Source organism: Zingiber officinale, chromosome 7A (assembly GCF_018446385.1).
Source record: "Zingiber officinale cultivar Zhangliang chromosome 7A, Zo_v1.1, whole genome shotgun sequence".
Classification (NCBI taxonomy): Eukaryota; Viridiplantae; Streptophyta; class Magnoliopsida; order Zingiberales; family Zingiberaceae; genus Zingiber; species Zingiber officinale.
In genome coordinates, this window is record NC_055998.1 from 85,709,905 (window position 1) to 85,781,993 (window position 72,089).

At 38.6% G+C, this 72,089-nt stretch overlaps 1 protein-coding gene, 1 long non-coding RNA gene and 1 pseudogene across 2 annotated transcripts in view; all 3 read left to right on the forward strand.

Annotated features, from left to right (window-relative positions):
• Positions 1-2,716: 2,716 nt before the first annotated feature.
• LOC121999492 lies at positions 2,717-54,185 on the forward strand (annotated as a pseudogene).
• A 12,102-nt stretch (positions 54,186-66,287) lies between these two features.
• LOC122001674 lies at positions 66,288-67,473 on the forward strand. The gene is made up of 3 exons (XR_006117423.1): positions 66,288-66,426; positions 66,873-67,202; positions 67,345-67,473. It is a non-coding gene; the product is annotated as an uncharacterized LOC122001674 (long non-coding RNA).
• A 2,518-nt stretch (positions 67,474-69,991) lies between these two features.
• Positions 69,992-72,089, forward strand: part of LOC122001675 (lipid droplet phospholipase 1-like) — a 5,928-nt gene continuing 3,830 nt past the window's right edge. Inside the window, exons 1-2 of the mRNA XM_042556555.1 lie at positions 69,992-70,338; positions 71,095-71,162. Of these exons, the coding sequence (XP_042412489.1) occupies positions 70,175-70,338; positions 71,095-71,162 (232 nt within the window). The 5' untranslated portion in view covers positions 69,992-70,174. The remainder of the gene's footprint in view (positions 70,339-71,094; positions 71,163-72,089) is intronic.

Sequence of the window (72,089 nt, forward strand, 5' to 3'; positions counted from 1 at the left end):
TGCACACTCGGTCAGAGTGTTAGATCACGACAACCTAACTTAACCTGATTTGTCATTCATCAAAACCTGAGTTAGACCGTTAGTGCTAACCACACCAACACTTTTAACACAACATTTTCAAGATTCTTGTGCTTAACTAAACACTTATCGGGGTGGAACTCTACATTATATCCGGCATCACATAATTGGCTAACACTAAGCAAATTAAACCCCATATTTTTAACCAATAAGACTTTATGAATGATGATTGTGGGTGATACCTCAATTGTGCCTTTACCTATAATTTTGAGCTTCCCACTATTCACAAATGATATCGTTCCTTTCTTTATATAATTTATTGTGGAGAACTTGCTCACATCACCGGTCATGTCTTGAGCAACCGCTATCCACAATCCACATACTTGCATCCTTCTTCTCCTCTACCTAGGAAACATAAAACACACAACTCTTTGGTACCCATGCACTTGATTCGGAAATGTCATTCAAATATTTCTTAGGCACCCAAGCTTGTTTTACCTTTCCTTTAAGATTCTTCTTAACTTTGTTCTTAAGTGTATCATTTCTAGTGCCATTGATTAGAGACATATATGCAACTTCATTTTCCTTAGGTTTATATCCTATTCCGGCCTTGTTGTAAACGGCTCTTTGGTCTCTAATGATCATATCTAAATATTTTGATCCATTTGTGAACTTCTCTAGACATGCTCTTAACTCAATCACATCATTCTTCAAATTTTCATTTTCTTCCTTAAACATGCTTAACTCACTAGATGAACATGCATCATTTTTAATAGACTTAAGCTTTTCCTTCAAGGTTTTCACCTTAGATTGTGATTTGACAAAAGTATTTTTGAGATGAGCAATAGTTTTATAAAGAAATTCTACTTTGGGAGATTCTTTTACCTCATCATCACTTGATGATGATTCATCACTTGATTCCTCCTCACTTGATGAATCCTCTTCGCTTGACACTTCCACTTGACTTGATTCATCTTTGTCATCTTCAAAATCCATAAATGCCATATGTCGGGTGACATGGCAAAATACCATAGAAACACATGCAAGAAAGGCATTTTGATCTAGTATAGGTACAGCAACTGTAAGGAAGTCCTAATTAGAACTTTCTCTCAAGGATATACTACATCATATTGCTAGTTTACTATCTTGTGTCAATCTTGGAATCCGAGACTTCTATATTTATATATATTTTTTCTTCAAGTATATACTGCTAAAACACACCTCTCCACAAATTTTTATGAATTTTGGAGGTCTGTAGAATTTGTGGTGAGTTTCTAAAATTCGGGCTAGAATTAGGCTAAAATTGGTATCAGTCGACTGGTAACAGTGATTTTTGCTAACAGAAACATTCTGTGGGTTTTCATCTTAGGTACCAGTCGACTCATAGACACATCAGTCAACTGGTATCAGGGTTTTATATTCTCGCGGGCATCAGACGACCCGACGAAAACCCTAGGTTCCTCAGTCGTTTGGTGTCGCCTACGCCTCCAAGCCTTTTCTCACCACTTCCAGTCATCCCCCACCACCTACAGGCTCTCCCCTTCCCTGATCTATCTTGTTTCTCCCTTCTTGCCGAGTTCTCATTTCCCAATTTCCCTCTCAGCACCGGCGACGCTCATGACACTAGGGCTCTAATCTTTGGCTGTCAACTCACATTCCTTTCCACTCCGCCTTTGACTCCAGTGAATATGGAATGACGGTAATGATCTTTCATGGATTTTTCTTCATTTCATTGAAATTTTTTACCTAATCCTTTCCTTGTGCTTGCTTCCTATGCTGTCTTATTATCTTCCTATGTTTGGGGGTTACATTGGGTCATTTGCATTGCATTTCCATAATTAGGGTTAGGAAAAAGCGTAGGGTTGGCGAGGGGACCTCCCGACAGTCCGCCCCCATGCCTTCGGCGGATAGGTTTCATTTTGAAGCTACACGGCAACGGTTCGCCAATACTGACTTTGCCATGATGAATTGTTAGTATCTTAATAAGACCTATCTTACTGAGATCGTGCCTGATATCATGGAAATTATTCTATACTTTGAGTTAGATAGGTTAGTTCATTGCATGCATACGGTAAATCTGGACTTGTGCAGGGAATTCTATAATAACCTGCATCCTAGTGCTAGCGGAGGTCGTGCATGGGTGTCTCGTGTTGGCGGTGTAGACCTTGAGTTCACTCCCAACATTCTCCAGTCGTTCTTAGGGTGTCGGGCTTCTGATAGCACATTTACGTGTTTTCCTACTGTGTTTGAGCCTTTCACTGAGTCATTTTCTCATCTGTCGGTCGAAGTGATACATCAGCATTACTTCAATGCTCCCCGGGCTCCTCTGCGGCACATCTTTGATGTCACTCGTATGTCCGTCCACAGTAACATTCTTTATAAGATTGTTATTGGGTGCATCCTACCCATTGTCACTCGAGGGCAGGCCAAGATTCGGTTGCCCCATCTAGTCCTCATGTATGCTTTGGAGCACCGGCTCGATATTGACATTGCCCTTCAGATCTTTGAGTCCATCTTGCACTTTTCTAGTCCTATCCAGGGAAAGTTGTACATACCTTTCTGCCACATCATGACCTCCTTCTTTGCATCTCGGGGTATAGATGTTTCTAGGGGTCAACAACATCAGTTGTCCAAAGACTATGATCAGATTGGAGTCCGCCAGCTATCTCTCGCAGAGATTGAGAGACGCTAGGGGGTGATGGTATGGTATGCTCAGGCTGCCGATGACTCTGATAATGAGGAGGAGGCGGATGTCCCTGCTCCAGCACTGGCGCCAGATCCAGCTCCTGTGGTTATCGAGGATCGGTTGACTCAGCTGGAGGAGACAGTGCGTCAGGGATTTCAAGAGTTTCGCAGCTTTCGCCAGGATTGGACTACCTCTCAACAGCGTCAGACTGAGATGTACGAGATGTTGCAGTGCTGGGATCTAGCCTACCAGGCCCCTCCACATCCTCCTTCTGGTGATGATTGCTAGGCATGCTGCCTATGTTTCTGTTGGTGTTGGGATGTATTTTGGCACAGACAAGGTTATATCTTGTTTTATCTCGAACACTATGATTTATGACTATGCTAGGTGTATGTTGTTGTATGTTTTCTATGACTTTATGTGCTCGTAGTGCACTGTTGTAGTTCTTGTTATTTGCGTATGGTTATTTATTTTCTTCTTACTAATTATTGAGTTCCTCTATATCAAAATTTATCTTATTTACATATCGTTTATCTTATTTTCATATTTTTTTTGGGGATATGTTGAATTAAGGGGGAGTTTCTATTCATATTGAATTAAGGGGAAGTCTCAATTTTCCATCTTTTTGATTGTATGTCAAAGGGGGAGATATGGATAGTTTAAGTTAGATGTTTTTTTTATGCATATGCTTCACATTATGACTATACCTTGTGTTATATGTTCGTGGACATTATCATATCTTATAGATGTGTATATTTAAAGACCTAACTTAAATAAATTTTGTCAAACATCAAAAAGGGAGAGATTGTTGGAGCAATCTTGCTCAAGATATTACTCATTGTTGATGTTTGGTTAAATAAGTTTAAGTTAGGCATTAATTGTGATTTAACATAAATGTTGAGTAAGCAGATACGAAGAAAAGACCAAGTATGAAGACTTGGCAAGGAAAGTCCCGGAGATGTGACCTCTTGGCTCAAAGGAGACTTAGCATGACAAAGCCAAAGGTAGCCCTTGAAGGCAAGTGCAAGGATGAGGAGTCGTGGAGACGGAAGCATCCTAAGGGCGCAAGGCTGATGGAAGGTGCTTGGAGGTATGAAGACTAAGCTAAGAGAGTAATTCAAGTATATAAAGTAATGTAAGTCTTAAACTGTAAAAATATTGTAATCTCAAAGATATAAGGTACCAGTCGACTGGTACACACACCAGTCGACTGGTACCAAGACAAAATGAATAGAATGTGGCAGGCTGTTTGGAATCGGGCACCAGTCGATTGGTAGATGACTGTTATGGATTGGCGGCTGAAAATCTCTCAAAATCTTAAGTGTCGTTGAAGCCCATCAGTCGACTGATATCGGGAGAAACTATAAAAGCAGTTTTTGAAGCTGGGAGCAACTACTACTGTTCAAAACTGAAAAAGTGCTCATCAAGTGATCTTCAAGCCTACAGATTCTGATCCTCCTTCCTCTAATCCTAGATCTTATTTTGTAAAGAGGAAGAGAAAATTGTGTAAGGGTTTCTCCACCTTCGGTTGTGATTCGAAAAGGAGAAGTTTATAGTGGAGCTTGATTGTGTGGGTGTGTGCCTTGGATTAGTCACCTCAAGGAGGTGGAGACCAAGTAAACCAAGGAGTTAGCATTATTTTCTTGTTTTTCTTGTCTTTCCTTTATTTCTATTTGCTTTCTCTAACAAGTTGTAGGTGAAAAATCGAAGAAAGACTATTCCCCCCTTCTAGCCAAACGCAAAGTTCCTATCACTAACCATTCAAGTGTAAATTATGTCTGAGTCCTTAATCTATCCTAATTTAAGCATTTAATAAAAGCAAAAGAAACAAAGCAATCATCAAACAATTTTAAAATAGTCTTTCTATTGGCTCCCCCTGGATTATAGCCTTGATATGGTCTATCAAGGTAATAGACTTGATCCTTAGGGACCCAATAGTGTCCAAGTCTGACTTGATTGGTCAGATTTGACTTGGGGACTCATGCTTGGACTATGTTTCTATTTGATCTATTTATAATTGACAGATATGATTTGAATTTTTGTTTACGCTTAAGCCCAAGTCCGGATTTATTGTAAATAGCTCTTTGTTTTCCAAGAATCAGATTAAGATTCTTGGAACCCAACGTGAACTATTCCAATGTATCTTTAAGTTCTTTAACTTGAGTTTTCAAATTGAAATTTCCTTCCTCAAGTTATTGGACTTAAGTTGAGCTTCCAATTTGAACTGGCTCAGTCAAAGGACTCGAGTTAGTTACTTCCTTAAGGGTTGTTACTTCCTTTTGGAGTGACTTGACCCGAATGTTGGATTTAGCTAATTTCTTTAACAGGTAAGGAACTAAGTTTCCTAAATTAATACTAGAAATAAGAGAGCTTACGGTGGGGTATGGTCATTCGAAAATGGATACGGATACGTGGCTTCGCTCGGACTTGGTTTCTGATTTGTTCTCGATTTTATACTCGAACTCGGACTCAGTTTCGACAATGTTCACCTGTACTGGTAGAGCGAGGAAGCTTGCTTGTTCTTCTTCGTCGAATTTGGATTCGTCTGATGACTCGGACCACGTTGCCTTCAACACCTTCCTCCTTCTAGCCTCCTTTGTCTTGTTTGTACCTGCAACCAACGCAATACCTTTCTCGGTCGGAGTAGTATTAATCTGCTCATGTAACTCAAATAATTCGTCTACTAAATCACGCTTACTTACTTGCGTATCGGAAGTACCTTCGTGTAGCTCAATCAACTTCTCCCATAACTCTTTCATGCTTGAGAATGAGCCGACTCGGTTCAGCTCCTCCTTTGTTAGACTACATTGAAGAGTATAGGTTGCTTTGGCGTTTGCTTCTACCTTCTTTATCAATATTGCATCCCAGTTCTCGCACGATATTAGTTTGTCATTGTCGTCAGTTGGGAGTACAAGACCAGTTTTGATGATCATCCGGACTTTGAAATGAATTTGAAGATACAACTCCATTCGGCCCTTCCAATAGCTGAAGTCTTCTCTGGTGAAGAGCGGAGGTCGAGCTGTACTGTAGCCTTCTTGAAGAGCTATAGGACTTGCACAAGGAAAAAAAACTTGTCCCATGACTTGATCCTGGATTAGTAGTGCGGGTTAAAAGAAAACTAACAGACGATCTCGAGTGGTGTTGCACCGACTTCGAGAAAAATTGATTACAAAAAAATCGGAGGGTGGCAAGAATATCGATTCTGATTAACTCCGAAAAATTGAAAATCACCACGAAAAATAGGCTTGATTGGTGGTTGCACCAAATCAAAGCGATCACGCTCTGATACCAATTGTTGGATCAAAATGTGCTAGAGGGGAGGGGGGTGAATAGCGCTCGTGACTTTCACTTTTCGTATTCGAAATGATCGAGTAAAAATGCAGTAAAAATTTAAATAAAACACAGAAGGATGTCAAGATTTACTTAGTTCGGAGCCTAGGGTAACTCCTACTCCAAGGCCCATGCTCATTGAGCGTTTACTTTAGGCAACCACTATAATCGCGAAATAGTACAAGAGATTATTACAAATTAGATGCACAAAAACTTATACCGACAACAAGAATTCGAAATTCGCAGCTCCGGGTCGTTGGGGTGTTATGGCTCAGCCGGAACATCTCGTTAGTAGCAGACAGCTATATGATCGCTTGGGAGTTGATTACCTCAGCTGTTGGTCGAGACCTCCTGATAAAGGTCGTTAAGGGTGCCTCCAAGACTCTTGAGGGTGCCTCCAATCCCCGGGTCAGCCACGCGTAGATAAGCTCCGAAGCAGTCTTCGCCTATCCACTTGAGGGTGCCTCTAATCCCTTGGAGGGTGCTTTCAATGCCGTCTAAGGCACCTCAAGCCTCCATAAGGGCGCCTCTAAGCTGGTTTCCTGCGCAGCTTCTGCCTTGCACCCGAGGTGCCTCCAAGCTCCATGGAGGGCGCCTCGGGTACTGTTCATCCGAGGCAAAACATACTATTTTGTCCTTGCAAGATAGGTTAGTCCACAGAACAACAACATATCCTACAAAACAAAGTTAGCACATAATAACAGAAATATTTTGACAGTCTTCGGACTGTCCGGTTCTGACTTCGGATTTTCGACCGGAAATCCTAGGTCGAATCGACGCCTGATGTTCCCTCAGCGGGGAGCGCGTCCTCACCTACTCCACTCAGGAGAGTATACCTGTTGCCAGCCCGGTCCTTCAGACCGATTGGATTTTTGCTCAGTGCCCGAGTCTTCAGGTCTTTCCGCTAGACTTCCGCTCCACGACCTGTTTAGACTTTCCACCTGGTTCGTGACACCAGGACTTTTCACTTAGAGTATCTGACTTTAGGACTTTTACCCAAAGACCTTGACCCACCAAGGCTTTCCACCTAGGGTTACCAGCCCCTAGGGCCTAGGGTTACCACCCCTTAGGGTTTTCCTGTCTGCTTAACTGCAGATAGGACTTTTGCCTAAGATACCTTAGGACTTTCCTGTAAACTCATTCACACATGTTAGATAACAAGACAACTTAACTTTGAACCCTTTGACATAATCAAAACACAGGTTCGATCGTCGGATGCTTCCCGCACCAACAGACTTATGGTAAATAGCAACCAAGAGTGTGGTAGGAGCAAATCTCAACATGCATCGGGCAACGACAACAAGACTCATTCTAAGTCAAGAAAGAAGAAGGTAATCACTTACTATAAATGTGGAGGAAAATGTCATACGAAAAGATATTGTCCAGAGATGAAGAAACATGTTGCAAAAAAATAAAGGTAGCTCGATGAAATCTGCAAACATTGTTGAAAAAGAAAATTCAGAGAATGGTGACAGAGATATGCTATTAGTCATGTTTAGTTCAGAATAGCTGACAGATGCATGGATCTTAGACTTTATGTGTTCTTATCACATGACTCCAAATAGAAAGTGATTTGACACCTATAGGATAATGAATTCTAGTTCAATGCTGATGGGAAACAATGTGTCATGCAGAGTTATAGGGAATGTCAGAATCAAGATATTTGAAGGTGTGCTAAGAACCCTAAGTGACGTCAAACATATACTAGAGCTAAGAAAGAACTTGATCTCACTAAACACACTAGATGATATTGGTTGTAGTTACAAATCAGTGAATGAGATGATAAAGGTCAATAAGGGAGCTATGACAGTAATGAAATGCCAGAAGTTAGCAAGGAACATCTACAAGTTAGTAGAGATTATAGTTGTGTTGGTGCGGGAAGCATCCGAACCTTAGGTCCTAGGGGGTGGTAACCCTAAGTGAAGGAAAACCCTAAGGGGCGGCAACCTTAGGTCCTAGGGGGCGATAACCCTAGGTGGAGGAAAACCCTAAGGGGCGGCAACCTTAGGTCCTAGGGGGTGGTAACCCTAGGTGGAGGAAAACCCTAAGGGGCGGCAACCTTAGGTCCTAGGGGGCGGTAACCCTAGGTGGAGGAAAACCCTAAGGGGCGGCAACCTTAGGTCCTAGGGGGCGGTAACCCTAGGTGGAGAAAAACCCTAGGGGGCGGTAACCCTAGGTCCTAGGGGGTGGTAACCCTAGGCGGAAAGTCCAGTCGGTCTGGAGGATCAACTGGCAACAGGTAAATCTCCTGAGTGAAGTAGGTGAGGACGTGTTCCCCGTAGAGGGAACAGTAGGCGTCGGGTTTCCGGTTGGAAACCCGAAGTCAGACTCGGACAGTTCGGAGACTGTCGAACTTTCATTCATATTTATGATATTATATGTGCTAACTTTGTCTTGCAGGATATGTGTGTATTTTGTGGACTAACACATTGTGCAGGGACAAAAGAGCAACATTAACCTCGGATGAACAGTGTCCGAGGCGCCTCCATGGAGCTTGGAGGCGCCTCGGGTACAAAGGAAGAGCTGGCTGCGAAACAGTGTTCAAGGCGCCTTGAGTGGTGATGGAGGCGCCTTGGACCTGTTGAAGGCGCCTTGAGTGGTGATGGAGGCGCCTTCAACTGTGATAAGCGCAGAATGGTCAGCGCTTATCTGCACGATGGAATCGGAGCGGTGGAGGCGCCTTGGATGGCTTTCAAGGCGCCTTGGATGCCCTTTATAAGGGGACTTCGAGCAGCTTCTTGGATGAACAACTTACAAGCAATCTTTCTGCTACAAGCTGCTCACGAGACTATTCCGAAGTGCTGCTACGAGACACCGACGACCCGGAGCTCCGAATTTTCAGATTACGATATTGTCGTCGGTATAATTAATTGTTGTCATTTATTGTACTTCAAATTGTAATCATTATCGAGCTTATAGTTGTTGCCCACCGGAAGCGATCAAGGATCGCGGGCCTTCGAGTAGGAGTCGATCAAGGCTCCGAACGAAGTAAAATCGACCTGTCTCTGTGTAATTATTTCTTTTATTCCGCTGCGTATTTAACTCCGATAGTTTTCCGATACGATCATAATAGCCGCGAGCGCTATTCACCCCCCCCCCCCCCTCTAGCGCGTCTCGATCCAACAATTGGTATCAGAGCGGGGTCGCTTTGAACTGGTGCAACCACCATTCAAGCATTTTTCGTGGCTTTGTCGTTTGTATAGGTTGAAAATATAACCTTACGCCTTTCGTTTTTTTCCCTCCAAAACTGTTTTCAAAAAATCCATTTTCAAATTTTCACCATTGATTGGAATTAGTGAAATATCGTGTTTTCAAAAATTAGTAGTAATATTTTTTTATAATATTTTAATAATATTTTATTATTTTCTCTCGAAATTCCTGAATTACTACTTTTATTTCTCTCCCGCACTACTAATCCAAGACCAAGTCTTGGAACAAATTTTATTGTGTTTATTTTGCGAGATTCCTTCTAATGGCCTACGAAGATGGGTACAACTCAACATGCCTACCACTGCTGTCTAACGAGAACCTCAGATACTGGAAAGACCAGGTGGAGCATCAATTAAAGACCGAAGCAGAAATATGGACCATAGTCCATATTGGATTCACTCTTCCCATTAAAGAAGGTGTACCCATCACCTGTGACAAGTGGGATGCACAAACAATAAGGACATTCGAGGCAAATGCAAAAGCAACTTACATTCTCCTATGCGGACTAACAAATTCAGATCTTGATCGAGTTGGAAAGTTCAACAATGCTAAGGAGCTTTGGGAGAAAGTGCTCAAGCTTTATGAGATCCCTTCAGAGTTAGAAGATCGAATAGAACCCGAGTCCAAATTTGAAATTGAATCCTCAGAGTCAACCTCCGAACCAGACTCGGAAAAATCAGAGCAATATCATAGCACTGATGGCCAAAGAAGATATCTGAATCGAGTCGAATTTGAAATGGCAACAGTCAAGGGGAGGATCCTATCACGGATCTAAAAGGTAAAATTGTAAATTCAAATTGTAAATCTCTCATAATCTGTTTTAAGTGTAGGGAGAGAGGGCACTATAGAAACGAATGCCCCACTCGTAAGACTCGACCGGCACAATCGGAGGAGAAGGAGAAAATGATCAGGAGAGGGAAGAAATACATCAAATGCTCCAAATGCAAACTAATGGGTCACTGCAAAAGACAATGCCCAGAAAGAAGACCCAAGAATCCAGAGGGAGAAATCAAGGTTAGTACATTTACATTATATGAAAATCCAGTTTTTGCAACACATGATCGCACTAGCTTAACTAATCCTACTTGCTCTAGTATAGATTTCTCTTCAAAATTAGATATACATGCTAATAATGTAATGAATAAAATTAATTCAAATAAAAATAAGAAATTAACTCTTAGAAAAGTAGAAATACAAAATAATATTTTAAAAGATAAAGTTGATAAATTAGAGAAGATTGTTAATAATTTAGTCAAATCACGAAATCTAGACTTGGGTTATAAATCTAAAGTAAAACTTAAACAGTACAAACCAAGTTATAATCAAGTACCTTTTATTTACTTAACTTAATAAAACGTAAATCAATAACATAGGAGGAGGCTCCAGAATAGCTGGCACCTCCGAAATTAATCCACCCGATAAGGGTAAACAAGAGTAGATTACCCGGCAGGGTAATTTAGGTTAGATTAAAATGGATTAGGTTTAACTTAACCAACGGTACTGGTGAAGTTTTTGGATGATAGTACGTTAGGGAAGCTTGGGCATCGCATGTCTAGGAAGATATGGCTTCGACCTGGTGCATTTGGCCAAGTGGAACTGACCGAAGCTACCCTTAAATGGATCCTAACTAGTTAGACCAAGGTTTAGTATTAAGTTCAATGGGTAGGACTATTTGGAAAACCTCGAAGGCATGGTTACTTTAATGAGTTCCTTGTGACTCACCATAGCCCAGAAGTTTATCCAAAGAATGCTTACTTGTTGAACCCAAAGCTAAACCTGAATCTAACACAAAGTTAAACTAAACCTGTAAATTGAACCTCAATTCATCTCACAACAATCGTAGGATTACCTGATTGAAGATTTAGATCGGGTGAGATGACTAAGGAATTTAAAATTCAAATTCAGAATTAAACTCGTAACTATAATTAATTCAAAAATAGATTCATAATTAATATTACTTTTTCAAATAACACTTAATTTCGTTATTGAAAAATCTTTCAAATTCAACTTCAAAATTAATTGAAAAATCTTTCAAAATCATTTCAAAATTATCCTTCAAAATCATTTAAAACTTAATTTCAAAATCTTTGAAAAATCATTTCAAAATCTTTTAAAACTTAATTTCAAAATCAGTTCAAAATCATTTCAAAATCATTTCAAACTTAATTCCAAAATCTTTGAAAAATCATTTCAAACTTAATTTCAAAATCTTTGAAAAAACATTTAAAACTTAATGTCAAAATATTTGAAAAATCCTTCAAAATCATTTTAAAAATCTGTTTAAACTTCATTTCAAAATTATTTGAAAAATCGTTCAAAATCATTTTAAAATCTTTTTAAACTTCATTTCAAAATTATTTGAAAAAAAAAATCTTTTTAAACTTCATTTCAAAATTATTTGAAAAATCTTCAAAATAATGGTCACTTATTTGGAATGTTGTAAATTAAAGTAAACTCCATCTCACACTCACTCATATGCTAAACATGCTTGGTAATCTAGAATGACTGAGATGGAAAATTAGGAAAATCATGCTTGGACTCCTGAACTCAAAAATTTATTAAGGCATTAATTAAGGGGGAGTGATTTTGAGTCGGTTTTAAAATTAGTTTTTCTTTAAAATTTTTAACTTGACCTCAAAATTAAAAAACTATTTTTACTTATCTTCAAAAATTCAGGTTATTTTTAACTTAACTTTAAAATTAAAATTATTTATGACCTGGCTGTTAAATTACAACTCTTCTAGAATGTTTTCAAAGCTAAGCCTTTACGTAAAACCTCTTTAAGCTAAGTACTTAATCAAGTCTTCTTTAACTAAGCTTAGTTAGATTATACTCTAAACTTAGCTATTTGGCAAGAAGTTTTCTCAAGACAATCATTCTTAAGCTGAATATATAGCTAAGTATTTTCAAATTTAGCTAAGTACTTAATCATTTTTTTTGTGATATCACAAAAATTTGCTGAGTCACTTGTTAAAGACAAAAATAACCTTATCTTAGCTAAAAGTATCTCTCAAACTAAAGGAAATGGAAATATTAAGATTAAGATTACCTATACTTTAGGGCTCTGATACCTGATCAACACCAATTAGATAATTTGATTACTATTTAAACTTGACTCATACTTGGACTTAAAGACCAACTGAATAAATAATCTAAATTAAAATTTTAGATTATTTTTGGTGGAGGCAAAAACTAACAAGTTCTCTTTCAAAAATAAGTATTATTTTATTCAAAATTAAGCTGAGTCCCTTTTCACTTAAGTTATATCTTCAAAATTCAATATTTGCAAAAGGCGATTCATAGAGCAAAGGCGGAGAGAGGAAGTTACATAGACTATTTTTCTCTTTTCCTAGGTTTCTTTTTTATCTATGTCAAAGGGGGAGAGAGAAAAGTTAAGTAAAGAGTAAACTTAAACATAATCAATGGGAAAGCATAATAAAGTTTTTGTTTAAGTTTCTGTACTTACTGTCTTATTTATTACTTAACTTTGAACTGTATTGTCATAATCAAAAAGGGGGAGATTGTTGGTGCGGGAAGCATCCGACGATCGAACCTATGTTTTGATTATGTCAAAGGGTTCAAAGTTAAGGTGTTTTGTTTCTAATATGTTGAACAAGTTTGCAGGAAAGTCCTAAGTGGAACTTAGGCATAAGTCCTAACTGCGGTTAGGTAAGGGAAAATCCTAAGGGGGGGCAACCTTAGGTCCTAGGGGGTGGTAATCCTAGGTGAAGGAAAATCCTAAGGGGGGGCAACCTTAGGTCCTAGGGGGTGGTAACCCTAGGTGAAGGAAAACCCTAAGGGGCGGCAACCTTAGGTCCTAGGGGGCGGTAACCCTAGGTGGAGGAAAACCCTAAGGGGCGGCAACCTTAGGTCCTAGGGGGTGGTAACCCTAGGTGGAGGAAAACCCTAAGGGGCGGCAACCTTAGGTCCTAGGGGGCGGTAACCCTAGGTGGAGGAAAACCCTAAGGGGCGGCAACCTTAGGTCCTAGGGGGCGGTAACCCTAGGTGGAGAAAAACCCTAGGGGGCGGTAACCCTAGGTCCTAGGGGGTGGTAACCCTAGGCGGAAAGTCCAGTCGGTCTGGAGGATCAACTGGCAACAGGTAAATCTCCTGAGTGGAGTAGGTGAGGACGTGTTCCCCGTAGAGGGAACAGTAGGCGTCGGGTCGACCTAGGGTTTCCGGGGGGAAACCCGAAGTCAGACTCGGACAGTTCGGAGACTGTCGAACTTTCATTCATATTTATGATATTATATGTGCTAACTTTGTCTTGCAGGATATGTGTGTATTTTGTGGACTAACACATTGTGCAGGGACAAAATAGCAACATTAACCTCGGATGAACAGTGTCCGAGGCGCCTCCATGGAGCTTGGAGGCGCCTCGGGTACAAAGGAAGAGCTGGCTGCGAAACAGTGTTCAAGGCGCCTTGAGTGGTGATGGAGGCGCCTTGGACCTGTTGAAGGCGCCTTGAGTGGTGATGGAGGCGCCTTCAACTGTGATAAGCGCAGAATGGTCAGCGCTTATCTGCACGATGGAATCGGAGCGGTGGAGGCGCCTTGGATGGCTTTCAAGGCGCCTTGGATGCCCTTTATAAGGGGACTTCGAGCAGCTTCTTGAATCAACAACTTACAAGCGATCTTTCTGCTACAAGCTGCTCACGAGACGATTTCGAAGTGCTGCTACGAGACACCGACGACCCGGAGCTCCGAATTTTCAGATTACGATATTGTCGTCGGTATAATTAATTGTTGTCATTTATTGTACTTCAAATTGTAATCATTATCGAGCTTATAGTTGTTGCCCACCGGAAGCGATCAAGGATCGCGGGCCTTCGAGTAGGAGTCGATCAAGGCTCCGAACGAAGTAAAATCGACCTGTCTCTGTGTGATTATTTCTTTTATTCCGCTGCGTATTTAACTCCGATAGTTTTCCGATACGATCATAATAGCCGCGAGCGCTATTCACCCCCCCCCCCTCTAGCGCGTCTCGATCCAACAAGTTGTAGGTGAGGTCACCTCAGTGGAGTCTGAATTCGACAATATAGTCTTGTGGAATATGGGTGAACGTAAGATACTAAAACTGTTAAGGATCTTGCGGTCGGCTAGAAGGGGGTTGAATAGACGGCACCCCCAATTACTCGCTTAATTCCTACGTATTCGTTAGTGCGCAAGCGGAAATACAAATACTAATTACAAATACAAAAGCTAATGACAAAGAAAAGAACAAGCAAACCAATGCACGTCGATATAACGTGGTTCGGAGATGATGCTCCTACTCCACGGCTGTCTGTAAGGTGGGTGATCCCAATCCTTCAGTGGATTAGCCCCCGGCAAACTCCGGCTACTCAAGCAACTCCTTGTGGGTGGAGAAATCTCACCACAACACCAACCAAGAACACTTGGACACAAGAGACCTTGAGCACTTTGGTGACTACTAATTAGGCTTTAACCAAGTCTAATTTCATCACCTTGGCAGGCCATCCCAAGCTCCTTCTTATAAAGCTTGGAAGAAATCAGTAAGTTGATTTGCCCGTTACCAGTCGATTGGTCCTTGCACCAGTCGACTGGTGCCAGCCCAACGGCTCTCTCAACGACTCTCTACCGGTCGACGCTACAGTGCATCAGTCGACTGCTACAGTAACTGCTACAGTGTCGTCAACTGCTACAGTGCCCGTTGACTACTACAGCCCCCCCCCTTGACTGCTACGGTACCCCCACGGGATTTTTTCCCCCCGAGTACAATCTCTCATGCACTCGTACCCTCACGACTCACTTGACTCTTCTTTGCAGCTTTGACCTCTTGTCTTCAAGCTTACTTCCTTTGGCTCTCGTCCCTCAGATGCATCCAAGCCCGCAGCTCGTCCACAATGCCATCCTTCGCGTATGCCTCGAAGTTGCTTCCCTCGGCCCTTGTCCTTGCTGCCTTGTCCACGGTCCCTCGGATGCTCCATCCTTCACCGGACCCGAAGTCATCAAGCTGAATCACATGTGTATCCTGCAAACCTGCACACTCACATACACATATCAAATAACGAGGGTAATCCTAATTTAAACCCTTTACCTAAACACCAAAACACATGGTCCCGCAGACCATTGGGATTGCTCCAACAATCTCCCCCTTTTTGGTGTTTGGAAATACGTTTAAGTTAGGGAAAACAAATAGCAAATAAACATGCTAAAAACAATAGACTTACGATGCCAAGGCTACACACTTGGACTTACACCGCCGAATGGAAATGCAACATGCATTGGAACCTATCCCAAGGCTCCCCCTACACCTAAACTCCCCAATGAGCTAGGATTTTCCCACAGGGATTTTTAAGAACCTATCACAAGGCTCCCCCTATGCAAAGACATTTAAGGTTTTTCCAAAGGCATTTAAGGTTTTCCCAACTAAACCTTACTTCTCCCCCTTTGCCTAACATCCAAAAGTTCTCCAACAATATCCCAATCGTTGAAAACTTATCATCCAAACTGACCCAAACTCATGTATTTATCCCCCATGGATCCCATACATTTAAACGAGTTGGCATGGTCATGAACAGTACTGAAAAATAATATCAGGCTAGTATCAGTCGACTACCCCTGAGTGCCAGTCGACAGCCCCCTTCGACAGAACCTTACATAAGCATTCTGTGGTCGAAATATACTGTTATCAGTCGACTGGTCTCGGCACAAGTCGACTGGTCTCGGCACAAGTCGACTGCCCTCATAAAAATGAGCTTACAGAGACATTCTGTGCTCAAAAATACTGTTACCAGTCGACTGATATCTGTACCAGTTAACTGGTATCCTATTTCTGAAAAAATCAACCTTTTCAGGTCAACTTCAGAAATACACCAGAAATTCCCTAAACCTCCAAAAATCTCCAAATTTTATGGAGAGGTCTATTGTACCCTTGTCTACTTGGAAAAAATACATTAAAAAATGTATCTATCATCAATCCCAAGATTGACACAAAATCTAAAACTAGCTAAATAGTTCAATTAAACCTTGACCTAAAATCCTAGTTTTGGCTTCCTTTTGATGTATTTGCTCATACCAACTTGCAATGCATCCCTAGCATTGGTGTATATGGTATCTATACATCCAAAACCAATTATCATGTAATATGACCCCAATGTCATATTTCCTTGCATGAAACATAACCCAATTGTGCCAAAACTCTAAGATTGAGACTCAAATCCGTCTCTAAACCTTTTGGCACATTTCATAACCCATCTAGAATTCCAAGTAGTACCCACTTGAGATCCATTGGCCATGGGTCCCAACATGACTCTTTGAGCTCCCCCTAGAGCTCTTAGCCTTAGCCACCTCCCTGGGTGACTTATCTACAATTGCTAGGTCACATCGGTGCACCTCCGGTGACACTTGGCCTACAAACCTAACCTTCTTAACCTTAGACACCTTATCCTTGGTTAATTTCTCCTTGCTATAGTCATATGCAACCCTAGCATAATACTTTCCCTTAGCCCTGGAGACATTAGATCGATATCCCAAACCCGATCTATCATTGTTGGGTCTTTGGCTACCCAACACCATACCTAAACCCTTAGATCCAACATTGAATCTTTCTAGGGTTTTCTCCAACTTATCAAGATTTGCCTTCAAAGCTTGATTCTCCCTTTCTAGGTTCCTAAACCTAGAGTCAATTTGTCCACCTTGGAGATTCTTAGACCTACCCTTCCTAGGCATATGTCTCCGCTTCTTGGGATTAATGCCTTGGTTCTCTATTACCTTCTTCTCCTTAGGTAATGAGAATTTAACTTTCCTAGGTCTATCATGCATAGGTCTTCTAGGGTTATGATCGATATTTACCCTATTCCTATCATGATATTTAAATCCAAAATTTTGCATGGGTAAATAATAAGAATTATTCCTAGCATGCATGGAGGAATTTAAATTTGACTTCAAATTTAAACTAGGGTTTACCTTACCCTTTACCTTTGGAGCTCCCCCTTGACTCGAGCCTCCATTCTTCCTCCACTTCTTTTCCCACATCTTTAAATGCGTCAATTTCTTGAGCCCTCCCTTCTTTGGACATTTGGTGTGGTAGTGACCCATTTCTCCACATGTGAAGCATCTAATGTGCTTCTTCTCTTTCTTCTTCCTATAACTCAAATTAGATTTAAAAAGAATTTAATTGAGTTTAGGATATACCTCTTTCTTACCCAAAGGACATCTACTCTTGTAGTGCCCCTTTTCATTACACCCGAAGCACACAATGTGATCTTTTGAATTTGCTTCTGTGGAGGTGCTCACTAGGTTGACTTCTTCCAAGATTTCTTCTTCATTCGTCTTGGACTCTTCTTCAACCCTTGAGGATGTTGATTATGCCTCATCTTCCTTCTCCTCCTCGAATGTTGAGCATGACTCAACTTTCGGTTGCTCCTCCTCCTCTTCTTGAGCTACTAAGCCCATCTCCTTGGGCTCTATCTCACCATGTGTAGGCAAAAGGTCTTCTCCTAGAACTTTCTTTACCTTGCTCCACAACTCGTGGGCGTTCTTGTATTCACCTACACGACTTATCACGTTATAAGGCAAAATTTCAATCAATATTGATATTACCTTTGAATTTACCTCTGATCATGTGGTTTGCTCCTCCGTCCAATGTAGTGGTCAGAGCTTCTTCCCTTTCTTGTCTTTAGGGACTTCAAATGGCTCTTACACCACCATCATTGTGTTCCAATCCATCTCGAAGAAGTTCTTCATCTTCACCATCCAAAAGGTGATGTCCCATAAGTTTCCTCCTTCGAACTTTGGCGGATCTATCAAGCCGGTCATCTTTGCTTCCTCAGAGGTTAGTCCGACGGAGAGCGGCCTCGCTCTGATACCACTTGTTAGGGATCTTGCGGCCGGCTAGAAGGGGGGTTGAATGGATGACGCCCCCAATTACTCGCTTCCTATGTATTCGTTAGTGTGCAAGCGGAAATACAAATAATAATAACGAATACAAAAGCTAATGACAAAGAAAAGAACAAGCAAACCAATGCACGTCGATGTAACGTGGTTCGGAGATGATGCTCATACTCCACGGCTATCCATAAGGTGGACGATCCCGATCCTTCGGTGGATTAGCCCCCGGCAAACTCCGGCTACTCAAGCAACACCTGGGCATCTCCAACCCAAATCCTCATAAAAGACACCTGGGCATCTCCAGTCCATATCCTATATGGTGTCTTTATCACAGCCTTGGATGGAACACGGTTGAGTATGAAGGTTGTTGTATCCAGAGCATAGCCCCAAAAAGATATAGGAAGATCTGTGTGACTCATCATAGACTGTACCATATCTAATAAGGTACGATTCCTCCTTTCGGATACACCATTCCACTGTGGTGTTTCAGGAGGAGTGAGTTGGGATAGAATCTCACACTCAGCTAGATAGTCACGAAACTCATGGCTAAGGTATTCTCCACCTCGATCTGATCGAAGTATCTTAATACTCTTGCCAAGCTGGTTTTGTACTTCATTCTTGAATTCTTTGAACTTTTCAAAGGATTCTGACTTATGTGTCATCAGATACACATAACCATATCTACTGAAGTCATCAGTAAATGTAATGAAGTACCTATAACCTCCTCTAGCAGCGACATTGAAAGGGTCACATACATCACTATGTATAAGTCCTAACAAGTCAGTCGCTCTTTCACTGTGTCCGCTAAAGGGAGTCTTGGTCATCTTGCCCAGTAGGTATGACTCGCATGTCTCATATGATTCGAAATCAAATGAGTCCAGCAAACCATCTTTATGGAGCTGGGATAAGCATTTGTCATTTATATGACCTAAGCGACAGTGCCAGAGATAGGTTTGGCTCATTTCATTTGATTTGAACCTTTTGGTATTTATGTTATAGATGGGGTTCTCTAAATGTAGAATATAGAGTCCGTCTATCAGCGGTGCACTGTAATAGAACATATCATTTAAATAAACTGAACAACATTTGTTCTTTATTATAAATGAAAAACCTTTCTTGTCCAAACAAGAAACTGATATAATGTTCTTAGTAAGAGCAGACACATAACAACAATCATCTAATTCTAGTACAAGCCCAGAGGGCTGAGATAGAGAATAAGTCCCTACAGCAACAGCAGCAACCCGTGCTCCATTACCTACGCGTAGGTTCACCTCGCCCTTCGTCAATGCTCTGCTATTTCTCAGCGCCTACACATTAGTACAAATATGAGAAGCACATCCAGTATCTAATACCCATGAAGAAATAGATAGATTGACTTCTATAACATATATACCTGAAGTGGAAGTCTCACTTCTCTTCTTCTTAAAATCTTCCAGGTAGACTTTGCAGTTCCTCTTCCAGTGCCCGGTCTGAACGCAGTGGAAGCAGGTAGCATCCTTGGCAACCCCTCCTTTAGGTTTCAGTGCCTTACCTTTGCCCTTGGCTTGGGACTTTCCTTTGCCTTTAGGCTTACCCTTGCCTTTGCCCTTTTGCACCATCAAAATGGTGTTGGGCTTTACCTTCTTAAGGTTCAGCTCAGCAGTTCTTAACATGCTTAGCAGCTCGGGCAGGAGTTTATCAATTTCGTTCATGTTGTAATTTAGAACAAATTGATTGTAACTATCTGGTAAGGATTGCAAGATCAAGTCAGTGACCAGCTCTTGGCCAAGGGGGAATCCCAACCTCTGTAGGTTTTCAATGTACCCAATCATCTTGAGTACATATGGACCTACGAGAGTCCTGTCTTACATCTTGCACTGAAACAGTGTCTTAGATATCTCAAATCTCTCGTGCCTAGCTTGTCCTTGATATAGTTGACGAAGATGTTCAATCATATCATAAGCACCCATCAACTCGTGTTACTTCTGAAGCTCAGAGTTCATGGTCGCAAGCATGAGACAGGACACATCTAATGCGTCATCTTGATGCTTCTTATAAGCATCACGGTCAGCTCGTGTGGCAGTGGCAGGAGGTGCCTCGGGAATGGGTATTTCCAGGACGTACAGTTTCCTTTCCTGAGTGAGAACAATTCTCATGTTCCTGTACCAGTCCAGGAAGTTAGCTCCGTTGAGCTTGTCCTTATCAAGGACAGAACGTAGGGAGAAAGTGTTCGTGTTTGACGACATGGCAATCTACAACAGAAAATGCAGAAAATAAATAATCATATTCCACTATTCATTTAATTAGGCCTTTAACTAAATGATGTTCCCACTGAATTATAGAACTTTTGTAGAATCGAGTCATGGACGTGGTCAAACTACACTTACTAGATTCTAGCTATAATTCGTGCGGGACAAGATCAACATCATACTACGCCTTGAGTTAGCTTTGGCTAAATCGCCCAAGATTTTAGTATGATCGGTGGGTAACTAATTACCAATTACATCTCTATGCAACTCTTGTTTATAGGATCAAGATCTGCGTGTATATTAAAACTTGAGTTAGCTTTGGCTAAATTGCCCAAGAGTTAATATAAACGTGATTTTGACCTATCTACCAACCATTGGAAAATGCCTATAGTTAAACCCGATCCAATTGAGTTTAACTAGTTTTACTCAATCTAATTGAGTTTGTACTCACCCATGCGTTGATAGAAGGGACCAAGATTGTCCCTTCGCACCCTACCAAGATAATATGCGTTGCTCTGTTTTGGCAGATTCAACAACAACATGTGATCGAGGTAGTGATGGGTATCACGGCATGGTAGGGATTTCGAGTTGACGCGATTTAGATCTAATCTAATCGTCGATGTATATCATATACTCGATTTAGATCTAATCTAATCATGGTGCATCATATACGCGATTTAGATATAATCTAATCGTGGTGCCACTAATTAATTACTCTACTCTAGCATGCATCACATACACACACACAAGCAATTAATTAAATTTTAATTAGTCATGGCCCTACAACGATCTTCTCAAGCCAATGAGAAGATCGGATGGTCAACCTAGGGTCAACAGCTTCTCCAAGCTTCTTCCTTTGACCGCCATGTGTTGCTCGCACCCTCCTCGTAACTCCTCCTCGAGTGGACCTTCCACCGCTCCAATTTTGTACATTGCAAATTTGAAACTCGAGTTACATTCGAGTCTAAACTATTTTACAACAGGAAATAAAATAGAAAGGCACGACGCGCAGGTCGCGTATCAAATATACAACACGCACAATCACACAAAAATGGCACGCAGGTCATATTATGAATTATAACACATATTTCTGATCAAATTGGGTTCTTTGGGCCATGACCATCACAAATACATATATAATTCTAAATTATGTATTTTATATAAATTTCTACAATTTTACTACTAATTTTACAATTTTATGAGTTACAATTTCCCGGCGATCCCGTTTAGCGATTTTCGGGTGCGATCGCTGGACAACGCCCCTTGCGAGGTTAGGGGCAGCGCCCCTTCTCGTGAAATGAATCTCACGAGTGTCCCACGACGATCTTACAGCGCCTTAAGCCGCTGTCCCAAAACTATTTGGGTGAAACATTGTCGTTTCGGAAGGTTTTTCTCGGTATACAAAGCCTACAAGTGACCAAGCACTTGTTGCTTCGCATCTCCAAGAAAAATACTCATAAAATACATAAAAATCGTAAATTTACAGAAAGTTATAGATTTGTAATTTTTCATAAAAATTAAAATAAAACATGTACACTCTTCGCACGTGGCTCTGATACCACTGTTGGGATTTTCGTGCCGCAAAAACCATTTTTGCGTTGCGGAAACCTCGAAATCCCATGCCACTTAATCCGTGCGAAGATTAAAAGAACAAAAATTTCATGTACATATTTTTCTATCCTAGATCTACATTAGATCTACTTGGTTAAGAGATTACCCTTGTAGCGAAGCCCTTCGCGAATCCCGCTCGTCCAAAAGTTGTCGGATCTCGAGTGTGTTCAAGTGGACACACCTCTATACGTATCCACACGAACAATAGAGATGGAGAAAACACTTAGAGTGTGCTAGCACTCTAATGGTGTTCGGCCAAGGAGGAGCAGAGGGAGAGAAGAAGAAGCAAGGAGGAATAATAATGATCGATCATGAAAATGAGAGTAAAAATGTCTTAAGTATTTTCATCTAATGAAAATACTTAATGCTCATTAACACCATTAATGAGCCTCATTAATGAGCCTTAATGAGTATTTAATATTCTTCATATGACCATTTTGAAACTCATTCGAAATTTGAATCTAAAATTCAAATTGAATTCCATTTATCATTGAATTCAAAATTCAATGAATATCATCATTAAGCCTCACTTGAGTCTAACTCAAGTCTAGCCTCACTTGAGTCTAACTCAAGTCTAACCTCACTTGAGTCTAACTCCAGTCTAACTCAATCGAATCTTACTCAATTAATCTAATTTAGATTACTCTTAATCCAATTTGATTCATCACATGAACCTAATCCTCTAGGTACATCAAATGAACATAATCCTCTAGGAAAATTTTCTTGAGTATATCTCAAGAATTAGAGCATTTCCTGTCATCAAACTTCATCACTTACAAAAATGTTATATGCCATATCTCAAACTTAAAAAGCAATCTGAGATATTCCCTAGGAAAAAGCCCAGACAATAACAACCTATGCCATTGCTTGTTGATTGCTTTGTTGCTATGGGCATGATTTAGCAGGATCTTTTTATAAATTTCACCAGGAAAGGAAGTCTGTAGACCCCTATATTGATCTATTTATTACAACATTAAATATGCTGACAAACATGTACTTGGTAGGACTTTTAAGAGAAAGATGTACACATACATCATTTATTTTCACTATAGAGTAGAATAGGATTTAATTTTCAGGATATTTTAGTAATTGGTGTAAAGGTAATATTTTGTTTAGTGGATTTAGTTGTTAGGTTAATGAGCTTTGAGGATGTTTCTAATCTATGCCTAATCCCTTGACAAGGTATCTTGTTGATGTATTGGATACCATATTTTGGTTGTGAATTTTGGATCTTCTTTCTCTTCGATGTTTTCCTATCTTCTCTTATGTCTCTCTTCTTTCTTTCACCCTAGTATCCCCTCCCCATATTTCTTCCTTTTCCTCCTTTGTCGGTCTACATCAAGTGGTGATGGAGTTTAATTCATCTTCTCCCTTTTCTTTCTTCTTCTTCTTCTCTTTACTTTTCTAACCTTAATCTCTCGTCTCTATTTTCTTGTCCTTCTGTGCAACCTGCACAGTTGGTTTACTGCCATTCACAGATTGGTCCATCTGGCCTCCACTTAACCATCTTTTTATAAGTGACTAGGATTGTGACCTCATTTTCATGAGATCTCCAAGCATGTTATGTTGATTTCTGTTCATTTAAGATGCAATGATGTCCAAGAAGACAAATACTCTCCATTTGTCATATCTTTATAAATCAGTTATTATGCATACTTTTTTCTTTGCCTATGGAGTGTAGTTTATTGTAACTATTGTAGCTTATATATGCAAAGACATACTCACTTATGAATGTTGGTGCTGCGAAAGCGGTTCGGATTGCTAGATGAGAGAGGTGTATAGTGACTTACAAATAAAAACTCCATTTCTCTTACTAATAAATTAGCAAGGACACACACTAATTAATCAAAATAATCTCAACATAAAAGAAGGGACTCAATGAATTACTTGGTTGAGAACCCATGGGTTGCTAGTCAAAGAACTATAAAGGCGCTTGCCCACTATCTTCTCCTCTTCGGTACAACGATTAAGCACAAGAGAAATAAAAAAGGGGAAGGAAATGAATTCAAGGGTGTGTTATCTGGTTCTTCGAGTTTCAGTCCCTTTTATGGATTCCATCTCAATTTGACCGTTGTGTTGACCTGGCACCTTCTAACTGGATCTTTGCTGACTCAACTTCAATCTTTATTTGCTTCGTCAACAACTTGAGAGCATCTCTTGATGACTCGGCTCTTTCCGGTCACATGGAGGCTCTTCGGTTGCCTGGAGAGTGCATCCTTTTCGACAACAGGTCTGGATGACTCAACAATTGACTTCCATGCTTCTGGTCACCTAGAAAATGGTTAACGTGACCATTCACTAAGCTCACCTTCTCTGGTCGCCTGGGTGATTCTTCGGTCACTGGACTTGTAGTTGTCCGGACTTTGTCTCGGTTGCCTCGAGCAGTCTTCCTTCAGGCTTCTCGTCCCACGGATGTAGTAAGCCCTTCCAGCTCATCCCCGTGTGTCCTCCTTGCTCCACCGAAATACTCTTTTGTAGTTTCTCGTACCTCGGATGTATTGAGCCCATCAACTCCTTTCTCGGACCATCCTTCTCATTCACTTGCGCCTTCTGCCAAGGCTTTACCGTTCCGATACTCCTTAGCCATCGAATACATATACGTTCTCATAAGTCTTTGTACACTTAGACACACATATTAAATACAATAAGGATCTTATTTAACTTATTTGATAATACATTAAAACACCACTTGAGGTTTTAATATTCTCCCTCTTTCTCATGTTCGTCAAACTAAGTTTAAATTAAGGTAAATCACAATAAAATAATCATAATGCAACTAAGTTAAATAATTCTAACTCCCCTACATTTATGCCTAATTTTCACTTCTCCTCCTTTTGACAACATAAAAATATGGAGTTCGAGAAAACTCAAAATTTCTCCCCTTGTTCGAAAATTTGGTAAAAATATTTTGAATTAATAAAAAAATCTAAAATATTTATCAAGTGTAAAACACAATATTTCCTATCACATAAAATTAATTTTTATCGAAGATTCGTTTTCAATAATTTTCTAATTTTAATATGCATATTTTTTTTAAAATAATTTTAACAAAAATTTCTAAGCATCCAAAAATCATAAAATTTTAGCTACTGATAAAAAACATGTCATAGTTTCATAGAAAAATATTTTGCATAAAATTATAAACAGAATAATCAGAAACAAAATTTAATTTCATGCATTCATATCAAGTCAACCATATTTTTAAAAAAATCTTTTCTCTAGTTGACTTTTCATGAAATTTTTGTAAGTTGTCAAAATAAACTTAGGCACCCAAAATAAATTTACTTGGGTTTACCAAATAGTTGTGGAATAAAAAGTTTTGGTATGTTTCTGATTTTGTAATACCCACGAATTTCTTAAGCTCAGTATGTGAAGATTTTCTCTTAGAATAAAAGAAGACAAGATGGAACCAAAAATATATATATATATAAAAAAAAAGAGAATTGGTCAAGGATTGAACTTGAACCTTCTTAAGCTAAGGATTTTGGAATTACCACTAGACCATCATGAGTTATTGTTGAATAGAGAATGGATATTGTAGATATAGATAAAACCATAATTAAGAGAAGGAAGCAAGAAACATCAAGTAACTTTCTTCCTCCCTCTCTTGATTAAGAAGCAAGACAAGTTGTCTTTTCCTTCCTCACTCTTTCCCATTTTCGTGAAGATCCAAGAGGGAAGGAGAGGAGAGGGAGTAAGAGGATGAATGAAGACATTTCTTCATCATTAAGAGAATAAAAGATGAGTTAAGAAGAGGGGAAAGCAAAGTCTCTTTTTGCTTCTTACTTCCACCTAGCATAAGAGGAAAAACCAAGAAGCGATTTCATTTTTCTTCCCTCCCCTCACCATTGCCGTGACCTAGAGCATCCTCTCTTCTTTCCCGAAAATCCAACTAAGGTTTTCTACCTAAGAAAACCAAACCAACAAGAAGGAACCCTCAAGATCTACCTCTCACAAGCAAGAGAAGCACAAAGGAGCACTAGGAGGAGAAGCTCTCTTCTTTCTCTTCACAAAGGGTACCTTCTCTTAGGAAAAGACCAAGCAAGAGGAGGTGAGTATCCCCTCACCTGTGTACAAGTTGTTATATGGTTTTTATTCGAGTTTAGATGAATTTACAACCTAGAGTTTCCTTTAGAAATTTCGGTCATGATACTTGTAAAGTTTATGGAAGCTTAAAATCAAAACCAATATGTTTAAGTTTTTCCTCATGATATGCTATGAATATGACCTTGATATTTCATGCTTGTACAAGGCTTGGAGTTAGGTAATACCCTACCTTAGGGTTCGGCCATGAAGAGGCTTAAAAACCTTGGGAAGCTCAATTTAAAAACTAACATGCCTATGATCTCTTCTATGATGATATATGAATATTTTCCTTGATGTTTATACTTGTATGTTGCTTAGAACTAGTAGGACCCTACCTCAAGATTTCGGCCATGAAGGGATTTAATACCTTAAGGAGGCTCAACCTCAAATCTAGCTTGCTTATGTTCTACCTTATGAAAATATATGAGAATACCATAATGCACTTAAGATTTCATGTTGCTTAGGGTTAGGTTTCACATGATAAACTTTCGGCCAACATAAAATGTAAGGCTTAGGCAAGCCTAAACTCAACCCTAACATGTTTATGTTCCTCCCCATGATATGCTATGAAATTCATAAGGTACTCACATGCTTGTAAATTCGAGAAGAAGTATCAAGTATGAAGTTTTCCATAATATGTTGTGAATGTTCTCTTGATGTTTTATATTTGTATGTTGCTTAGAACTAGTAGGATCTTACCTTAAGATTTCGGCCATTAAGGGATTAAATACCTTAAGGAGGCTCAACCTCAAATCTAGCTTGTTTATGTTTTACCCTATGAAAAGATATGAAGATAACATAATGCACTTGAGATTTCATGTTGCTTAAGGTTAGTTTTTTTTCCATGATGAACTTTCGGCCAACATGAAATGTAGGGCTTAGGCAAGCCTAAATTCAACCCTAACATGTTTATGTTTTTCTCTATGATATGCTATGAAATTTATAGGGTACTCTTGTGCTTAGAACTTATGCTTTTGTAGCATTCGGCCACTTACACTTGGTGAACTTAGGAAGCTTGAACTTTAACCTAATATACTCATGTGAATGCCTATGATAAATGCATGGAAATTGATTAGGATTCACATGTTTACATGCTATTTGTAACCAAGTTTTGGACCTTGTATATTTCGGCCAAGATGGATTTTAAAACCTAGGAAGCATAGAACCTAGATCAAATATGCTTATGATGTTCCTTATAATAAATGTTATAGGAATGAATGTGGGTTCATATGCTTGTATGATTTCATATAACCTAAATGAGCCTATGCATGTTTCGGCACCCTTAGTGGGTTGTGGATTTAGACTAAATTGTGACCCAATATGTACTTTCCTTGCCATGATATGAATTAGAAGAAGTTAACTTATGATCCATGCATGATTATGTTTTCTTTTTCTTTCCATGATGTATTATATTGCTCGTTTAAATATGCTTATGAACCATGCATGAGAATGATATCTAAAATGGCTATGTGCCCAAAATATGATGGCTATGTGCCCAAGACAAGTATGATGGCTATGTGCCCAAGTATGCATGGATATGTGCCCATTTATGCATACCTTATGAATGACATGAATGACATGAACATGATATGCTATGAATGACATGAATGAAATATGCTATGAATGACATGAACATGATATGCTATGAATGACATGAACATGATATGCTATGAATAACATGAATAAGATATGCTATGAATGACATGAATATGTTATGAAATGATAGAGATATGATATGACATGTATTTTACTTTGAATGACTTGTACCAAAAGGGTGGGCTCCTTATGCGCCTCTAGGTCGAATTACGGGCCTAGTAAAGGGTGGGCTCCTTACGTGCCCCTAGGCCGAGCTACGGGCCTAGTTTCCTAGTAGGTTCAAAACTAGCTACCTTGGGTCTACTTAGGATGCGCGCATTATGTATGTATGTGGTACTAAGTCGGGCCCCTTCATGTTGAGATTATTTTCAAGTACTATATGATATTGTTTTAAGACATCTCACCCATGACATAAACCATGTTTTGAAAGGCATATTGCACATGACATTACCCATGTTTTAAAGGACATCTTGCAATCCATGCTTACGAAATGATGTGAAAGGATGCTTACTGTTATGCTATGATATGATGTCTTGATGTTATGAAAAGAAATGTCATGATGTTTTCACTTATGCTATGATGTACACTTATGTTATAATATGATCTATACCATGATATGATGATTTCCCATGTTATGATATGACCTATGCCATGATATGATGATTTCTTATGTTATGACATGATTTATGCTATGATATGATGTTACTTATGCCATGATATGATGATTAGTTATGTTATGACATGATTTATGCTACGATATGATGTTACTTATACCATGATATGATGATTACTTATGTTATGATATGAGTTATGCTATGATATGATGTTACTTATACCATGATAAGATTTATGTCATGATATGATATGTTTTAATTATATGATATGAGTGTCATCTATTCCATGATGTATGATATGATGATTTTAAATGATATATTGGTTTTTGTGAGTAGGAAAGGATCTCACTAAGCCTTGAGTGCTTACAGATACTTTTCCTTGTACCACAGATAAAGGTAAAGGATAGATAAACTAGAGGAGCAGGAGGAAGGGGCAAGAGATGTGTGATGGTGACTTGGCTAAAGAAATAAAATGACTTGCTGAAGTGAACTTAGAATAATATGTTATGTTATGTGATGTCTTTTATGATTCCCTATGCATGTGTTAGAAATGAATACTATGACTATTTAAGTTGAACTATGTATTTCATACTCATATGCTTAGTATGTTATTCTATGCTTAGTATGATTCTAGGCAAACATAGATATGCTTCCGCTGTATGTATGTATGAATGTTTAAGTTTACTAAGTCTAGGGTAAGAAAGTAACCCCGCCCTCACTAGGCAGGAGTGTAGTAAAAGGGGTGGGCGTTACAGATTTGACCCCTAGGGTATCTAAAATAATATTTTCGTCCTCCATATCTTAATCCTTGTCGGTTAAATTTTGTTCCAGGAGATGTCAAAGGTTTCATAAGCTGATGTAGTTGGTTGTCTAATGTATGTCATAGTTTGTATGAGATCAAATTTAGCGTAAGCAGTTAGTACGGTGAACAAGTTTATCTCTACATTGGGATGCAGTGAAGTGGATTTTCATATACTTGAGGAATACAACTGATTATAATATGTCTTGGCCATTTGCACTAATGGCTAGTAGTCACCCGTGATTTACCTCCTCCGTGTTGGCCTAGCGACGGGTTGGCGGGGGCACTGGGGGCAAGTGAATCGCCTTTTGCCACATGTTTTGTAGACAATCGGAAGATTCTTCAGTATTAGGATATGTGGATGCATACTATATAGGAGATCAAGATAACAGGAGATCTACTATAGGATACATATTCACTATAGCGGGAGGACCTAGCTATTGGAAATCAATGATAAACCCATAGTTGCATTATAAACTATGGAGTCAAAGTACATGGTTGTAGCTAAAGCAATAAAGGAAGTTTTATAACTTACAGGGTTGATCGAATAACTAGGGGTTCAGTAAAGTGGAGTTAAGTTGTTGTGTGATAGTTAAAGTGTTATCTATTTGATAAAAAAAATTAGGCGTATCATGCAAGAACCAAGTATATTAATATGAAGTATCACAATATCAGAGAACTGATTGCTTTCAGAAAAATTTAACTTGAGAAGGTCCACACTGCAGACAATGCTACAAATATGTTGACAAAGTCAATGACCACATAGAAGTTCAAACATTGGTTGAACTTAATCCTTGTCTCTAGATGCTAGAGAAAGAAAGTTCAGACCCAAAGATCCAAGTGGAGTTTTGCTCAAATACTCATGTTCTTCGAAGGGATGAACATTTGCAAGGTTGAGTTTGTTGATGGGTGACTCATATCTGAGTAAAGGCCAATGCGAGAGAGGTTATGGATGAAAAGAAAGAAACGATGGAAAAATTATGTTACAGTTTTTCCTAACAAAATTTCAGTTTAATTTTTTCGTAATAGAATTCTATTACAATTTTTTCAGAGACTATTTTGGCATGTTATTGAGCACTATTTATAGGAATTATTATAAACTTATATATTATGAGGATTCTTTGGTAGAGAGAAAATTCTAATAAAACTTCGATCGTTTTTTGGAGTAAACATGCCACTGAACCATAATAACTCTTCTCCCTCTTCTTCTTTTCTTCTTCTTCCTCGTGGTTGCTCTTTCTTGTGTGTCTGTCTTGTTGTTCTGTGTGATCTATTTCTCTCTTCCTCTTTTTCTATATTAGAGGTTAAGAGGTGTTGTTTCCTTTTAAGTAAATAATGGTAATGTGTTTTCCATGGAGATTCGCTTTTGAGTGTCTCTTTCCCTTGCCCTTACCCTTTAGGGAAGTTTGACAAAAGAATTATATAAAATGACCTAATTTATTCCTCCAATGTAACTTCTACTATATGTGATAAATCATTCATTAGTTTTTTTTTTTTTTGGCATATCTAGATATTTGTATTTCTTGCCCTATACAAATTAAGCTTTGTAAATAATTAATCAAATAACATGATTTTCGTCAAATTAAATTAAACTATTTAGAAGACCAAACATGATAGATAATTATTCAATGGTAAAAAGTACGATACAAAAGTTAAAATAAATTATACTTTTTAGCTAATTCATTTAGATATATTTAACAAACTTTAATACAAAGTACAAAGTACATATGACAATCAGTAGTCCTAGTAATTGATTGTACAAATCGAATCATTTATAAACATTATTTCTATTTGAAGATGGGTACTGAGCTATGACCTAGTTCATAATATGTTTTTTTAACTAAGCTTGATAACCTACCTATATGGTAGTGCTTAAGCCAATTCAATTATATAATTTTTATGAAATTAAGTTAAACTCCGTATACATATTTTACTTAAATATTTTTAAAACATATAATCAAAATATTTTTATTTGAGAAGAAGATGAATTCTTTGACATTTCAAATAATAATGATTGTGTAGTCTCTTTAGGATCAATCGTCACTCGGACTTGATTCTTTCGGGGAATAAACACCAACTGAAGCGATGAAAGTCTTATACCGGTAGATCATGTAGTCGCTGATAAGGCGTTAAGAGCTGGTCTCAGTGTCGTCGATGAGGTGTGAGCGAAGCTAGTGAAAGTGTCGATGAACACTAAATGGAGGAGGGCCAATGAAGTCAAAGTAGAGATTTAGATTGATTTCGTCAATGAAAACTAGGGTTTTTGATTTTGCCGATGAAGCAGGATACAAGCAATGTCAAGATCATTTTTATAGGAAAACACGCGAATGGGAAATACCTCAAACTGCTATTTAACCCAACCTTGCTTTGGACGATCACGCAACACGCATATGATTTTTGAGAAGGGTAAAATGGAAAATTAATCCAACCAATTTGGACAATCCCAAAATCAGCTACGCAATTTGGTAAATCGCATAATCAGCTGTGTCATTTGGTAAATCGCTTTAAATTATAATATTTAAATAAAAAATTAATAACAAATTTAATAGTGATACTATATTTTGTAGGGATTATTTGAATATTACCGATCGAATTCGACTAAAAACGAGGCGAAAACGCTGCGATTGCCCATGCCTCTGCCTGAGGATTTCGCATGGTAAATCTCGCAAGAACTGATTGATTCAACGAGATTCCTACCGGTAGTTTGCTCGCCATGAGCCGGAGGATGCGGCGACGAGGCTCCCACGTCAAGGATTCGGCCGCCGTTTCGGAACCCTCCTCTGATCACAGCGAGATCCTCCACCCCTAGGTCCGTTGCGTTGCCGACGCTGCCGCCAGGGACTGGACCGCCATACCTGACGACACGGTGCTCCAGTTCTTTTCCCGTCTCAATTACCTGGACCGGGCGAACCTCGCCTCCACCTGCCAGGCCTGGCGCCTCCTTGGCTCCTCTCCGTGCCTCTGGACGTCTCTTGACCTCCGCGCCCATGGATGCGATCCCGACATTACGGCCATCCTCGCGGGCCGGTGCGCCCAACTCCGCCGGCTCCGTTTCCATGGATCCAAGACCGCATCCGCCCTCATCCACCTACAGGCGCGCGGCCTTCGGGAGATTGCTGGGGATAATTGTTGCGAAATAACGGATGTCGCTCTTTCTGTGATCGCTGCGCGCCATGAGGCACTCGAGAGCCTCCAGATCGTCTCCTGCGTGCGAATAACCAGTGATGCAGTCCGCCATGTTGCCATGTGCTGCACAGGACTGAAGCGGTTGCGTCTCTCTGGCATCCGAGATGTTAATGGTGAAGCCGCCAATGCCCTCGCCAGGCACTGCCCGCGGTTGTCAGAGATTGCATTTTTGGATTGTGGCATGATTGATGAGGCTGCCTTAGTGAATGTGGTGTCACTGAGATTTCTCTCGATAGCTAGCTCAAGGAATATCCACTGGGCTACAGCGTCATTATCTTGGAGTAGCCTCCCAAACCTGGTCGGTTTGGATGTTTCAAGGACTGATGTTTCTGCAAGTGCTGTCTTGAGGCTTCCCTCTGTGACAAAAAATTTGCAGGCTCTCTGCGCGCTCAACTGTTCTGCAGTTGATGAGGAAGGGAGACGCAATCCTAGCACATTCATCAACACTAAAGAGAAGCTTCTTCTTACCCAGTTTACTGATGTTTTAGGGGGGATTGCTTCTTTCTTCAAGCAACCAATCATGAACGAACGAACTATGTTTGTGCAATGGAGAAATTTCAAGAATAAGGATAAGAATCTGAATGATATCATGATTTGGTTAGAGTGGATACTCTTGCACTCACTTCTTCGTATCGCAGAGAGCAATCCACACGGGATGGATGATTTTTGGTTGAGACAAGGGGCTTTGATGTTGCTAAGATTAGCAAAGAGTTCACAAGAGGATGTGCAGGAGAGAGCAGCAACAGTACTGGCCACATTTGTGGTGACCAAGAATGAGAATGCTGCAGTTGAACCTACAAGAGCAGAAGCAGTGGTGCAAAATGGTGGAATACCTTTACTTTTGGAACTTGCTGGATCTTGTCGTGAAGCTCTACAGTCCGAATCTGCAAAGGTTGAGATTTGGTTTGACATGATAAATATTTTACTGAACTTTGGTCTTGATTCCATTTTGTCTATTTGTATTTGTAATGTGTAGGTTATTGCAAACTTGTCAGTGAATTCCAAAATCGCAAAAGCAGTTGCTGACGAAGGGGGCATTGGTATCTTACCCAACCTTGCTAGATCCTCAAACAGATTGGTTGCAGAAGAAGTCGCTAGGGGTATTTGGATCCTTTCTGTTGGAGAGGAGCATAAGGTCTGCTGTTCAATGGGTATTTGGAGGCTATTGTAGTTGGCTTATTCATCAACATTAGTTGTTTTGGTTTCAGGCAGCTATTGCTGAAGCTGGCGGAGTAAAAGCTTTGGTGGATCTTATTTTCAAATGGCAACCTGGAGCAACTCAAGTTCTTGTATGCTTCATTATGTGTTCTATTGCCAGTTTAACATCCCAACGATCATAAGAAAGTACTTCAATACACATGCTTATTCTCAAATTAGGAACGAGCTGCAGGTGCACTTGGAAACCTGGCTGCAGATGATAAGTGCAACATGGAGATTGTGGTTGCTGGTGGTGTCTGTGCACTGGTGACACTTGTTAAGTCATGCAAATTTTGAGGAGTTCAAGAACAGGTCTGAACGTCTTATTACTTTTGTGGCTTTTATGTTTTTCCCCCTCTTCAGTTATTATAGGAGAATTTTCTTGAGTATATCTCAAGAATTAGAGCATTTCCTGTCATCAAACTTCATCACTTACAAAAATGTTATATGCCATATCTCAAACTTAAAAAGCAATCTGAGATATTCCCTAGGAAAAAGCCCAGACAATAACAACCTATGCCATTGCTTGTTGATTGCTTTGTTGCTATGGGCATGATTTAGCAGGATCTTTTTATAAATTTCACCAGGAAAGGAAGTCTGTAGACCCCTATATTGATCTATTTATTACAACATTAAATATGCTGACAAACATGTACTTGGTAGGACTTTTAAGAGAAAGATGTACACATACATCATTTATTTTCACTATAGAGTAGAATAGGATTTAATTTTCAGGATATTTTAGTAATTGGTGTAAAGGTAATATTTTGTATAGTGGATTTAGTTGTTAGGTTAATGAGCTTTGAGGATGTTTCTAATCTATGCCTAATCCCTTGACAAGGTATCTTGTTGATGTATTGGATACCATATTTTGGTTGTGAATTTTGGATCTTCTTTCTCTTCGATGTTTTCCTATCTTCTCTTATGTCTCTCTTCTTTCTTTCACCCTAGTATCCCCTCCCCATATTTCTTCCTTTTCCTCCTTTGTCGGTCTACATCAAGTGGTGCTGGAGTTTAATTCATCTTCTCCCTTTTCTTTCTTCTTCTTCTTCTTCTCTTTACTTTTCTAACCTTAATCTCTCGTCTCTATTTTCTTGTCCTTCTGTGCAACCTGCACAGTTGGTTTACTGCCATTCACAGATTGGTCCATCTGGCCTCCACTTAACCATCTTTTTATAAGTGACTAGGATTGTGACCTCATTTTCATGAGATCTCCAAGCATGTTATGTTGATTTCTGTTCATTTAAGATGCAACGATGTCCAAGAAGACAAATACTCTCCATTTGTCATATCTTTATAAATCAGTTATTATGCATACTTTTTTCTTTGCCTATGGAGTGTAGTTTATTGTAACTATTGTAGCTTATATATGCAAAGACATACTCACTTATGAATGTTGGTGCTGCGAAAACGGTTCGGATCGCTAGAGGGGAGAGGTGTATAGTGACTTACAAATAAAAACTCCATTTCTCTTACTAATAAATTAGCAAGGACACACACTAATTAATCAAAATAATCTCAACATAAAAGAAGGGACTCAATGAATTACTTGGTTGAGAACCCATGGGTTGCTAGTCAAAGAACTATAAAGGCGCTTGCCCACTATCTTCTCCTCTTCGGTACAACGATTAAGCACAAGAGAAATAAAAAAAGGGAAAGGAAATGAATTCAAGGGTGCGTTATCTGGTTCTTCGAGTTTCAGTCCCTTTTATGGATTCCATCTCAATTTGACCGTTGTGTTGACCTGGCACCTTCTAACTGGATCTTTGTTGACTCAACTTCAATCTTTATTTGCTTCGTCAACAACTTGATAGCATCTCTTGATGACTCAGCTCTTTCCGATCACATGGAGGCTCTCCGGTTGCCTGGAGAGTGCATCCTTTTCGACAACAAGTATGGATGACTCAACAATTGACTTCCATGCTTCTGGTCACCTAGAAAATGGTTAACGTGACCATTCACTGAGCTCACCTTCTCTGGTCGCCTGGGTGATTCTTCGGTCACCGGACTTGTGGTTATCCGGACTTTGTCTCGATTGCCTCGAGCAGTCTTCCTTCAGGCTTCTCGTCCCACGGATGCAGTAAGCCCTTCCAGCTCATCCCCGTGTGTCCTCCTTGCTCCACCGAAATACTCTTTTGTAGTTTCTCGTACCTCGGATGTATTGAGCCCATCAACTCCTTTCTCGAACCATCCTTCTCATTCACTTGCGCCTTCTGCCAAGGCTTTACCGTTCCCGATACTCCTTAGCCATCGAATACATATATGTTCTCCTAAGTCTTTGTACACTTAGACACACATATCAAATACAATAAGGATCTTATTTAACTTATTTGATAATACATTAAAACACCACTTGAGGTTTTAATATTCTCCCTCTTTCTCATGTTCGTCAAACTAAGTTTAAATTAAGGTAAATCACAATAAAATAATCATAATGCAACTAAGTTAAATAATTCTAACTCCCCTACATTTATGCCTAATTTTCATTTCTCCTCCTTTTGACAACATAAAAATATGGAGTTCGAGAAAACTCAAAATTTCTCCCCTTATTCGGAAATTTGGTAAAAATATTTTGAATTAATAAAAAAATCTGAAATATTTATCAAGTGTAAAACACAATATTTCCTATCACATAAAATTAATTTTTATCGAACATTCGTTTTCAATAATTTTCTAATTTTAATATGCATATTTTAAAAAAAAATAATTTTAACAAAAATTTCTAAGCATCCAAAAATCATAAAATTTTAGCTACTGATAAAAAACGTCATAGTTTCATAGAAAAATATTTTGCATAAAATTATAAACAGAATAATCAGAAACAAAATTTAATTTCATGCATTCATATCAAGTCAACCATATTTTTAAAAAAATCTTTTCTCTAGTTGACTTTTCATGAAATTTTTGTAAGTGGTCAAAATAAACTTAGGCACCCAAAATAAATTTACTTGGGTTTACCAAATATTTGTGGAATAAAATGTTTTGGTATGTTTTTGATTTGACCCCTAGGGTATCTAAAATAATATTTTCGTCCTCCATATCTTAATCCTTGTCGGTTAAATTTTGTTCTTTAGTTCTTTAACACTATTTTAACTGATGGAAAAAATTTCTAATGCTAACTTTTTAATTCCTATTTGTTCCCTTAATTTTGCTTTTTTAATTCAATGTTTTCTCTAATTCTTCCTTTAAACAAGAATTTTCCAATTTATTTTCTAAGTCAATTTTTTTTCTTCTTCAATTCTATATGCTTAGTTCTTAGTTTGCATAATGAACTAGAAAACATTTTAATAGCATTGTATAGTTGATCCGAGGGTAGATTACGTACCTCACGTGTTGGATTCATAGGACGAGGCTCCTACATTGTTGCTTTCTCCACTTAAGTTTTTTTTAATCTTCTTCTTGATGAGTTGCCATTAGTGCAAGACCAACTATATGCTCAAATTCTCTGAAGATGAGATGTCGCTCCATGTTACTTTCAGAATTGTTTCTTTGGGTTTCACCTTGTCTTTGCCGTTCAGTTTGGACTTTTTCTTCAACTTAAGGCAATTGTCCTTGATGTTCTCATCACAGTTGAAGCACCTTACCTTTCGTTTGCTCTTCTTCTTTAATAGTTTCGATGCCCGTCTCCTATCAAAATGATTAGTTTTTAATTTTTTTTTCTTACCAAGTATGTTTGTTATCTCCATCTATTGAAGACTCCAAATCTGACTCCCTCTGCTTGCTTTTAAAGCTATATTGTGGTTCGTCTTTTTTGTTTCTTTTATACTTGCACATTTAGATTCGTGTAATTCCATGGTAGAAAAGAATTCTTCTAAATTACTTATCTTGAGATTCTTCAAAATATAGTAGGAGTATACTATCGATATCCACTCTTGAGTCCTTGGGAAGGCATTTTGAGCGTATTTGAGGATGTCTTGATTTGGTACTATATTTCTAAGGTTGTTAAGGTTGGTGAAGATCTCCTTTATCTTGGTCGAAGGTTGTTTGACTCCTTAGTAGGTCAGGCCTAGCCAACTTGACCTTCGAGGTGGCTTCATAGAGCTCTATGAAATTTTCCCAGAGTTCTTGATGCAGCAGATAAATATCAAATCCGTTGATTCGTGTAAGAATACCGGAACCGATCTTTTAAATCTTGTTGATTCCGTAAAATGCCAAGAGATAGGCAACAAAACTCAACGTTTGGGAAGAAATAACATGGCCACAAATTCTTATTAATCAAAACTGCCTCAAAACCTTAAACAAGATACTTATATATGCAAACTCTAACCCAGAAATACCAAAAATACCCTAAATACCATAAAAATTAGAAATTACTAAAATAGTAAAGAATATGTTCCGAGCCTTCAAAAGGGCCTAAACGGTGGATTTTGAACCCGAAACTTGGCGATTACGGTTCTCGGTAATAAATGTGGATCTTAAAATTTTGCATGCGTGAACGCAAACAGAGCCTGACTTTGAGTCTCAAGTCAAAAGTTATAGCCTCCAAAAGATTGCTCTGTCGAACCTGCATTAGTTCTTTAGCAGAATTGTAGTTACTGATCTGGTTAAGTTCATGCATTGGTAAAACGCTTAACAAGTGGAACTCTACCATATCGTTAGCCATGAACTTGTCTTGTTGCTTTTAGGTTTATCTATGTTCCTCTAGTTCATCTCCGTCTTCATTCCTTGGTGCTTCAAAACCGTATTTAATACATAACGTAATCTCAAAATCGGTTTTAAAGAATACCTCCATTTTCTTTTTTGACATGGGGAATTCGCCCTTGAACTTCGGTAGATGGATGACGATCGTTAATTCTTCTAGGGAGTCCGACTCTGATACCAAATGTTGGCATTGGCTAGATGAGAGGGGTGAATAGCGACCTGCAAATAAAAACTCAATTTCTCTTGCTAATAATTTAGCAAGGACACAATAATTAATCAAAAATAAACACAACATAAAAGAGGGGAAAATAAACACAACATAAAAGAAGGGGCACGATGAATTACTTGGTTTACAACCTGCGAGTTGCTAATCCAAGAACTATAAAGGCGTTTGTCCACTATCTTTTCTTCAGAAATGTCCCGGAGGGAGAGAAGCCGCTTACAACAATTAAAAGAACTGAAAGACAATGAATTCGAGCGTGTGTTATCTAGTTCGTCCCTTTTATAGACTCTATATTGATTTGACCATTGTGCTTTTGGTCTCCCGGAAGCCTTCCAGTCAACTAGATCTTTGCTGACTCGGCAGTCTGTATCCACTTCTATAACGGCTCGATAACGTCTCTAGATTACTAACTCCTTCTGGTCGCTTGGAGCCTCTCCAATCACCTAGAGGCTGCTAATGTGGCCGTTCTGATCCGTTTCAACAATGGGTCTGGATGACTCAACGGTCGGCTTCCAATTGCTTAGACGACTTCCAATCGCCTAGAAAATGGTCAACCTTTGTACTTGACCGTTTGCTGAGCTCACCTTCTTCGGTCGCTTGGGTGTACTCCAGTTGCCCAGACATGTAGTGGTCTGGACTTTGTCTTAGTCGCCTCGAGCAGTCTTCCTTTCGACTTCTCATCCCTCAGATGCACCAAGCCCTTCCAGCTCATCTCCATGCGTCCTTCCTCCACCGAAATACTCTTTCATAGCTCCTCATACCTCGGATGCACTCTCATGCTATCTTTCTCGCTTGCTTGCATCTTCTACCAAGACTTTGCCGTCTTCGATGTTCCTTAGCCATCAGGTACATGTGTGTTCTCCTAAATCCTTGTACACTTAGACACACATATTAAAACATAATAAGGACCTAATTTAAACTTATTTAACAGCACACCAAAACACCACTTGGGTTCTAACAATGAAGATAACCTATTTTTATGCTTCCAATCAGTCTTTTTTTTAGGTGAGACACATAAAATAATAAAATAAATTTATAAAAAGCTAGCATCAGAAATGAAAACAGATAGTACAAATGGAGTGTCACTCACGCTATTATTCTGAAAGTTGTAGTACCTTGCAATCACCAATACTCTGATTAAAAAAAGACAGTCTGGTGCACGAAGCTCCCACCAATGCGAGGTCCCGGGAAAAGGTTTATTGTACACAGCCTTATCCTATTTTGCAAGAGGTTGTTTCTGCGACTCGAACTTGTGACCTCTAGGTCACACGTTCGTTGCACTAAGGCTCTCCTTCAATCACCAATACTATGATATATGTAAAAATATACATTAAAAAATTAAAATGGAAACTTTAGAATTTGGTTAGAATTTGGTACATTACTTTCTTTTACTTGCTTGGCTTGATGATATATGATCTTTTGTGTGCAATATGAAAATAATAGATTTTGTTATGTCCAACACCCAAAGATAGGAAATTTTGAGTTATTTATGGAATTGGTCTAGTTAGTGACTACTTTTTTGTTTGCTGGGACCTGTGATTTAAACTGCCTAAGGACTTTTGATTTAGATATGTGGGGTTGACTAGCATGTATTTTCTCCAGGGCTTCTGTATTCTTCTGCTAAAAGTCTTACAACATTGTCTCTTTTGGCCTCTTTTAGTCTATCCTAGGTGATGTGATTTGAGATTCTTGGATCCCCAATTGTACATCACTAGTTTCTTCCCTTATCTTAGGCTGCTCGAGCTTTGGCCAATTTGGCAGCCCATGGCGACAGCGACAGCAATAATGCGGCTGTTGGTCAAGAGTCAGGTGTACTTGAAGCGCTAGTGCGGTTAACTTATTCTCAAATTGAAGGTGTAAGGTATTTGTCCTTTTGAATTGTCTTCTCAGAATTCATCTTTGAGTTTCTGAATTGTTATGTTTTATCCTCTTTGGCCTGCATTATAGCTTGTTTTTCTTCCAATATCTATAAACGCTTGTATATTTCATCTTATTATGAGGTTTTTATCTTCATTTTTGTTTTCAGAACACCATTTTTTTCAGCATTGCTAATATTTTATATAATAGTAAAATAATTTGTCACTTGCCCAGGAGAGAAGCTGCTGGTGGCTTATGGAACTTATCTTTTGATGATAGAAATCTGGAAGCGATTGCTTTAGCTGGTGGAGTTGAAGCCTTGGTATACCTCTTTTAATCATCCAGTGTAATTTTTTCCATCTCGAGTTATGCTTTATTTCTTATTTATCTTTGTTTCTGAAGAACTTTGAGGGTCCATATTCTCTCTCTTTTTGGATGATGCTATATTTTTCCATGTTTTGAGGTAGCATGATTTTTACTTTGTGACATCAAAATTCTGAAGAAGATAATAATTGTTAAAAAGAGAAACCCGTGTCTTAGACACCACGAAGTTATTATCTTACATAGAGGAGAATATATAGCATAATTACAATAATACCCCTAGTTATGTTACAATATTCCAACACTCCCCCTCAGGATAGAGAATATAGATCATATACACCAAGCTTGTTATATATGTAATCAATTCGGGGGCCTCTCGGTGACTTAGTGAATATATCTGCTAGTTGATGAGTTGACAAAACTAGTAGATATTTCTCCCGAGATGACCTTCTCTTAAACAAAGTGACAGTCAATTTCAATATGCTTTGTCTTTTCATGAAAAACTGGGTTTGAGGCAATATGCATAGCGGCCTGGTTGTCACATATAAGTGACATTTGTGTAACCTCAAACATGAGTTCCTAAAGCAACCGTTTTAGCCATATAAGCTCTTGACTAGTTATGGTCATAGCTCGATACTTTGCCTCTGCACCTGGATCTTGTCACAACATTCTGTTTTTTGCTTGTCCAAGAAACAAGGTTACCTCTGACAAATATACAAAACTCAGAAGTGGACCTTCTATTAGTGGGAGATCCTGCTCAATCTGCATCAAAGTATCCTACGACTCGAGTATGTCCTTTGTCTGCATACAAAAGACCCTTTCCTGGTGCACCTCTGATATATCGAATAATACGAGTCACAACATCCCAATGTTCTTTGCATGGAAAGTTGAGAAACTGACTTACTACACTTACCGCAAATGAGATATCTGGACGAGTGACAGTAAGGTAGCTTAGTTTCCCTAATCGCCTGTATCGTTCAGGATCTGGAAGAGGCTTCTCCTGATTTAGCATGAACTTGACATTAAGATCCATAGGGTTGTCGACTATCTTTGAGTTTAACATTCCTGTTTCCAAAATATCCATTGCGGGGATATGACGATCCACTATTTAGATTGTGCTACTTCTATCCCCAGGAAGTATTTGAGTTTGTCGAGATCTTTTGTCTGGAAATGTTTGAAAAGATGTTTTACCTGTGAAATCCCAAGATGATCACTACCTGTGATGGCAATATCATCAATATAAACCACTACGTTGATGCAACCAGTAGATGAGTGGTGATAAAAGACAGAATGGTCAGCTTCGCTCTGAGTCATGCTAAACTGTTGAATTACAGTACTAAATCTACCGAACCATGCTCTGGGTAATTGCTTGAGGCCATATAAAGATCTTCACAGGCGACATAACAGACCAGAAGACTCCTCCTAAGCAACAAAACACGGAGGTTGCTCCATGTAGACTTCCTTGAGCAAATCACCATGCAAGAATGTATTTTTGATATCTAACTGATAAAGAGGCCAATGGCGAATCACAGCAATTGACAGGAATAGACGTACAGAAGACATCTTAGCAACAGGAGAAAAAGTATCCCCATAATCCAATCTGAAGATCTGAGTATAGCCTTTAGCGACAAGCCGAGCCTTAAGTTTGTCAACCATACTGTCTGGACTAACCTTCACCATATACACCCATCGACAACCAACGACTGACTTACCAGGCGGTAGAGGAACAACGTCCCAAGTCCCACTACTCTATAAAGCACAAGTTTCATCGAGCATAGCCTGTTTCCATCCTTGATGGACAAAGGCATCACCTGCAGTCTTTGGAAGAGAAATAGACGACAATGAAGAAAGACAAGAATAATAGGAAGGAGAAAGACGATGGTAACTCAGAAACATAGTGAGGAGAAGGATTACGAGTGGAGCGCATACCCTTTCGAAGTGCAATGGGAATATTAGAGTCAGGAGATGGGACTGGAGGAAACAGCGAAGGACTTGGTTCCAAAGATGCGTCCACGGCAGTGTCAGTGCTGGGCAACGACAAAGTAGGACGAGGACGATGCTAATAAACCTGCAAAGGAGAAGACGAGGCTGGGGATAATAGAAGCGCCACCGGAGGACAAAAGATAGTCACTGGTGCAGGTGGAGAGGGAGAAACCTCGGACTGGGAAGCTAGAGGCCCAAAAAATGAAACCGAATCAAAGAATGTGACATCAGCAGAGATAAAATGCCGACGAAGAGTAGGGGAATAACACTTGTACCCTTTCTGAGACCGTGGGTACCTAAGGAAAATGCACTTATGAGACCAGGGAGAGAGTTTATCAATGCCAAGATCAAGACCATGAGCAAAACATATAGAACCAAAGACCCGAGGTGGTAAAGGATGAAGAGAATGATGAGGGTAGAGGATCTGATGAGGTATTTTACCTTGACAAGTGGAGGAAGGCATGCAATTGATGAGATAACATGCAGTAACTACGACATCACCCCAAAACTAATGAGGAACATGAGAATGGAGAAGAAAAGTCCGAGTGGTCTCAAGGAGATAACAATTCTTGCGTTCTGCAACCCCATTCTGTTGAGGGGTAGGAGGGCAAGACGTGCAATGCAGCACACCATGAAATGCCTGTTGGGATTTTCGAGCCGCAAAAATCGCTTTTTGCGTTGCGGAAACCTCGAAATCTCATGCCACCGGATCTGTGCGAAGATTAAAAGAACAAAAATTTCATGTACATGTTTTTCTATCCTAGATCTACATTAGATCTACTTGGTTAAGAGATTACCCTTGTAGTGAAGCCCTTCGCAAATTCCGCTCGTCCAAAAGTTGTCGGATCTCGAGTGTGTTCAAGTGGACACATCTCTATACGTATCCATACGAACAATAGAGATGGAGAAAACACTTAGAGTGTGCTAGCACTCTAATGGTGTTCGGCCAAGGAGGAGGAGAGGGAGAGAAGAAGAAGCAAGGAGGAATAATAATGATCGATCATGAAAATGAGAGTAAAAATGGCTTAAGTATTTTCATCTAATGAAAATACTTAATGCTCATTAACACCATTAATGAGCCTCATTAATGAGCCTTAATGAGTATTTAATATTCTTCATTTGGCCATTTTGAAACTCATTCGAAATTTGAATCTAAAATTCAAATTGAATTCCATTTATCATTAAATTCAAAATTCAATGAATATCATCATTAAGCCTAACTTGAGTCTAACTCAAGTCTAGCCTCACTTGAGTCTAACTCAAGTCTAACCTCACTTGAGTCTAACTCCAGTCTAACTCAATCGAGTCTTACTCAATTAATCTAATTTGGATTACTCTTAATCCAATTTGGTTCATCACATGAACCTAATCCTCTAGGTACATCAAATGAACCTAATCTCCTTCTAATTGCCCTTTGTGTGTGACCCTATAGGTTCTTGTAACGTTGGCAATGCTCCTAAACTCATTTAGAAGCATAAGTAATGAGCGGTATCTAGCAACACATCATTACTACCCAAGTTATAAGAATGTTAAGATCCAACATCACCTTGTAACTACTAATTGTGACTCTTCAGAATATATGACAAGTGTCCTTCTATCCTTGACATCTAGATTGATCAATTTGAGGCATAGACGGTGTCATCCTGATCAATCTAAATCTTGAACTCCAAGTAGACTCACTATAATCAAATGAGCTCAATATCTCATATTGACTCATTTGGCCACGCACTTAGTGGTCTCACTCTATCAAGAATAACGATGTCACCCCCTTATATGTGAGGGATAGATCCCATCTACACCACTCACATCCCTCCGCATAATTTATTACATACCAAGTAATCGCCTTTATAGTCTATCCGTTACGGGTGACGTTTAACACGTAACTCATGTAGGGAACCATGGTGACTTCAGGTTCAAGGACTAATAGTCATACTAATAGTCACATGAGAAAGTATATGACACTCATATAACGATCCATGATACTTTCTCATGGCGGGTCATTTAGTATACATTCTCCAATGCATACCCATGTGTCAACTTAATATCTCCATATCCATGACTTGTGAGATCAAGTCATCTAGTTGACCTACATGCTAGTCTCGTCGTATTAACATTGTCCCTGAATATTAATACTTGACTAGGAATGATTAAGAGTAGTGTTCTCTATACCATCTCACTATCGATTCAACCAATCGATTGATATAGATAAGAACCTTCTACTCAAGGACGTTATTATACTTAGTTATTTGGCACCAATGCAAGTAAGTATAATAACCAAAAACAAATGCCTTTATATACATAAGAATATGATACAATGAGTCCATACAACAATCATCATATAATTGGCTCTAGGGATCTAACTAACAATCTCCCACTAGCACTAGTGTCAATCAGTGTAGGCTCTAAGGCCCAATGACCTAGTGTGACCATCATGCTTTCTCTGTGCCAAAGTCTTGGTCAAGGGATCTGCGACGTTAGCTTTTGTGGGTACTCTGCAAATCTTCACATCTCCTCTATCGATGATCTCTCGAATGAGATGGAAGCGCCATAGTATGTGTTTGGTCCGCTGGTGTGAGCGAGGTTCCTTAGCCTGCGCAATTGCTCCATTGTTGTCACAATAGAGCTCAATAGGATCTGTTATGCTAGGAACCACCCCAAGCTCAGTAATGAACTTGTGGATCCAAAGCGCGCTTACGCAAAGAATATACTCGCCTCTGTAATCGTATCGATTCGCTTCAACTCTTCCACCACAGACCACCATTTACGCAAACACAAACCCAGATGCGATCGATAATCATCCTCGTCGGTTTGGAAGCTAGCATCACTAACCTTTACAGCTAGCTCATCATCGCCTCCATATATCAAGAAATATTCTTTAGTCCTTCTCAAGTACTTAAGAATATTCTTGACCGCTATCCGATGACTTTCACCGATCTCGACTGTATCTGCGTCGTCACGCCAAAACATACGAGACATCGGTGACGAGTACATGCGTATGATAGATCCCATGGGTGAGCATAAGAGATCCGATCCACGCGGTCTCTCCTCTCTGAAGAGGGACTTTGAGTCTTCGAAAGACTCACACCACGTGACATCGGTCTTGGAGTTCTGCATGGCAAACCGTAGTAGTACCTTGTCAATATATGTACTCTGACTTAGGCCAAGCACTCTCTTAGATCTATCTCTATAGATCTGTATGCCTAGAATACGGGTTGTTTCACCTAAGTCCTTCATTGAGAAACAATTCCCTAACCAAGTCTTTACAGATTGCAGCAAAGGGATGTCATTCCTAATGAGTAGTATGTCATCCACATACAATACAAAGAAGACAACTGTGCTCCCTACAACCTTCTTGTAGACACAAGGTTCATCTTCATTCTTGATGAAACCAAACTATTTGATCGCATCATCGAATCGAAGATTCCAACTTCGAGAAGCTTGTTTTAGTCCATAAATGGATTTATGCAACTTGCATATTCTGCCAGTATGTTGTGGATCTACAAAACCCTCAGGTTGTGTCATGTACACATCCTCGAGCAGGTTTCCATTCAGAAACGCAGTTTTGACATCCATCTGTCAGATCTCATAATCGTGGTATGCTGCAATAGCAAGCACGATCCGAATGGACCTAAATATCGCGACTGGAGAAAAAATTTCATCATAGTCAATACCATGAATTTGCTTGAAACCTTTTGCAACCAGACGACCCTTATATATAAGTCCATCCATGTCGGTTTTTCTTTTAAAGATCCACTTACACCCAATAGGTTTTACCCCTTCAGGTGGATCAACCAAAGTCCATACTTGGTCGGTGTACATGGATTTTATTTCGGATCTCATGGCCTCTAGCCATTTCTCAGAATCTGGTCTCATCATAGCTTCCTGATAGGAGGTAGGCTCATCCTCAATGAGCACAACGTCATCATGGTCAGACAAGATAAATGAATATCTCTCGTGTCGACGACGCACTTATTGACTGCCAAGAGGTAGTTCATTTGAACCGTTGTTCCTCAACTCCGGAACAACATCATCCATAACACTTTGTGGTTACATTCAACTTCCATCGAGACTTCAGTGTTCACATCTTGAACTTCTTCAAGATCGAACGAACTCCCAGTTTTTCTGTAAACAAAGTCCCTTTCTAGAAATATTTCGCCACAACTACCTTGTGTTGACTGGGAATGTAGAAGTAATATCCCTTAGTTTCCTTGGGATATCCAATAAAATATCACTTATCGGATTTGGGTCCCAGTTTGTCCGAGACTTGACGTCGAACGTAAGCCTCACAACCCCAAATCCTCATAAAAGACACCTGGGCATCTCTTAGTCCATATCCTATATGGTGTCTTTATCACAGCCTTGGATGGAACACGGTTGAGTATGAAGGCTGCTGTGTCGAGAGCATAGCCCCAAAATGATATAGGAAGATCTGTGTGACTCATCATGGCAGTATATCTAATAAGGTACGATTCCTCCTTTCGATACACCATTCCACCAGAGTGTTCCAGAAGAGTGAGTGGGATGGAATCCCACACTCACCAGATAGTCACGAAACTCACGGCTAAGGTATTCTCCACCTCGATCCGATCAAGTATCTTAATACTCTTGCCAAGCTGGTTTTGTTCATTCTTGAATTCTTTAAACTTTCAAAGGATTCGACTTACGTGTCATCCGATACACATAACCATATCTACTAAGTCATTAGTAAATGTAATGAAGTACTTATAACCTCCTCTGGCAGTGACATTGAAAGGGCTACATACATCACTATGATAAGTCCAACAAGTCGATCGCTCTTTCGCTGTCCACTAAAGGGAGTCTTTGTCGTCTTGCCCAATAGTACGACTCAGACGTCTAATATGATTCAAATCAAATGAGTCCAAAGAACCATCTTTATGGAGTGGATAAGCGTTTGTCATTTATACGAAGCGTAGATAGGTTTGGTTCATTTCATTTGATTTGAACCTTTTCGTATTTATGTTATAGATGGGGTTCTCTAAATGTAGAATATAGAGTCCGTCTATCTACAATAGAACATATCATTTAAATAAACTGAACAACATTTGTTCTTTATTATAAATGAAAACCTTTCTTGTCTAAACAAGAAATCGATATAATGTTCTTAGTAAAGCATGCACATAACAACAATCATCTAATTCTAGTACAAGTCCGGAGGATGTAGATGAGAATAAGTCCCTACAAGAATAACAAGAACCCGTGCTCCATTTGCCACGCCAGTAGGTCCACCTCGCCCTTCATCAATGTCCTTTTCATCCCCTACACATTAGTACAAATGTGAGAAGCACATCCAGTATCTAATACCCATAAGAAATAGATAGATTGACTTATATAACATATATACCGAGGAAGTCTTATTCTTCTTCTTAAGATCTTCCGTGTAGACTTTGCTTCTTCTTCCAGCGGTCTTCGACCGGGGAAGCGGTGTAGCATCCTTGAACCCTCCTTTAGGTTTCGTGCCTTTGCCTTTGGCTTGGACTTTCCTTTCGCCTTTAGCTTACCCGCCCTTTTCGCACCATGAAATGGTGTCGGCTTTACCTTCTTAAGGTTCACCAGCTTAACACGCTTAAATTTAAGGGGTTTATCAATTTCGTTCATGTTGTAATTTAGAACAAATTGATTGTAACTATCTGGTAAGAATTGCAAAATCAAGTCGCCGCGACTCTTGGCCAAGGGGAATCAACCTCAGAGGTTTTCATGCACCCAATCATCTTGAGTACATATGGATCTACGGAGTCTCGTTTACATCTTCAGACCGAAACAAAGGCCTTAGAGATCTCAAATCTCTCGTGCCTAGCTTGTCCTTGATATAGTTGACGAAGATGTTCAACCATATCATAAGCACCCATCAACTCGTGTTGCTTCTGAAGCTCAAAGTTCATGGTCGCGAGCATGAGACAGGACACATCTAATGCTTCATCTTGATGCTTCTTATAAGCATCACGGTCAGCTCGTGTAGCAGTGGCAGGAGGTGCCTCGGGAATGGGCGTCTTCAAGACGTACAGTTTCCTTTCCTGAGTGAGAACAATTCTCAGGTTCCTGTACCAGTCTAGGAAGTTAGCTCCGTTGAGCTTGTCCTTATCAAGGACAGAACGTAGGGAGAAGGTGTTCGTGTTTGACGACATGGCAATCTACAACAGAAAATGCAGAAAATAAATAATCATATTCCACTAATCATTTAATTAGGCCTTTAACTAAATGATGCTCCCATTGAATTATAGAACTTTTGTAGAATCGAGTCATGGACGTGGTTAAACCACACTTACTAGATTCTAGCTATAATTCGTGCGGGACAAGATCCACATCATACTACGCCTTGAGTTAGCTTTAGCTAAATCGCCCAAGACTTTAGTATGATCGGTAGGTAACTAATTACCAATTACATCTCTATGCAACTCTTGTTTATATGATCAAGATCCGCATGTATATTAAAACTTGAGTTAGCTTTGGCTAAATCGCCCAAGAGTTAATATAAACGTGATTTTGACCTATCTACCAACCATTGGAAAATGTCTATAGTTAAACCCGATCCAATTGAGTTTAACTAGTTTTACTCAATCTAATTGAGTTTGTACTCACCCATGTGTTGATAGGCGGGACCAAGATTGTCCCTCCGAACCCACCAAGATAATATGCGTTGCTTTGCTTTGGCAAATTCAACAACAACATGTGATCGAGGTAGTGATGGGTATCACGGCATGGTAGGCATTTCGAGTTGACGCGATTTAGATCTAATCTAATCGTTGATGTGTATCATATACTCGATTTAGATCTAATCTAATCATGGTGCATCATATACGCGATTTAGATATAATCTAATCGTGATGCCACTAATTAATTACTCTATTCTAGCATGCATCACATACACACACAAGCAATTAATTAAATTGTGATTACTTAATATCTCCATATTCATGACTTGTGAGATCAAATCATCGAGTTGACTTACATGCTAGTCTCGTCGCATTAACATTGTCCCTGAATGTTAATACTTGACTAGGAATGATTAAGAGTAGTGTTCTCTATACCATCTCACTATCGATTCAACCAATCGATTGATATAGATAAGAACCTTCTACTCAAGGACGCTATTATACTTAGTTATTTGGCACCAATACAAGTAAGTATAATAACCAAAAACAAATGTCTTTATATACATAAGAATATGATACAATGAGTCCATACAACAATCATCATATGATTGGCTCTAGGGCTCTAACTAACAATGCCAAGAAGGAACAAAACTGAGTAGAAAGATACTCGCGTGCATTATCACTTTGCAAAGTTCTAAGAGAAATACCAAACTGAGTTTTGATTTCATGAAAAAAAGATTGAAAAATATAAAATAATTCTGAACGTTCCTTCATCAGATATAACCATGTACAACAGGAAGAATCGTCTATAAAAGTAACAAAATATCGTGATCCCAATGTAGAAGAAACACGACTCATACCCCAAACATCAAAATGAATCAAAGCAAAGGGGGTCGTAGCCCGACTCAGTGCGAGGAGTAAAAGAACTACGAACATGCTTACCTAACCGACACGACTCACAAGACAAACACTCTAAGTGAGAAAGACTATGATGTAATTGTTTCAACTTATCAAGACCTGGATGTCCCAACTGAGCATGAATAAGAAGTGGGCATGTCGTCGCCGAACCAACAAGAGAGGGTTGTTGAAGCCGATAAAGGCCATGAGACTCACATCTGAAGCCAATCATCCTCTATGTACTCCGGTCCGGTAAGGAAACAGACGTTTTAGTAAAAGAAATGACACAATCAAGAGACCGAGTAAGTTGACTTATTGACAATAAATTAAAGGGAGCTCCGGGAACATAAAGAACATTATGAATGAAAAGAGACGGAGAAGGATAAATAATACTAATACCCTTGGACTAAGTTTGGGAACCATTGGCCATGGTGACAATTGATAAATAACCAGAAGTAGTGAGAGAAGAAAATAGGGATTTATTACCAGTGATATGATCGATGACCCCAGAATCAAGAACCCAAGGACCTGAAGAGCGAGATATGCCAACAAAGGAATTACCAACGTATGCATTAGTAGCAATGGAATTAGAAGCCTGACGATCCTCAAACCATTTCAGAAAATCATTATAGAAAGGTGGTGGGGTCGGATCTGGTGTTAACTGAAGTGGAAGCTGAAGAAGCAACAAAACTCTGAACAATCTGAGCAGCACGAGGAGGTCAACCATGCAGACCCAGCACTTATCAATCGTGTGGCTTGGGCGGTGACAATTAGGGATGGCAATTTCCCCACGAGTTTGGGGCCCCGCGGGGAAAATTGCCATCCCTAATTGTCACCGGGAACATAAAGAACATTATGAATGAAAAGAGACGGAGAAGGATAAATAATACTAATACCCTTGGACTAAGTTTGGGAACCATTGGCCATGGTGACAATTGATAAATAACCAGAAGTAGTGAGAGGAGAAAATAGGGATTTATTACCAGTGATATGATCGATGGCCCCAGAATCAAGAACCTAAGGACCTGAAGAGCGAGATATGCCAGCAAAGGAATTACCAACGTGTGCAACAGTAGCAGTGGAATTAGAAGTCTGACGATCCTCAAACCATTTCAGAAAATCATTATAGGAAGGTGGTGGGGTCGGATCTGGTGTTAACTGAAGTGGAAGCTGAAGAAGCAACAAAACTCTGAACAATCTAAGCAGCACGAGGAGGTCAACCATGCAAACCCAGCACTTATCAATCGTGTGGCTTGGGCGGTGACAATTAGGGATGGCAATTTTCCCCACGGGTTTGGGGCCCCACGGGGAAAACCCGAAATGGGGATGGGGATCTCCGATTTTTCGGGGATGGGGCGGGTTCGGAGCGGGTATGGGAATACTATCCCCATCCCCGAACCCGCCCCGAATATTATTATTATTAATATTAATAAATGATAATATGATTTTTTAAAAAAGTATTAATAATAGTGTTAATATTAATATTAAAATTTTTGAAAATATTATTAATAATATTATTATTAATATTGATATTAATATTATCATTAATAATTATTATTAAATAATAATAATAATATAAATTAAATTTGGGAATGAGGCGGGGATGGGGGCGGGGATGGGGATTTGATCCCCATGGGTTCGGTCGTGAAATCCTCGAATCCAAAAAAATGAGAATGGGGCGAGGATGGGAATGGCAAACCCGCCCCCGCTCCGCCCCATTGCCATCCCTAGTGACAATGATCACACCAAGGATGACCTTTGCCACTCTTGCGAGGCAGAGGTCTGTTGTTGTATCCAGAGACCAAAGCTGACGAGTCAATAGGAACGGAATGAGGCATCATCAAGATCTTGGCCGGGACACGGAGGAGAGTTGCCCAGGTATTGTCTATGGTAGCTTCTGTGGGGCTGCCCAGGATCTGATCACGAACATGAGAATAATATGTGGGTAGACCATATAAAGCCAGGGACATAAAAAATTTCTTTCGATTTTCAAGCTCTTCAACAGGATTGGCCGCAAGTGGTAGCAGCTCATTGAAGTCATAAAGAAGGCTAGAGACCGAACCTAGGTAAGTTGACATTGAATCCTTAATCTGATGGGCACTGAGGATAGTCATGAGATCTTCACAAACTTGATAGAGTCGCCGAGAGGTGTTTGTAAAGAGTTGTTGAGCCTGTGTCCAAACAGCTTTGCAGGTTTTATGAGTACGGAAGACATTCCTAAGAGATGGATGGATGGTGGGTCGAATAATACAACACAACTGAGTGTCAACCTTCTTCCATAGAGGACGATCAACGACTTGAACATCTTCAGTTTGAGTGAGATGTGTCTCATAACCTATCCAACAAACCAAAGCTCAATGTGAGATGCCCAAGAGACGTAAGTTTTACATCCAACTACTCGGAAGAGAGGGGTGCAGTGTTGTGGTTAGTAAAGATTGAGGTATCTGGCTTTGGGACGCCGAATGTAGCCATTGATTAGTTTGGAAAGAACTGTGAAGAAAGGCTCTGACTGCTGGAGAAAACAGTGTCGGAGAAGACGAGGGTCGTGGTTGCACCCGAGTCTCCGGTGAACAGGATGTGACTGAGGTAGCAGAAGAAGTTAGTGGTGTACTCCTGATTCGGCAGTTGGAACAACCTCACGGGCGAGCAACTACAGAAGGTGGCGTGAGGGTTGGTGTCGCCAATCCTCGATGAAGGCGGCTGCAGAACAGCGACGGCGTGTCTGCATGCGAAGAATGTCGGAGGAGAAGGTGTAACCCTTCTCGGAGGAGAAAGGAAGAATTGGTGCGGGAGGCACTGTTCCGTGCCCTAGCAGAAAATCACGAGGAAGTCGTGATGCTGCGTTTTCCTGGTTGTAAGAGACGCCCTAGTTGTACTTCTCGGTGAGTTGGGCAGCGGTGGGGAGGACGGTGTTGGCCACCTGCGGGACAAGGGACTCACCAGAGAAGACGTGAATGATACGCTCCGTTGGAACAAGGGGAAGAAAATTAGGGTTTTAGCGAACGACACTGTGCGTGCGCGAGAGAGGAACGACGACGCAGAAAATTAAGGTTTTAGCTCTGATACCATCTTAAAAAGAAAAACCCGTGTCTTAGACACCACAGAGTTATTGTCTTATATAGAGGAGAATATACAACATAATTACAATAATAGCCCTAGTTATGTTATAATATTCCAACAATAATCATAACTAAATGTATAGAAAGGGTGTCATAGCCCATTAACTAGATCATATTACTTCGGTTCAAGTCCACTGAGCTATCATCATCATGATCAAGCTGTATCTATCCAACTACGTGGCTCTCCTATATTGATGTTATCCCTCCATTGAGCTTTATGCAAGACTACATTGCTAGTAAAATGATCGATCACATTTAGATGACCATCTAGCCCACCCTTTGTTTATCTAAGTGCTCGCTGTGGTAAAGGCCCCTCATGGCAGAACATATAGGTAATGATTTAGTCATATGATAAACATCATAAGATCCATGCTTATAGGGATTTTAGTCGTACGTCTATTATGAAGTGGCCTAATTTGAGTTCAACATGAATCGTAGCTCAGCCAAAATCCCACTCAATAAGATTTCAAATAATTCCTAATTATTTGAGTCAACTCCAAAGCAGCCCCAATTAATGAATTCTGCCTTAATTAAATCTCAATCTTTGCAAATTAATCAAATGACCTCCAACAGCAGAAAATTAAATCAGGGTATAACAAGTTTGCTTCCATTTTCGTTCTACTAGTTTTGCAGATATTATGCATAAGAATTCCTTCGACTGTATCAGCATGTCTTATGATTTATACATGATAGTCTCTTGAATTTCTTGTTTGCTGACAATTGAACTCTGTCACGAGTTCTATGATCTCCATTCTCAATTTTCTCCTTTCCCCCTAACTTTATAGATGCAAATCTTGTATTTCATTAGTTTTCCCACTCAATTTTGTATATTGATTTGATGGTTTAAATGTAACAAATTCATTCTTTTTTTCCTTCTGGATCCTGGATTTGTAGATTCCAATTGTCTTTGCCACTGTTTGCTTACTTTTGGTTCTTACTGGCTGCTTTCCCTTGTTTGCAAAAGGATAAAGCTTATGATTGTTTCACAATAAACTTTGACACTGTTATTTATTTTGTTAAAATTTTCAGGTGACTCTTGTACATTCTTGTTCAAACGCTTCCAAGGCCTTCAGGAAAGTGCTGCAGGGGCTATGTGGGGTTTATAAGTTTCAGAGGTGACTAGGTAATTTGTTATTTTATCTTAGTTGTTTCAGATAATTCTGTAATTATTAATAGATGAAATGTTAATTGCAACTTCTATTTGGTTATTGTCAAAACAAAGCATAAACCCCACTATCATCATCATCAAACTGTGTGTGGCCTTATTTAAGGCTAGGTACATGTATCTTATGTCTTCATTGAGTACTAGTAGCTGTATCACTAGTTATTTTCAAATCAATTAGTTTTGTTATGTCAATCAAAATTTTCTTTGATGTTCGTGCCATCTAAATCTATTTTTCTAATCATTTTTTCATTGAAGTCACACCTAATTGTTCTTAGTTGTTGGTAATTCTTATTTTGTCATTATAACATGGTTTAAAATTTCGAACTGTATCGAAGTTTCAGTTTAGGACCGGAATAGTATGGTTCGGTATTGTATACCAATACAGTTTTGGTACTTTTTTAAATATAAAATATACTAATTAAAAAATATTATTATAATATTTGATTAAATACTTACTATTAGATTAAATTAATATTTTAAAAATTATAATTGAGTAGAAATTAATTTAGAATTAATTAAAGTTTAGACTTAACGATTAGGATTAAGTAGTTTTAAATTAAATTCACATTTAATTTATTTTAATTAGTGCGAGAAAATATTTTCCTATGAATTTAATGAAAAAATGAATAAAAAAGGAAATTTTATATAAATTAAAAAAATATATATGGGGAAGAAAGAGAAAGAATTAAGAGAGGAAAAAAATAATTATAAAAAAATAATAAAAAAAATAACAATTGAAAAAAACTATAGAAAAAAATTTAAATTAAAAAAAGTTCTGCCTTGTGCGAGCCCTGAGTCTCGCACCACACCTTCGCGGTAGCCATGGGCTCATGTGTGGCCTTCGCTGTCATCGCGGGGTGTGTTAGTGTCGGTCGTTGAGTAGAACGAAATATTTCGCTTGTGCCGCCAAGTACGGCATGAGATTTTAAACCATGCATTATAATGACTAACATCCATCTTAGTTCTTTCATCTCTATTATATTTTTTCCCCTAACAAATCCAGCACTCCAATTTATTGAGTATGGCAGGTCATGCTACAATCTTAAAAAAAATTCTTTTAGCCTATTTGTACATGACAATCACACAATACTCTGTAAGCTTCTTTCTATTTCAAGCACACCTTCCTATTAATAATATTTAAATTAATATTTCTTGTTGAATAATAAATGTAAGATATCTAAAACTCTTACATATGAAAATTCTGTGTGCATTCATTTTATCTATTGTCTTGATTCTTTTCTTATCTTAAACTGCATTTCATATATTCAGTTTTAGTTTTATTTAACTTTAAAAACTTTAGTTTTAAAGTTTTTTCTCCATATCCAAGCTTCAATTTTCACATATTTACACTTTAAACAATTAGCACAAGCAGATTAGGCCCATAGGCTTGTTCGAATAAGGAAAACTGACTCAGATGACCACCTTGCAGATGGGTTCCATGAAGCATAAGCTGAAAAACTTAGACGTAGAGGATCAGCTCTATCACACTGATAATTCTGACTTGTTTGATCGGGAAAATTGTCAATTGAGCAGATCAACTACCCACAGATTAACCTAGCATCTAGATCAACCTTTAGGCTAATCACTTGGCCTATCTGCCTTTGTAGATCTTGACACTTTGAAGATTGGCATGTATCACACTGTAATGTATCTATCATAAAAGTTCATAATAGACTAAAATTTTTCTAAATAATGTTTGACAAAAAATATTTAGTCAACATTTCCTATGTAGGGGAGATGACACTGGTGTATATATATCGTTCTTGTATTTATGCCTCATGGGCCATAGCATGAAAGGAACACCAAAGAATGATCAAGATAGTTGGATAAATAATTTGCCATAGTAAACATTTAAATGACAATCGACTTTTTTTACCATGGCTATCTAGGATACGAAAAATATTAATGCTAGATGTTGTAATTGGACTTCTCCTATGAATCAAACCTTGTTAGCATAATCCCAACTCCTATAGGTCACAAAAAAAGAGAATGTTTATGTAACCGAAGAACTTGGTGTCCTTTAGACAAACAACTCTTAACAAGATGACTTAAGTTTACCCACTAGTGGTGCTTTTGCCGGATCAAGTAGCAATTCCTGTGTTTTCTTTCTTCTACCTGCACATCTCAGGAACAACAGAGTAATTAAAACAAAAGAACCACAAGAGGATCCCCAATATCCCAACTATTTGGATTGAGCTACCTTGCATGTGATTTTCAAAATGCAAATCTCTTGTTAACTCAATTTAACCAACAATATTTTCTCAACAAGTTAATCTTGGTAATTTGTATTTTTGTTATAGTTCATCCTTCTCATTGAATTTTATTAAATTTAAGCGAAGTATTTGTTAACTACATGGCCTAAAGTTCTGACTTGCTCCAGGAAGAAATTTTTTTGTTTAATTAACCTAGGCCAAGTTGGATATCAAGAATTTAAACACTTGCCCTTTTTCTGGATAACCCAATAAAAATGCAGACATCACTAATACTATAAACCATGTTTGTGCCAGCAACTGGTGTGTAGGTTAGTTACATTTACTTTGTTTTTTTGTAGTTCAAATCCCCCTTCCCCAACTTTTCACATAAATGCAATAGTGAAGTTTTTTAATATTATACTTGCGAATGATCTAAAGCTTTAAGATGCAATTTTGAGTTTACTTGATAGTCATGTGTGTGCGCGTGTAAATCTTGCATGGTATTTCCATTCCATGTTTCAGACCTTGATTGTAGCTTATTAAATGTCTGAGTTCATATATTATCATTCTAGTATTTCCAAGAATCTGCACCTTGCATAGCACTGTCAAAAATATTATGGTTGAACAAGGATCTACACTAATAGAGCTCAGTATTCCTGGTGAACATTGAATTATGGGAAACTTGAAATGTTGTATATTGAAAATTTATTTTGTTTAGTTACCATTAATTGACCATATGCTTGTTTGCAATAAAATTTTAAAACATAGTTACAAATATTCATCATTATTTATACTAATATTTATAGTAGCACTACATGAGTGGGTATTGGTCCTCACAAATCGTAGAGTTACAGTATTTTCTGATGCTGACACTGTTAGGACTCTTGGCGGCCGGCTAGAGGGAATAGTCCTGCACAAATCAAGACAAACAAAAATCTTTCTCGGACTTATAACTTAAAATAACACTTGCAGAAACATAGAATGAATAAAAGGCAGAGGCACAACAAGTTTAGTTAGTTACAACCGGGGAGGTTGTTAATCCTAGACAGATGAAATCACACTAATTTCTCCTTCAGGCGGAGAAGCCTCTTTGCAGTAATGAAAGCTCAAAATGACAAAGCTAAACAGAAAAGGAAGTGTGTACAAGTGATGCTTAGAGCTTTCTTGTTTTGCTTAGCTTCTGGGAGCAGGACTGTTTATATAGCTCTGCTCGGGGCGCTTAGAAGAGTTTTAGGCACCTGGAATAGGATAATATTTTATCCCCGATGCAACGGTACGTGCCACGTCGAATTTGGCTAAGTTTTGGGTTCCGAGTGCTCGGAAGGGTTCCGGGCGCCTTGGACTACTCCAGGCGCCCCGAAGGTGAAAGTCAACCTTTTGTTGACTTTCTCTCCGAGCCTCCAACTTCGGCTCCACTTGCTTTGGTTCGGGTCTTCCGCTCCGACTCCGCTCGCTTGGGTGATTTCGGCCATCCGAAATAGGGCTCACCCGAACCCAACTTCCGACCTTCTCGAGCAAGCTTCCGCTCCGGCTTCTCGTCCCTTGGAAACTTCGCGCGCCTCCTTCTTGTCCGCCCGCGTACTCTTCCGCAGCACCTCGTCCCTCAAACGCACCGAGCTCGTCGGCTCTCTCCCGTGCCGTCCTTCTCGCTGGCTGCGTCTTTTGCTCGACGCCCTGTGCTCCTAAGTTCCTGTACACTTAGACACAAGATTAAACACGACAGGACCTAACTTAATTTGTTTAATCACATCAAAACTATTTTGGGGTACCAACAATCTCTCCCTTTTTTATGTGAGCAACCCAAGTTAAGTTAAGGTAAACCAACATAAAGTAAAAGCAATAAATTTCAATTAAAGTGCAAAAATTTGAAAATAGTTAAGCTACCTCCCCCTAGACTTAATCTTCCTTTCTCCCCTTTTGATCAAATAAAAAATGAGGTACCAAAAAAAATAAGGGTAATTTTTCAAAAAAATAAGAAAGTTTTTTGTTAAAAAAAAAATATGATTTTCCAACAATTTTGAAAATTTTGATATCACTTAAAAAAAATTTGCAACGTAAATAATTTTAGAAACTTTAAGTTTTGCAAAAAAATTTCTAAGTAAAAAAAATATTTGAGTAACTATTTAAAGCATTAATTACAATTAAATGTTTTATCAATTAGTCAATTATATATTTTATTTCATTAATTGGCTCCAGGCTGTGACAAGACACTATGTCTTCTTGGTTATTGGAGCAACAACCACTTTCTAAACAAAGTCTCTTAAGGAAATCAAACATTTAATCTACCCTGTGAAAGCCCTAACTTTAAGGTTTTAATTTATACAAGTTTTTGGAACCCAATATAGATTTCTACCAACTGAGTTAATCAGAAATTTCTTTGGGACATATTTTCTTGATAGTTTTTTTATTTAACCCCTATGAAATCTAAGATGCTAGCTTAGTCTATTATAATTTTGGATTTTAACATTTAACCATGCACGATTTGTCAAGTCTTTTACTTGTACTTTCAATTTATCATTTTCTATTTTTAATTTATCATATTCTTCTAATGGACAAGATTTGGTTAGAATCAATTTTAACTCTTTATTTTCTTTTTCTAGTTTGCAACAATTCTTTGATAAATATTTTATAAAATTGAATGACTTATCAGGAGGAATAGATCATACCTGACTTACCTTGTCAATCTCGTTATTCGTAGCTCCCCCTAAAGTGTTGTTTTCTTCCGATGTCGCTCCTCCTTCATCGATGCTCATTTCGGACGAGCTTGCTTCATTTTCGTCGTCTTGATAGCTTGCCATTAACGCAAGTCCGGAGAAAGCCTCAATCTCTGATTCGGACAATATTTCGTCCCACGTCGCCTTTAGCATCTTGTACTTGTTAGATTGGACAAGCTTCTTGTTCTTTCCTTTGTCCTTGTCCTTGATCTCTAACTTAGGACAGTGTCTTTAACGTGCCCTTCTTCATTGCAGTGGTAACATCTTATCGTTATTTTCTTTCTACCCTGCAGATGGTTAGTTTTTCTAGTTTTAAATAATTTTTTAAATTGTTTTACCATCAACGCCATTTCGTTGTCATCGAGAGAGGATTTTGAATCTTGTTCGTTCACCTTTACTTTAAAGGCAATGTTGTGCTTCGGCTCCTTCGAATCTGCACATCTCGTTTCATGAACTTCAAATGTTGAAAACATTTCTTCTAAGGTGACAGATTCTAAATCTTTATATATATAGTAAGCATCTACTAATGATGCCCACTCGGTGGTTCTAGAAAATGCATTAAACGTGTACCTTAGCGAATCTCGGTTGCTTACCTTTTCTTCGAGATTCGTGAGTCCGGTGAATAGTTTCTTCAATTCTCGAGTGAAGATGTGCAACGGTTTCTTCTGCTTCCAATTTTATGTTACTCAGCTGGTTCCTTAGCAGATCCCGTCTTACAAGCTTGGCTTCGGACGTCCCTTCGTGTAGCTCAAGGAACTTCTCCCAACGCTCGTTTGCTGAGTTATAGGCGTCGATCCGGTTGGCTTCTTGTGGCGGTAGGACACTTAGCAAATGGAACTCTGCTTTGCTGTTTGTCACGAAGTCGGCCTACTCCTTCGTCCACTGGTATTTTTTCTTACCTTCGGGTGCTACAAAACCGAACTTCATTATTAAAAGCAATTTAAAAATGGTTTTAAAGAATACCTTCATTCTCTTTTTCCAGCTTGCAAACTCCCCCTCCAACTTTGGTGGGTAGATGCTTAGTCCGGCCATCGTCTCGTATGCTTCGTTTGGCGGTTAGTCCTCCTGAAGCGTCCTGGCTCTGATACCACTTGTTAGGACCCTTGGCGGCTGGCTAAGGGGGGTGAATAGCCGCTGCACAAATCAAGACAAAAAAAACCTTTCTCGGACTTATAACTTAAAATAACACTTGCAGAAATATAGAATGAATAAAAGACAGAGGCACAACAGGTTTACTTGGTTACAACCGGGGAGGTTGTTAATCCAAGGCAGATGAAGTCGCACTAATTTCTCATTCAGGCGGAGAAGCCTCTTTACAGCAATGAAAGCTCAAAATGGCAAAGCTAAATAGAAAAGGAAGTGTGTACAAGTCTTGCATAGATTTTTCTTATTTTGCTTAGCTTCTGAGAGTAGGGTTGTTTATATAGCCCTGCTTGGGGCGCCTAGAAGGGTTCTAGGCGCCTGGAATGGGATAGTATTTTATCCCTGACGCAACGGTACGTGTCATGTCTAATTTGGTTAAGTTTTGGGTTTCGAGCGCCCAGAAGGATTCCAGGCTCCCCGGACTGCTCCCGGTGCCCGAAATGGTTCCGAGCGCCCCGAAGGTGAAAGTTAACCTTTTGTTGACTTTCTCTTCGGGCCTCCAGCTTCGGCTCCGCTTGCTTCGGTCAGGGTCTTCCGCTTCGATTCCGCTCGCTTAGGTGATTTCGGCCATCCGGAATAGGGCTCACCCGAACCCAACTTCCAACCTTCTCGAGCAAGCTTCCGCTCCGGCTTCTCGTCCCTCGGAAACGTCGTGCACCTCCTTCTCGTCCGCCCGCGTACTCTTCCGCAGGACCTCATCCCTCAAACGCACCAAGCCCGTCGGCTCTCTCCCGTGCCGTTCTTCTCGCTAGCTGCATCTTTTGCTCGACGCCCCCTGTGCTCCTAAGTTCCTGTACACTTAGACACAAGGTTAAACACAACAGGACCTAACTTAACTTATTTGATCACATCACAACTATTTTGGAGTACCAACACACACTTGGATCATTTCTACATGCATCAAAGAATTCCAAGATAGTTTTTAAAATTAATTAATATTAATTGTTAATATAGGTTGGCAAATTATAATTATAAGTTAAGTTAATAAATGTATGATTAACTAATAAAAATGTTAATATAATGCCCTGAAGACTGTTAATAATTGATAAATATTAATTCTAGTATAATATATTAAATTAATTTGGTAACTACTCAATATAATTATAATTTAAGTTAATATTAAATTAATTATATTAAATTATAATTGACAATTTATTATATTAATGTTAATCTGTTAGCATAGCTTTTTTAGTTATATGTTTAATTATCTGTCTAATTTTAAAAAACCCACACTTATCGCCTTCATAACTCGTCCCTAACTTATTAGTATAATATAACTTATTAATACTAATGTATACCAAGCAAGTTATTAGATCATCTCCAATGGGAGATATTTGGAAGGGATATTTCTCTAAATATCCCCCTCCCCCTTCTCAAATATCTCTCATTGTAGGGGATATTTGAGGGGTGATTTTTATTTGAAATCACCGGGCACAAAACTTCTTGTGGGGCCCACCAAAATGGTGGGCCGCCATTGTTTTTGGTTTTTTAAAATTTAATTAAATCTTGTGGGGCCCACCAAAATGGTGGGCTGCCATTATTTTTACTATTTTTTATTTTTTTAATTTAATTAAATTAAAAAAATTAAAAAACGAAAAATAAATCAAACATTCGAAAAAATAAACGTTAGAAAGAAACGTTCATTTTTTCGAACGTTGGGTAACGTTCAATTTCTCCCTATATATATACATCATTTCTTTCATCTATTTTCATCACTTTCATAATTTTAAATTTATAAAATATTTGTATTTGTATGAACTTAAATTTATATGTCTTCTATTGTATTTTTCGTAAAATTAAATGTAAGTTAATTAAATGATCGGTGGCCCCATAAATATTTGGTTGGTGAGATCATAGTTTGTAGAATCGCGATCCTACGTAGAATCGATTTAGGGTCAGGATCGGATCGGTCAGGATCGGATCGTAGAATCGTACGATCCTATCAAAAACCCTTAAAATCTTATCATACATGATTAATAATTATAAAAAATATATAAAAAACTGATTTATATATAAATAAATAACTAATTTTGTATATATATGCAATCATTTACACTCAACACCTCAAATTACATTACTACATGTACAAATTTAAATTAACTTGTAATTCAACTATCATTTTCGCATAGTAATAATATTTATATTTTCATATCATAAAATGAAAGAATATAAAATTTCTATTAACACAATAATAATAACACATTAATGTCAAAAATATTTCCTTGATTTATAAGATAATTCAATTTAAAGGCCAACAAAACACCTAATGTATATAACATAAGCTATTGAAACGCCGGAAATAATTTTCTAAAGACTAGTTGATGCCACACAATACTAGACAATAGACATCCAAAAACTCATTATTTTGGAGAAAAGAAATGACAAAATATTATTGATAAAAAACTAACTCAAAAATAATTAAACATATGTTTAAATAATAATTTAAACCCCTAATAAGATGAAAAGCAGATAATAAAAAGAAAGATAAAATCTTCTAGACATCCGAAAAGGATTTAAATGATATTTTTTGGGTTTGAAATAGGGTGATTAAGGATAAACTTTGAAATTTATTAAAGATCTCTGAAAGAGGTTCGATTTAATATATTATAGGCCTCGTGGTTCAATCCGAGTCAAAAGTTATGACCTCTCAAAGCTTCCACCGATCTTGCTCCGATTCTGCTCCGATCTTGTTCCGATCCTACCGATTCTGTTCCGATCCTACCGATCCTGATGCGATCCTACTGCAAAAAGCGATTATGCACGATCCTGGATCGATTTTGGGTTTCCGGATCGTAGGATCGTACGATCCTACGATCCGGATCGCGATTTTGCAAACTATGGGTGAGATATTTGATTGTGGAATTGAGGATATTTGAGAGTGAATATTTGATGGGTGGGACCCATAAATATTTGATTGGTGGGGTATTTCATTGTGAAAGCTGAGATATTTAAATAGTAGGATATTTAAAGAATGATGTGGAAGTGAGGGCCACAAATACTTGGGAGAAATATCCCTAGCCATTGTGGATGCTCTTAACCAGCTTACCTGTTACACACCTTAGAAATGTATATTAAACTTTATGTGCTTTGGTTATTTGTTAACTTGCTAACTTCCCCTTGTATTCATATAACTTATTCTTTCCACAAGTTATTATTTTGCTAACTTATTCTCCCCTCTTCGTATTCACCCTTGTAAGCTGCCTTCCCTCCCTCTCCTTGCCACATAAGGAGTTGTGCAATTTGCCAAGTGCTGAAGCTTCCTGTCCACAATTGATTCTGTCGCCTCCTCCACACCTCCATGTTCTTTTTGAGTCAAAAGGATCACATGGCTTGGAAAGTTCTGCAGTCTACAGAGGAATCAAAGTTTCTTGTATGGATTCAACACCTGCACCTCTTCCCGCATCCGTCTTTCATGTTCCTCCTTGCACTTTCAAAGCTGAAGCTTCTTGTGTTTTGCAGTTGAATTCTCCTCCTTTGCCCCCTTCCAGAGTTGTAAATCCCTATCTTGACTAATACGGATGAGACACGAGCAATATTGCCTAGTGCCATCATTGTTTCGACTAGTACTGGTGATCTTTTCATGTGGAGCCACTATCAGTTTTACTCAGCAAGCAGAACAGTGAGTTTTGTTCATGCTGGTTGAGATGACATGAAATTTTGAATCCTGGTTCAGACCAAGGTTTAAAGTTCTATTGTTGAGAATCATTATGGTTTCTGTCTGGAACAGTTCAATGCCAATTCTAAGGAAGACTTGCGAGATTGTCTTTTTCTTTGTTGACCTCATCTTGCCTGCCCCATCCCAACTTGTATTTGCCTACAGTTGACCACCAATGCTGCTCCTTGACTGTTGATCACTGAATGCTGCCATTGTGCTTGTCTCCCACCCGGTCATTGCTTGTGACTCTTTTTCCTCAGGTTGCATGTCAGCCATTGACCTTGCCTTGCATTGACTCAGCCTCATGCCTCTCCAACGTATGCTACTTGCACTAGTTATTAGTTGGTCTTGCTTCTCCCATAGAAACCACCCATGCCCCCTAGACCTATCCTATACTCTCCTCTACCTAGCGTATTTCTTGGTGTCCTACCACCTCACATCGCACTAAAGGGAACAAGTAAAATCAGAATTTTCCCCTTCTACAGAGACCATCGAGAAGACATGACTTTGGTCAAAAACCTATCTCCACAAAGATGTGTGAGCTTCGTCATTTTGATTGTTTATTGAGGTAAACATGGAAGAGAATCTCATCTTCTCCTCTCCTCTTCCTTGACCGCATGTAAACATTCCCTATCTTCTATGCATCCTAGCATCCTTATTTACACACTTCCTTATAATAATTTTAATATGTGCCATACCTGTTATAAAAAGAAGTTACCATTTGAGCAACTTGGTAACTTGTTGAAATGTCAATAAGTTTATGAAGCTGATTCTCTTTTGTGTCAATTTGTTTGCAAACTTAACTTTTGTGATTGTGACTTTATTATTGAACTAGTAGAAAATAGGAAGCATTGAGCATTATGATGAATTTAAAGGAAATACACTTTAGCCAACTCTTAGTTATCTATTGTCTAGAGAATGTTGATGAGGTTGCTTCTGGGGCACTATGGACTCTTGCTTTTAATTCTGGTAATGCTCTCCGTATAATTGAAGAAGAGGGAGTTCTAGTTCTTGTACAACTATGCTCATCATCTGGATCAGAAATGGCTTGTTTCATGGCTGCAATGGCACTTGCTTGCATGCGTGATGAGAGGTACTGAAAGATGCAATACAATGGCATCTGTAACCCAAAAGAGTCATTGTGAAAGATTCTAGAACCATTTTGCTAAACCAAACATGAGCAGTTGGACAAGTTCCAAATCTTTAACACATTTCAAGTCATTATGAAGAACTCTAGCAGCAATGCAGCATGCACTCAGATTTTTTATTTTTGATGATTGCATATTGTCTAATCGATCATTGGAACTATCTTGTTCTCAATTATGTCATTCACTAGGATATTTTTCCTTCGGAATCTAACAAGGGATGCCAATTTGGAATACCAAGTAGATATTTAATGCATTACTTTCTTTGTTTCTGATATTTTTTTAGGACTGTTTTTCCTACCTCTCATTTGTGATTCCATCTTCAGATTTCAAATTGTCTAATGGCTTCTTGTGTGTCATGGTGTGATTACCAATCAATTGACAGATGCTTCTTTGATGGGAGATAGCTTTGAATATTTATAGATTTTGAAGAAACGAAGCATGGTAGTCCTTTTGGAAGAACATGCTTTTAAAAAAAAAAAAAAAAGTGGATTATGCAGATTTTTGCATCGATTATGTCTTTGGAGACTGACTTCCTACTTGTCCTGTTTATTCAAATACTAGTGCCCTTGGGCATTAAGACTCTTCGTCGATTTTGTTGATAACCTCAATTGAAAAGCATCTTCAGTTTGAAAAACAAAATACCCTCATCTATTGTAGATGAAATATCAGATAATATGGTATTAGAACTTTAACGAGCTCCAAAATATTCTTAGTAATAGTCATCTGTAAAATTCTTCTTATGGTTTCATTGCCCAGAGAATTGTGCTGTGGGAGTTCCAAATGGGGGCCTTAAATGTTCAATACGAGTTTTTTTAGTATAAACTTCTTTATTTGTTGTCTATCTTCCTCTTTTTTAAAGGTGGAAAACTAGTTTTGGGATTCTGTTAAATTTAGAAAAGTTTTATATTCTCTAATGCAGCTGTTTGCAGTTCATTTTCGTACTTTATGCATAAACTTTCTTTATGAGGTGAAAAATATATTGGTTTAAGACAGGCATTTTTTGTTCTTTTTTGGATTGAATTTTTTTCTTCTTCAGTCAATTTATGTTTTTATTATGCCAAGAAAGAATTTCTTGTGCTGCTATTGTTATGTTACAAGTGTCAATGGCTTGCATCTAATCCTAACGAGCTTCATTTGGTCAACAGAATGGACGAAGTTGGTTCTTCAAAGAGTGTTAACTTTGATGGTGCTAGAAAGATGGCACTGAAGCAGATAGAAGAATTCTTGCTGTCATTTTCAGATCCACACATTTTCTCAGAGGCTGCTACATCATCGGCGCCGGCAACCTTGGCACAGGTAGTGGAAGCAGTTCGAATACCGGAAGCTGGGAACTTGATATGCAGGTTTGTATTTGATTCCTGTCAGCAATTTAAAGAAGTAACTTGGATGAAAAGTTAATAATTTGACAAGTGACAACTATATGACAGTGTTGTAGCTATGAATTTGCATTGCACTTTAAACACTATGGTTGGTTCAGTTGAAACAGGATCGTGGTTAATTCAGTTGAAACTTCTTTGAAAAAAACTCTGGCTTTTGAAACCAAAGGTTTCCCACTATCTAATAACAAGCTTAATCCCAACTATTTGGGATCAGCTTTAATGAATGGCATGCGTCTATTGAATGTCATCAGCATCCCTACTAATTCTATATTTTATATTCCTCAATTTGGAAGTATGTTAGCACTGGCATATCGTAAGTATTTTTTTAATATCAACTTTGCTGCTAAATATTTGCGTTTTCTTTCATAATGATTCATTCTTTTTCTTTTTTAACTTTCATTTTTATACAGTTCCATAGGAGTGAAAACTTAATTTACTTTGCCAATATCCTTCCGTGGAATTGTTTTCCAGTGCTGCTGCAATTGGGAAATATGTTTCAATGCTTCAAAATCCTTCATCTCTCCTTCGAGCCTGTGCTGCTTTTGCTTTTGTTCAGGTAAAATTGTTACATGTTTTTGGTGAGTTTGGTATTTATGTTGTTGGACAGACTACAAAGCTTTATGTTACTTTTGCAATTGGTGCCACAAATGAGTCTTCCATACACGGCAAAGCAATAAATAATAGGATGACATAGAGACATTCACACCTCTTCTTTTTTGAGAGGTTTTTTTTTTGTTTAGGTAAGCTCTTCGAATACTAGACTTCCTTGCCAAGTCTGTTAAATTTGTAATATTGGCATTAATTAGCCTCATCAAACTATATGATTTTGAACTTTCTTCTGTGTAAAAGAGGTATTGTTCATTATATATTATATATTGGCAGTTCACTCTTCCTGGAGGTCAGCACGCAATGCACCATGCAGGACTCTTGCAGAATGCTGGAGCATCGCCTGTTCTTCGTGCTTCTGCTGAAGCTGCCACTGCCCGGATCGAATCGAAAATGTATGCAAGGATAGTGCTAAGGAATCTTGAACACCTTCAGTCATCACCTTCAACACAATTCTGAAGAGATGCACGTCCATATAGTCAGGTCCGAGCAGACTTCTTTCTTCACAAAATCACCATCTGTATACCTGTTCTCTGCTACGAGCAAACACAAGCTTCCCCATGAATCTTCCCGTGCTCGACGCTCTTTTTTCACTGGTTCATACACTTAATAAGACCCAATGGTTAAATGAAAAGAACCAATGGAGGTTTATTTTATTTTAATGAGATATTGGTAAGCTTGAGCCTGGGCTGCTGCAATTGTGGATGATATTAGTTTTATTATTTTTTATAATACAGGTGTTGGATTTGCTCGATTAATTCCGGAGCTGTTGGATTTTACTCGATTAAGGTAGATGACCATTTCTTTGATTCGTGTATCAGGTAAATTCAAATCACAACTTATGCCTACTTTATTAGATATTGCTTTAAACAAAATAAAATTGTGTAGCAATTCATAAATGGGTGAAAATAATTTTGACTATTTATTTGAGCTAAATGAATCAAACATGAGAGGAAACTGATAAATGTATAGACATGGAAAGAAAGGGCCAAGACAAGAAGCCACCCAGATCGTTCAAGCCACCCCATGACAAACACTACTTCTATATCTGGTCCTGTAAAATGAATGATCATCACCATTGGCTTAGTATTATCTTGCCAAATTGAGGAACAATAAAAGGAATCTGAATATTTTAAAGATTGACCGTTGAGTATGCATAAGTTTTGTTTCGAATTTACCATGTAAGTAGACCAGGGAAAAACCTTCTATGATCTCGAGGATTAGCCTAGACAACTAAATTAAAAAAAAAAAAAATTGTCATCAAAAGTGATTTATGATGAGAGCTAAAGATCAGAAAAGGAAAAGTGGAAGAGCTTTAAATCACGAGAGACATAGATGGAGACCCCTCTTATTAAAAAATTTTGCTAAACCACTTTGTTCCTTCACTTTCAAAGACCCCACGTAGCAAGCAAGATCACATCTAACTTGTCTATTAGTTGCCCATGCAAGAACTACTTCAACTTTTGAAAGTTCTTATCGTTCAATGGGAGAGTATAGAGCTAAGTATTTGAGAGTTAAACCGATCGATCTCCATACCATATCCCAAGTACAAACATTACTCGTTCGTGTTCTCTTCGTATTCTTGAAATTCTTATCGACAAATTACATGGAAAGTTGTTCGCAAAGTCTAAATGCAACATGAGCTTCACCTAAACAGTTTGCTTCAAAGCAACAAGCATAACCACTTACCTACACAACTACACAAGTCATGAATGTCCCTCACCTTATTAATTGCTTGCAAGGCTCAATTATCATTATTTTTAATCACTGACTGAATTATTTCACTATTCCTCTCTAATGCTAAAATATGTATTTTTATCATTATGAATTATCAGACATTTTAATAATAAAATCCAAACGATAGGGAACATTTTTTTTAATATTAATTTAGAAGTATTTTGTAAGTTATCCTATTGCATGACCTCCTTTGTAGTCCTTATCATTCCATTATATTATTGTAATCTTATGAACATGCTCCATTATTCAATCCTTGTTGCCTTTGGTTGGTAATTATAAAATGGAGTGCATGTGTGTCACGTTGGCATGAGGGTTAGGAATTTTAGATTAGTTCTTCGATATTACTATATCAGATTAATTAAATAAAATAAATTTGAATAACTTATTAAAGTGTTAAACTAAATACATAAGATTGTAAATCAACAAATAGACTCTGTAAAAATAAAGTTCAATAACCAACTAAACAACCTTATAAACTTAAAAGTTTCAAATAATTAAATAATTTTAAATTAAAAATTTGATAATAAATAAACGAATCAAGTTCAAATTTATAAAAAAAATCAAATTATATTTAAATAACCATTTCAACATCTTAATTTATCTTAAGTTCAATTTAACTGAGGTCGACTTAGGCATCTTATAAATAAACTTGAACAATGTAAAGTTTGATTTGACGTATCTCAATCCATAAAGAAAAGGAAAAGGTTTAATAAACTTCGTCAAAAGTAAATAAAATAAAATTATTTAGTAGGATAAAAGTCCAATAATATGAATAAATTATTTGATATGGTTAGATTTATAAGAAATTTTGGTTAAAAATATTTGACGTCCCAAAATAACTTAGTTTATTTTGATATTGTGAAGTTTTCAACATTGTCCATAAATAAACATCATTTACATTTCCACTCTTGAAGTTTTCGCTGACGTGTCTCTATTTTAAACGTTACCAATTAATTGTTCCCATAATCACATTGCTAATTCGGAGGCGGTGGCGCACGAGAGCGGATATGTACCAGAAAACGCGATATATTAGTTTATAGCGAAGGATCGGAATCAGACTCGGTCCACTTAACGCGTTACGATGTGACAACTGTCGCGTCTTCCGCGTACGTAACGGCCGTTACGTTCCCTGCGCCGAGTCGGATTGCTGTACCGATAAATGCCGCCTATCTTCCTTCTCTCTCTCTCTCTCTCTGATTTTTTTTTTTCCTTTTTTTTTTCTTTTAAATTTGCTTTTACCTTCGCGTTCGCTTCTCCCCAATTCCCACCTACTCGTCTCTCTCTCCTCCTCTTGGCCTCTCTTTGGATTGCCATGTTCCGGGAATTTTGATTTGTTCATGGTCTCCGGTGTCGATTTAGCTGTGGTCGCATGAGAAGTGAGGGATCGGAGAGGATGGGGGACGCCGGGAGCGGAAAAGGAGGTGCTTGCGCGGAGGAGAGCGTCGGTGGCGGGACCGACGTGCGGAGCTCTTCTGGCCCCGCGGCGGAGGCGGCGGATCACCTTGTCGTGATGGTCCACGGTATCCTCGGCAGGTTGGTGTTTACTTTCCTGATCCCGCTGGGATTGTCCTCCGTTTGTGTTGCTTGATTTATCGTTGGTTCTGTTTGGATTTTGGCTGGATTTGATGGTGGTTTTCCGGGAAGAACGGGTTTTTTTGGGGGCAATGGCGTGTGCTGTTGGCAGGATGAATTGTTGTGATGTGACTTTTGTTGCAATTTATCCTTGAAATTGTTTGTTTTGTATGCCTATTGAACTTGAGTGGCATGCTGATGCGACTCTCTCGTGTATTCAGATTTGTAGATGGAGAATTAAGGTTGGAATCTCTGCTTTTTTAAGAAAAAATTGTGGCCTATGTACTCCAGTTTTCTTATGCATTGGTGCATGAATCGGGAAAAGTAACTATACCAAGCAAAGAAAATTAAGATCGAAATTTGATATGGCACCTAACTGGATCTGGTGGACTTTATGAGCAAAAATTTATGATTTGGCATTAGGAGCTGTTGCAAGGCTCCAAAATTCATATCTAGTTGGATTCCATAAATTATTTGGACTATGTAGTCTAAAAGAATTAAGTAATGACTAGATTACGTTGCCAGAAAATTAATTACATTTAAACTGCTAAAATTATTAATTTGGAATTATATATGGTTATTGTCATTGTTGATTTCGCTTTTCAACTGAACTATTAACTTCATCTGTAACCATCCCTTTCTAGCTACTCTCTCTTATTCTCTGTGCTTCAGAGTTCTGTTCTTTATTAAGCCAATATTTAATGCCACTGGTTGCAGTCCTGCTGACTGGAAGTTTGCAGCTGAGCAGTTTGTTACAGAACTTCCAGATAAAGTGATAGTTCATTGTAAGTCATTTACTTTCAATATTGCTGCTTATTTTAATTTCCATCCTTCGTATATCTTATTTTCTATGTAATGATGTTAAAAAGGTGCATTTTTTGCACAATCTCTGATTGTAACTGTGCTGTAGAAAATTTGTGATAGCATTAACTTTTGGATCCTAGTCCAAGAAGAAATTAGGAGAGTCAAAGTTAAATTTCATTTCTCTCGTATGTCTTGTTCTGCAAAATGAGATGATGTCTGCATAGTAGTCTTCCATCATAGGCCAAAGTCCAACATATATCTGATCATATGCATAGCTCCAATCAGACTTAAATAACCAATCAGCGATTTCAATTTCAAAGAATCAACCTGACTTTCAGGCCTAAAATGTGAAGCTCTTGGTAGATGAAGTTTTTCACCTCTCCTAACTGCTTACACTTTTGCAAACAAATGACTTCTTTTACTTATTAACCAGTTGGATGGCAAGTAATGTAGATTTTAAAATAGGAGAGCGCGATCCCAATGCTTACCTCCTGCCATTGCAAATTTATGATAAGATTAGTTTATGTGGCCTCGAATACATACAACAGTAATATTTTTAAATTACAATGTGGCTTTGCACGTCCCTTGTAAATGCTGGTAAATAGATATTATATTTTTAAGTGGCCTTAATTTGCAAAGAAATGGTTTATTTGATTACTTTTACATTGTTTGCTTTGGTCAAATTGATAAAAGGGCAGCCCGCTGCACGAAGCTCCCGCCATGCGGGTTCCTGGGGAAGGATCCATTGTACGCAATCTTACCCTGCTTTTTGCAAGAGGCTGTTTCCAGGATTCAAACTCGTGACCTTTTGGTCACATGGCAACAACTTTACCGTTGCGCCAAGACTCCCCTTCTTTGGTCAAATTGATACTAGTTATTAATAATCATTAATTCAAAAACACTACTCG